A 72089-nucleotide genomic window follows, 5' to 3' on the forward strand; every position below is an offset into this window, starting at 1 on the left:
CAAGTAATTGCAAAACACCAGTCACCCCTCAGAACCTACAGGCTGGTATTTGTATTTGGAGGGTAAGGTCATGATTATTCAAACTGTTTTTAGGAATGTTAGGATTGTCCTTATAGCTGTCTGAGGGATGAATGATGAAGAGTGACAGGTGACAAATGGATTATGGAAGCCTTCAGAACTGAATGGCTAAAATTCACTGACATTCTAAGATTTTAACCTCGGGGCTGAAAAGATGGATCTGCAGACTCTTTGAACACCTCTCGGCCATTTGAGATTCCTCTTGAAATTTCTATGTTTAGCTCTGTACCCCATTTTTTAATTGGGTTGGAGTCTAACTTCATGAGTTCTTTATATATTTTGGATATTAGCCCTCTATCGGATGTGGGGTTAATGAAGATCTTTTCCCAATCTGAAGGTTGACATTTTGTCCTATTGACAGTGTTCTTTGGCTTACAGAAGCATGTCACTTTCATGAAAGTCCCATGTATCAGTAGTTGATCTTAGATCCTGAGCTACTGGTGTTCTGTTCAGGGTGGCTGGACTTGTCCCCATGTGTGCATATATACACTCCCCTGTTTCTCTATTCTCATGCTTTGATTTTGCTGCCTCCGTGTTTCTACCACATGACTAAAGAACTGGAAAGAGGGATGAGAGGAAGACCGCCAGGCAACTGAAGGACAAGTAAACACACTCCCATAATGAAGCAAGCCTCACAACAAAGGAGCCACTCCGTCACAGGATTTTAATTAAAAGGTAAAAATAACTGGGCTTGGCAGCACACACCCGTAACCACCCTAGCACCCAGGAGACAGAGGCAGAAGGATCACTCCTAGTTTGAGAACAACCTGGGTTATGTAGCAAATCCCAGGAAATCTAGGGCTACACATGGAGGCCTTGTATATAGCTAAATAAATAAATTTTAAAGATCAAAAATGGCAAAAAATAAAATCCCACAAAAAATCAATACAAAGACTTTTGTTTCAGATATTACTCACGCTTTTCCTTTTTTTATTATTGTTCCTCAAGAGGGTGCAGTGAGTTGTTTTGACACCATAAGGGCTAAGAGGTGTATCTTGTTCTTGTGAAATCCAATTCAACACACCTTTAATATTTATTAGGTACAAAAGGTTGTTGAGGTAGTCGGTAAAACAAGTCCTGTGCAACACAGCCCATGTCCTACACACAGCAATGTGCACAGCAAGCAAAGCAAGCTCCTTCCTTTTTCTTTAGGTTCTTATGCCTTAGGGCAATGGCCACTCAGAGAAGTGGCGTGCTAACTGACCACTCAGGCTGTAACACTGGCACACTGTAATACCAACATTAACTTGCAGAAAGAATAGGCACCAAAAAAAAAGACCATTAAATTTCCATATACATGGTTATATGACACTAGTCCAGTCATAGATACATTTTATGTGTCTCAGCAATTAACTTTATATGAAGCTGACACTGAATGAAGACATAATTGTAGTGAGAATTTTGATTTCTTAAAAAAAAAAAAAGCAGTAGTGTTATGTGAACATGTCTTTGCTTAATCCCAGGTGTGGGCTATGGGGCTGCTTCGGAGTATCCACAGACACGAATTGTGATTGTCTCATGCTTTAGGAGGGGCGTGACTTCAGATGGTTTATGTTTGGAATTCTGGGGACTCCTGAGAGAGTATAAATGGGAGAGCCCAGAGCAGGCCTGTGGCTGCTGCTGTTCCCCTGATGCTGCTCCCTCCTCCTCCACTGATCCCTGCTGCTGCTGGTTCCTGCTGCTGTCTTTGCTATTGCTAGACTGCTGTTTAGCAATATTCTGATGATGAAGATTGGACATGCCCCAGGGAACTTGTTGTCCCTAGTCCACAGGAAGTAGTCTAAAAAGATCTATGACCCCTTTCCCCTCTAACCTTCTTTCTCTCCTACCCATTGTTGGGGGGTTGGAGGGGATTGGGGTGGGATAAGTGTTGGAAGAGTGGTAGATGTAAGAACTCAATGACGCAGCCCCCAGAGTACACCTATACATAATTATCATGCAGCTTCAGATTTTATTTAAATACAGCATAGTCTGTTACAGATCTCTCCAGCTTCTGTAGTCACACTTTACAGCAGAAATTAAGCTTTATATTAGGACACAAAACCTTGATACCAACAATAATAAATAGCTTATAAGAATTATAATACAAATTTAGTAATATACATAATATATATAAATTTAGTTATATATAGAGAGATTTTAATTACATAATGTAGAATGATCAATGCTACATTTACATAAGTTCTTGTAATGTCTCTTAAATACCATAGACTTGAGCTTTATAAACATCCGCGCACTCAGTTAGGCTAGAGACTCAAAGCTCTACCTGTCCTACATGATCTGTTTGTTATATGTGCCTTCATTATCTGTTTCAAGTATTGCTAACATCCGCAGATATCAGGCATAGCCATGTTTGAAGGTCAGACACAAAACGCGAACTAAGCTCAGGTAATACTTTAAAGTTTACTGAGTGCCATTTGGTCAAAATTGCAAAATAAAGATATATACATTTATGTAAACGAGTTTTGCATTTATGAGTATTGTAAATTAGTCACTTGGTTAGAGGCATTTCTTAATTTTAGAAGATATGTATTTTATGTTAGAAACATTGTGAGCACCTACCCATAGGATTGGCAGGTAGAGACAGAGAGGTGGCTAAGCCAGACATTCTCAACCTTCCTCTTACGGGATTGTCAAGTTAATGAGGAACCAAGAAAAGTAGCTCTATAGTCAAAAAGTGTTCAGACACAGAAAGTGCAGTCTAGGGGCATGGCTTTGAGGAGTGTGGCTTTGAGGGGTGTGGCTTTGAGGGGTGTGGCTTTGAGGGCGTGGCTTGGTGGGGCGTGGCTTTGGTGGGGCGGGGCTTTGAAGCAGGTGCTTAGGTGGTGTTGGTGAGGATGTGTTTAATCCTCAGCAATGCACATCCCTGTAATCCCAGCATCTGCAAGGTAGAGGCAGGAAGGTGGTGAGTTCAAGTTCAGACTCACCTGGGCTCCACAGTAAGTTCAGACGGGCCTGGGCTACATTGTAAGACCCTGCATCCAAAGTAAAAAATTAAAATAAAAGAAAGAAACAGAGGGCTGTTGTCTGAGTTCTTTGAAAACTCACAGAAGTTCTATTCAAGTGGTAGAGTGGCTTTTCAAATTCACTTTCATCTAAATATTTAACAACTCAATTTGCTACTGACCACACTGACCACAAGGGTGATTGATAAACACTTGAAGTCCGGGGTAACCTTGAGATCTTACATGTTACATCTCACAAATGCCAGATATAAACTATTATTCTCAAAGGGTGGGCGGGGATATGGGACGGTATCGTTAACTGCCCAGCATTTATTAAGGGCTTATTATTTGTTCGACACTGTATTGAGAGCATTCCAAATCCTACAATCCCATGACACTACTAAATAGGTATTTATATTGTGTTTATCTTTTACGTACGGGGGTGGGGGTGGGGGAGGCACAGCACTCAGGGAACTAGCCCCAAATCGCCAAGCTGGTAAGCAAGGTTTAACAATTACAACAAGATCTTCTCTACAGTGTGAGAACTATGAGGCAAAATGGGAAAGGGGACTGGGGGAGGGGCGCAGGATGGAGGCCAGGAACACACAGAGTGGGGGGAGGGCACCGGATGGAGGCCGGGAACACTCAGAGTTACTCATCTGTTCATACGCTATTTGCTTTCACATTACAGAGATAAACTTCTTACAAACTTCTCTTACAAACAAAGAATCTCTCTTGGTTAAGAGTGTCCGTGCTGACACAGCACCTGCAGAGTTCATGGCTGTGTGTATGGTCTTTGGAGCATGAAAATACTCGGGACCTAGAGCAACATAAGACACCTCTGGCGTCGCACTAACTCCAAAATATCATTTTAAATAAGGCTTGTACTTGATTTTTTATGATGACATCACACTCCCTATATGATACACTCTTACACTTTGTCTTCAGTTTATGGTGTCCATTATAAAATTTTATCTAGGAATCACAATGTACCCTGGCTCCGTCATCCTCAACACTGGAGTACTGCCAGCTGCACCAGCCCAAGAAGCTTTGCCAAGCTGCTGCCTGCTGAAGACCCTAGCTTTCTATGCAGTCAATGAACTTAATAGAGGCCACTGCAGCGGAGTAGGAAACATATTTCTCAGGCCAGGGATGTAGCTCATTGGTAGGTATGTGCTACTACTAAGATAGTGTGCCCTGGGTTCAACCTTCACTGCTGAAAACACTCACACACTCACACACACACATACACACACACACACACACACACACACACACAGAGTGTAATTTTAAGTTTGAACAAGACCCTAAAACTCCAGTTTTAAGACAAACTCTAAAATAAATTCAATAGCCTCAAGTTATTTTCTAAAACTAATTTCAAATAACTAAGCCACAAAATGTTCTTCAATGGACTCAAGCTAAAAATCTCATTCTTAAGCTATCTCGTGTGGCTCCTGTCATTTCTAAAAAGGCTTTATTAAAGAGTGATTTTTAGCCAAAAGTTGAACATGCATATCTAAAGTTAACAAGCTTTAGATCTAAAGATCTTAAGCTATCTCGTGTGGCTCCTGTCATTTCTAAAAAGGCTTTATTAAAGAGTGATTTTTAGCCAAAAGTTGAACATGCATATCTAAAGTTAACAACTAAGCCTTCTGGAAGCCTGGAAGATGCAACTTGGAGAATTATAATTTTGTTTAAAAGTAGCACCATATATATATATATATATATATATATATATATATATATATATATATATGGGCTTGGCTGCCTGGGCAGATGCAGGATTTCTGTCACCCTGAACTACCTGTTTGGTCACAGTTTTTATCTGCTACAGTGAGGTTATACAGATGTCATTGTCTTTATAAAGCTACGATACAGGTTGGAAATGGTTAATTCTATATACCATAAAAGCTTATGCCTAGAAAAACTTTACAAATGCGTTTACATGCATAATCAGAAGGACTTACTATCTTAACATTTGCTGTTTAAAATGGAGAGGTTTCAAAGGCAGAGAAAGGCCTGAGTTTGGTTACGTAATTGAAATAAATATATGACACAGTCACAAGGACATTTTTACAAAGACCCAGTACTGGCGTGATCGTCCCCAGGGCAATGATTAAACTGAGTCTAAGAAAAATGAAGGGTAAATCTTGCATCAGGATTCCCAGGGAGTTGAGGAGAGGGTTCTTGGGTGTGAAGACCATTCGCAGGAGAGAGATGAAACTGAATATATAGACTGGATACACCCAGGCTGACTTGTACACCTTCTGATGCCCAGCCACACGCAGCATTTCCACGGTGTCGGCCCACATGAGGAAGCTTCGCAGGAAGAGCTCAGCCCGGACATCTCTTTGAGACATCGTCCTCAGGATTCCAGACTGAAAGGAGGGCTCCAGAGGCCCGACCAGCACTGCCGCGTGGTTCCGGGACTGGTTCCGGGACTGAGACATGGCGGTGGGTTTGGCTGCCTGGGCAGATGCAGGATTTCCGTCACCCTGAACTACCTGTTCGGTCACAGTTTTTATCTGGTGCAATGAGGTTATACAGATGTCATTGTCTTCATAACCTGCAAAACATTGATAGATTTGGTTACTAACTGTTTCTTTATTCTAAAATTGTTTAATTTACATGTTACTAAACTGAGTTCAAGACTTGGAAGGAGGAAGGATGGCAAAATGGAGGTTGGTCTAAGGTTCACAGCAAGACCTGTGGCAAGAACAGACAATGTAGCAGGCAAATAGATAGGTAGGTAGGTATGTAGGTAGATGATACATATATACATACATGCATACATACATACATACATACATACGTACAAGCATACAGAGGAGAGAGGCAGGAGAGGGAAGGAAAGAAAATGGAAGGGAGGGGAAGGAGAGAGAAGGGATTGCTCAGTTGGTAGTATCCATATAGAAAGAAGAGAACTGTCTACCAACAGTTCTCTGATGTCCATGTGTCCCTCTCAGCAAACCTATGCCTGAACACACATGTAAAAGATAAGATTCAAATTGAAAATAAAATTCTATAGTGCTTTTACTATGTTTAGGTATGGGCCTTGAATTCCTGTTCTTTCCAAGACTTTAAGCGTGAAAGGATGCTGAATTTTGGCAAATGTTTTTTCAGCATCCAATGAAATGACCATGTGTTTTTTTTTTCTTTGAGTTTGTTTATGTAGTGGATTGCATTGATGGATTTCTGTATATTGAACCAACCCTGCATCCCTGGGCTAAAGCCTACTTGATCATGGTGGATGATCGTTTTGATGTATTCTTGGATTCGGTTGGCAAGAATTTTATTGAGTATTTTTGCATTGATGTTCATAAGGGAAATTGGTCTGAAGTTCTCTTTCTTTGTTGGATCTTTGTGTGGTTTTGTTATCAGCGTAATTGTGGCTTCGTAGAAGGAATTGGGTAGGGTTCCTTCTGTTTCTATTTTGTGAAATAGTTTGAAGAGTATTGGTGTTAGGTCTTCTTTGAAGGTCTGATAGAATTCTGCACTGAAACCATCTGGTCCTGTGCTTTTTTTGGTTGGAAGACTTTCTATGACCCCTTCTATTTCTTTATGGGTTATGGGACTGTTTAGATGATCTATTTGGGTAGCCAGCATCAAACTAAATGGAGAGAAACTTGAAGCAATCCCACTAAAATCAGGGACTAGACAGGGCTGCCCACTTTCTCCTTATCTTTTCAATAATGTACTTGAGGTACTAGCTCGGGCAATTAGACAACATAAGGAGGTCAAAGGGATACAAATTGGAAAGGAAGAAGTCAAACTATCATTATTTGCAGATGATATGATAGTCTACCTAAGTGACCCAAAAAACTCCACTAGGGAACTCCTACAGCTGATAAACAACTTCAGCAAAGTGGCAGGTTATAAAATCAACTCAAGCAAATCAGTAGCCTTCCTATACTCAAAGGATAAGCAGGCTGAGAAATAAATTAGGGAAATGACCCCCTTTACAATAGCCACAAACAGTATAAAGTACCTTGGTGTGACTCTTACCAAACATGTAAAAAATCTGTATGACAAGAACTTCAAGACTATGAAGAAGGAAATGGAAGAAGACCTCAAAAAATGGAAAAACTTCCCATAGTCATGGATTGGCAGGATTAATATAGTTAAAATGGCCATTTTGCCAAAAGCAATATACAGATTCAACGCAATACTCATCAAAATCCCAACTCAATTCTTCACAGAGTTAGAAAGAGCAATCCTCAAATTCATCTGGAATAACAAAAAACCTAGGATAGCTGAAACTATTCTCAACAATAAAAGAAATTCTGGGGGTATCAGTGTCCCTGACCTCAAGTAATACTACAGAGCAATAGTGTTAAAAATTGCATGGTATTGGTACAGTGACAGGCAGGTGGATCAATGGAACAGGATTGAAGATCCAGAAATGAACTCACACACCAATGGCCACTTGATCCTTGACAAAGGGGCGGAAAACATCCAATGTAAAAAAGATAGCCTTTTCAACAAATGGTGCTGGTTCAACTGGAGGTCAGCATGCAGAAGAATGGAAATTGATCCGTCCTTGTCTCCTTGTACTAAGCTCAACTCCAAATGGATCAAGGACCTCCACATAAAGCCAGACACTCTGAAGCTAATAGAAAAGAAACTTGGGAAGACTCTTGAGGACATAGGTACAGGGGGAAAGTTCCTGAACAGAACACCAATAGCTTATGCTCTAAGATCAAGAATTGACAAATGGGACCTCATAAAATTACAAAGTTTCTGTAAGGCAAAGGACACCATCAAAAGGGCAAATCAGCAACCAACAAATTGGGAAAAGATCTTCACCAACCCTACATCAGATAGAGGGCTAATATCCAATATATATAAAGAACTCAAGAAGTTAGACTCCAGAAAACGAAATAACCCTATTAAAAAATGGAGTACAGAGTTAAACAAAGAATTTTCACCTGAAGAACTTTGGATGGCGGAGAAGCATCTTAAAAAAATGCTCAACTTCATTAGTCATTAGGGAAATGCAAATCAAAACAACCCTGAGATTTCACCTTACACCAGTCAGAATGGCTAAGATTAAAAATTCAGGAGACAGCAGATGTTGGCGAAGATGTGGAGAAAGAGAAGTACTCCTCCACTGCTGGTGGGGTTGCAAACTGGTACAACCACTGTGGAAATCAGTCTGGCGGTTCCTCCGAAAACTGGGCACCTCACTTCCAGAAGATCCTGCTATACCACTCCTGGGCATATACCCAGAAGATTCCCCATCATTTAATAAGGATACATGTCCCACTATGTTCATAGCAGCCCTATTTATAATTCCCAGATGCTGGAAAGAACCCAGATATCCCTCAACAGAAGAGTGGATGCAAAAAATGTGGTATATATACACAATGGAGTACTATTCAGCCATTAGAAACAATGAATTCATGAAATTCTTAGGCAAATGGATGAAGCTGAAGAACATCATACTAAGTGAGGTAACCCAGACTCAAAAGATGAATCATGGTATGCACTCACTAATAAGTGGGTGTTAACCTAGAAAACTGGAATACCCAAAACATAATCCACACATCAAATGAGGTACAAGAAGAACGCAGGAGTGGCCCCTTGTTCTGGAAAGACTCAGTGAAGCAGTATAGGGAAAAACCAGAAAAGGGAAGTGGGAAGGGTTGGGTGGGAAAACACGGGGAGGGAAGGGGGCTGATGGGACTTTCAGGGAGTGGGGGTCTAGAAAAGGGGAAATCATTTGAAAAGTAAATAAAACATATATCGAATAAAAAAATTGAAAAAAAAAGAAAAAAAGAAAAGAAAATTCTATGCGCTCGAATTTTATATTGCTAGGAAGAGCAAGGCTTGTCTCATGGTATTAAGCTAGAGCATCCAGAATGCATCAGAACTATAATTCACCACGATCAGGCAGGCTTCATCCCAGGGATGCAGGGATGTTTCAATATACGGAAATCTGTCAATGTAATCCACTACATAAACAAACTAAAGGGGAAAAAACACATGGTCATTTCATTAGATGTTGAAAAGGCTTTTGACAAAATCCAGCATCCCTCATGATAAAAGTCTTGGAGAGATCAGGAATCCAAGGCCCACCCCTAAACATAATGAAAGCAATATACTGCAAAAAAGTGGGGACGAATCTTGAACACATGGGCACAGGGGAAAAGTTCCTGAACAAAACACCAATAGCTTATACTCTAAGAACAAGAATCTATGAACAAATGGGACCTCATAAAACTGCAAAGCTTCTGTAAAACAATAGGACAAAATGGCAACCAACAAATTGCGAAAAGATCTTTACCAACCCTACATCTGATAAAGGGCTAATATCCAATGTATACAAAGAACTCAAGAAGTTAGTCTTCAGAGAGTCAAATAACCCTATTAAAAAATGGAGTACAGAGCTAAACAGGAAATTCTCAACTGAGGAAACTCGAAAGCACCTAAAGAAATGTTCAGCATCGTTAGTTTTCAGGGAAATGCAAATCAAAACAACACTGAGATTCCACCTTACACCAGTTAGAATGGCTAAGATGAAAAACTCAGGGGACAGCAGTTGCTGGAGAGGATGTGGGGGAAAAAGGAACACTTCTCCATTGTTGGTGGGATTGCAAGCTGGTAAAACCACTCTGGAAATCAGTTTGGCGATTCCTCAGAAAATTAGACATAGTACTACCAGCAGACCCAGCTATATCACTCCTGGGGATATACCCAGAAGATGCTCCTACATGTAATAAGGACACATATTCCACTATGTTCATAGCTGCCTTACTTATAATAGCCAGAAGATGGAAAGAGACCAGATGTCCCTCAACAGGGAAATGGATACAGAAACTATGGTATATATACACATTGAAATACTACTCAGCTATTAAAAATAATGAATTCATGAAATTCTTAGGCAGATGGATGGCATTAGAAAGTATCATCCTGAGCAAGGCAACCCAATCACAAAAGAACACACATGGTATGCACTCACTAATAAGCAGATGTTAGCCCAAAAGCTCAAAATAAACAAGTTACAAGTCACCCAGCTGAAGAAGGAGAACTTAAGTGAGGGTGCTTCAGTTCCTCTAAGAAAGGGAACAAAATACTCACAGGAACAATAAGGAAGACAATGTGTGGAGCAGAGACTGAAGTAAAGGCTACCCAGAGACTGTCCTACCTGGGGATTCATCCTATAAACAGTCAACAAACCCTGACACTACTATGGATGACAAGAAGTGTATACCAAAAGGAGCATGCCATGGTTGTCTCTGGAGAGGCCCTGCCAGAGCCTTACAAATACAGAGGCAGATGCTACCAACCAACTATTGGACTGGGTGTGGGGTCCACAATGGAGGAGCTGGAGGATGGTCCAGAGGAGCTGAAGGGGTTTACAGCCCCATGGGAAGAACAATGATTTCGGCCACCCAGATGCCCCAAGACTCCCAGGGACTGAACCATCAACCAAGGGGCACACATGGTTCCAGCCAAAAATGTGGCAGAGGAAGGCCTTGTTGGGCATCAATGGGAGGAGTGGTCCTTGGTCAAGTGAAGGCTCAACAGAGGCCCCAACAAAGGGAAACCAAGGGGGGAGGAGGGAGTGTGTTGGGTGGAAAGGCATATATGTGGAGGTAGGGGGAGGGAGGAAGGGTTGGGGGTCTTAGGGGAGGGAGGATATTGGGAAAGGTTTCACCATTGGCAATGTAAATGAAGACAATATTCAATAAAAAAGAAAGAAAATAAAATTCTATGCACTGGAATTTTATATGGCTAGGCAGCAGCAATGATTATCTCATAGTGTTAAGCTAGCGCATCCAGAGGACCTGAGTTTTGTGCATAGCGCCCTCATCAGGTGGCTCACTGCAACTGCAGCTCCAGCTGCAGGGAGACCCAAAGCCTCCATACCCAATGTGAACCTGCACTCCCCTGTGCACACACCTCCACACAAACGGGTAATGAAAACAAATATTTTAAATGTTAGTCCTTAAAATAAAAGTTCAAATCTTTGACATGAAGAAGACAATAGCTGAGTGAATGACATACTAAAAACATTTTAGGGGTTCTTGACATGTCTGTATTTTTTCTGGATATGAAACCTAAGTTATTTTCACAGAAAAGGCATTATTGATTATTTGTTGAATCCTTGGGACAAATGAGGAAATGATTATCAGTCCATTTCAAGCTTTAGAAACTGCAACCCACGAGGTTAAATGACAGTCCAATTCAGGCTTAGTGGCAGAGCATGATCCCCCCCACCACCCCGTCTGAAGGGCTTGGCCAAACATTTAATGTTATAGTTGTTATTGTCTGTATAAAAGCAGGATAATGTGTGCTAATTATAAAAGGCATGAGTATCAAAACCAGGGGAATCAACCAGTTTACCAGCTTGTCACTCGTTAACATGAAATAAGTTCCCTAGCATGGGAGTTCAGTGCTAAGAGGGAAAATCTCTGAGCCACAGAGAATCTTCATGAAAATAGGTAAGCAGTTCTTTCCAAGGGCTTCTAGAAGCAGACAACAGGAGTGGTCGGCTGAACTCATCATATCTGGGACATGAGTTTGCATGTTGATCAATATACCTGTCAGGTGAATGGAAATATTGCTGATCCCTATCATACTCTGTGTGAGTGTGTGTGTGTGTGTGTGTGTGTGTGTGTGTGCACATGCGCACGCACGTTGTGCATGTGTGAGTGAATGTGCACGCACAGGAATATATGCATGAGGATAATAGTGGTCGGCTTTGGATGTTGTTCCTTAGGTGATGTCCTCCTTGTTTTACCATATTGGGTCTCTCACTGAGAACTGGGGTTACTAAGATAAACTAGCTAGCCAAAGACACCCAGAAATGTACCTGTCTCTGCTCCCCAGTGTTAGGCTTAAGTACCAGCCATAATCTCCAATATTTTTATCTTTATTTTTTGAGAATTATTTTATTTGCATGAGCATTTTGCCTTCACATGTGTATCCAATTCTAACAGGCCAGAGAGGGCACTGGATACCTTGGAACTAGAGTCACAGGTGTTTGTTAGCCACCATGTGAGTGCTAAGAATCCACTCCTAGTCCTCCAGAAGAGTACCCAGTGCTCTTAAGTGCTAAGTAGTTGTTCCAGACCTATGTCTAGTTTTCACGTGGCTGCTGGGGATTAACCTCAGATCTTCATGCTTGCTCGATGCTCGCGAGCATTTTACTGACTGAGCCCTCTTCCAAGCCCCTACAGCACATCATTTGTCAAACACGTATGCACTTAAACACTATGTTTTGTTGCTAAGATTTTACCAGCCTCACAAAGATTATTGAGAAAATGTCCTGTCACTCAGACAGAACAAAGGGAAAGGGAGGGTGCGGTGTCAAAGACAATGTCAATAAAAACTAGCTGGACTGAAAGCAAAAGCATTGTGCAGTAAGTTCTGCTTCATGGCTAAGCTTAGTGGCTGAGATGAGACTACTTATTAGGTATACATTAAACCTCAGTCATTTTTCATATAGTTAATTATTTAAAAATTTTAACATTGAACTAAGTTTTTATAAGCTACAAAGATTATTTAAGTTTGTATTTCTCTTTCATTTGTGTTGGATGCAATGAATGTAGTGTGGTGTGTGTGTGTGTGTGTGTGTGTGTGTGCACATGTAGAAGCCAGAGGTTGACTTCAGGGGCTTTCCTCAATTGTTCTCTCTCTCTCTCTCTCTCTCTCTCTCTCTCTCTCTCTCTCCCTTTCTTTTATTTAATCATTCACTCATTTTTAACAAAATGTGATTATTCTTTTTTTCTTTTATTAAATATAGATTTTTATCTCACATAATATGTCCCCCCCCTTCTATTCCTCACAGTTTACCCATCTTTTCTCCCATGCAGATCCATTCCCTTTCTGTCTCTCTTTAGAAAACAATCAGACTTTTAAGGGATAATAATATACAAAATGTAATATAATATAACATAACATGAAAAAAACAAAACTAATCATTGGAATTGAACAAGACAAACAAAAAGAAGAAAAATATCCCAAGAGTGTCAGAAACCATCTAGGAAAGGTTAAAAGCCTGCAAATGGCATTTCTGGAGATAGATTACCAGTTTGCAAGGCCTGCAATAGTTGAACTCTGATGCAAGGTCCCAAGAGGCTTCATCCCAGGATTGCTTCTTGCTACTGATATGCCTTTCCTGTCACTATTATATAGTCTAAGGATTCCTAGGCATCAACCCACCCTATTGAGCAGATTTTCTGCAGATCAACATAAAGATGCATGGTCATGCAATAATGCCTTGTAGACAAATTGATGACTTCATAATTCCTATAAAATTCCTAAATTTATACATGTAGTTTCTAGCCCCCTAAAAGCTATAAATAGGACTCTGAAAACCTTTATGTGTCATGGCCTAATGGCACTAGGATAAAAATGCAGGCTTGGAACAAGTTTACAGTCAGGAAAAATATTCCTTCTAGGTTAGCTGTGAGACCATTATCTGGTAACTAAAGGTCGTAAACTGAGAATGGACAATTTATTGTAGGTTCAAGGGCAAAAAAAATAAAACATTGACTAGTTTATCTAGACAGAACTTCAAAACTAATGAGACACAAGGCAGATGATTTGTCTCCTGACAAAACCATACTAAAAATAATTTATGCTATAAGAATTATTGTTTTAAACTTATAATGAACGTATAGAGCTAGTAACAGATAATAAATGTTTAGTCAGGAACTAGTCTAACATTTCTGTTGCAACTCTTTATGACATGAACTATGCATGCCTTTATGACAGGAACTTTTGACTGGAACTTGCTATGAACTTATAACATGTAAAAACGGTTGGAAAACCATGTGATCAGTTATCCTGAGAGAGAATAAGACCTAAGAACCAAAAGTAAATGATGGTGTGGCTTTCTCCAACTTCACCCAGAATGTATGTTTTTCTTGTATGAGTGAATAAAGGTTGGATGGAACTTGCTCTATGAAGCTTTATTTTATCCATCAAATATGTGTAAGATATGTATGTGTGTGTGTGTATATATATATGCATATATATATATATATATATATATATATATATGTTTGTAAAAATGAATGGAGCTTCTTTTTCTTTCTTTTTTTATTGGATGTTTTCTTTATTTACATCTCAGATTTTCTCCCCTTTTCTGGTTCCCCCCTCCTAGAAACACCTATCCCATACCCCCTCCCCCTCCACCCACTCCTGCTTCCCTGCCCTCAATTCCCCTATACTAGGGTATTAAGCCTTCACAGGACTAAGGACCTCTCCTCCCATTGATGCCTGCCTGACAAGGCTGTCCTCTGCTAGGTATGAAGCTGGAGCCATGTGTACTTCTTGTTTGGTGGCTTAGTCCCTGGGAGCTCTGGTGTGTGTGGGGGTGGGAGGGCGGTTCTGGTTTGTTGTTCTTCCTCTGAAGTTGCAAACCCCTTAGGAGCTTCTTTTTCTGCTTCATTCTGAGTGAGTAGTTTTAACCCTGTGAGCTCTTGCCTGGTCAGCAAGGGGCTTAAGAGTAAAAGAATAAAGAGTAAGCTAATTGCTTTACCGATACCCCTGCTGCTAAACAACAGGTGTTAATCACCAGAAGTCAGAGGTTTTTCACCACAAAATAGAAAACGATTAAGAAAGGTGAATATTACCAAAAGTAAACAACTTTTGCTCCAGGAAAACCAAGCTTTGTCCCTGCAAACCACTGACACCCATGTCTACCTTCTTCAGAGAACTGGCGTAGTGGCTAGCTGGCAGGACAAGAGAAGAGAATCAGAGATCCAGTCATTCACACACTCAGGAATCCCATAAAGACACTAACATTGAAAGGCATAATATATACCCTGAGGAGGACCTGGTGCAGACCTGTGCAGGCTCTGAGCTTGCTGCCTCGGTCTCTGTGAGGTCCTGCGAGCATTGACAATAAGAGTTAATTTAGAGGACCTTGGGGTTTTGCTTTTGTTTTTGTTTTGGAGTCCTTACTTCCCTCTGTCTCTTACATTCCTTCAGCCTCATTGGTCATAGGGTTCCCTGATCCCATTTAGGGATGAGTGTTCCAAGGTCTCTCATTCTCTGCATAATGTCTGGCTTTGGGTCTCTGAACATATTCCCATATGCTGCAGGAGGAAGTTTCTTTGATCATTGCTGAGCAACTTTTTGGTGACCAAGAACCAGAGTCTAGATAACCCAGGAACCTAGAGTAAAACCAAATACTACTGCTCTGGGGGAAAAGAAAGTAACATTAAGAAGACTCCTTGTGACATTCTCTATGATCATAGATCAGGGCCTCTTACTTTGTTTCGTGGTGTTGTTGTTTTGTTTTGTTTTTAGCACAGATAATATGAATTTTTTATTATTTCTTTTATTCCTGATATATAATGTAGTTACATCATTCCCCCTTCCATTTTCCTTCTTTACTCCTCTCATATATTCCTCCTTGCTCTCTTTCAAATTCATGTTTCCAAATTTTATTAATTAAATTGTTAAATGTGTATGTGTATAGGTATGTGTGTATACTCCTAAGTACATAAATACAACCTACTCAGCCTGTATAATTTTACTTGAATGTATATGTTTTCAGTGAATATCAGGGATAACCCTTGCTGTGCTCTTCTCCTGGGAAGAAGGTCTCTCACTGAACCTGGATTCCATTCATTTGGTAAGACTCCTGGTAATGAGTGTCAGATCTCTTCTTCTCCATACCCTTCCCTGCACCTACCTCAATACCTTGGTGTCTGGCTCCCTGCTTGGATGTTGGGGATCTATAAGAATATTCTAGGATTTGTAATCCCTAGAAAACCTCTTTTCTCACAATAGAAGCCACAATGGTCTTGAATGGTTATCATTTCACAAACAATACTAAAAGAATATGACACTCTATAAGTTATTATTGCTTTAATTTCCATAAAGACCCTCTTTTTAAACAGAGATACTCACTTCTACATTTCACTTAACTTTTAAAGAATTCAGTAGAGTGCTGGGAGTTAAGTGCAGTTGGTAAAACACTTGCTGTAAAAGCAAGCATTTGGTTTGATCCCAGAAATCACATTTTAAAAGAATTGTGGGTATGGAGAGGTAGAGACAGGCAGATCCTAAGGGCTCTTTCAACAGGCATACTAGCAGAATAATCAATGTCCAGTCAACTGAAGAATCGTGTTTCAAGAACAAAGTGGATGGCTGCTGTGAATGACACTCAAGGTTGTCAACGTTGACATCTGGCTTCTACATACTGCTGTGTAACAGCCTCCTGTTGTGTAACAGCCTCCTGCTGTGTAACAGCCTCCTCTGAGATTGAAAGAGTCCATCCTGTGGGGGAAGACTCTTTAAGCAGAACAGTAAAGAGCTCAAAATAGCTTCCGGAAGTTCTTAAAACTGACTAAGTTCACTAGGCTCCTCCCTGCCAGAGTAAGCAATAAAGGCTGAGGGTACCTCCTCAGACTAAGGACACTGGGCCAAAAAAGAATGTTAAGACAAGCTGCAAGGTCAGACCAGCTACCAGGAAGAGATGAAAGCCGGAAAAGCTTCTTGGAAGATGTTCACAGCACCTAAACACCTGGAAAAATAAGACTTACTCCAGCCCTATACAGCTACTCCTGCAGGCTGTGCGGTATACTCCAGTTTCCCAGCTTTGAGAGCTGTTACCCATGCTGCTTTGGGCTTTGGTGATACAGCAGTCTTTGCTCCTGCAATTAACTCCTCACCCATACTCTTCTAAGTAAGCCCAGTTAAACTATCTGAGTCATCAAGTTGGACTTTCTTGGTATCAGAGCTTTGGTCACTACCTGGGGTGAATAGATGACTGTGTTGGATCTCCTGCCCCCCCAAAAAAGTTGTTTTCATTCAACATATGCACTCATGCAGACATATAGACACATGAAAGAATTCAAAAGAAAATACATTTCTTAGAGTATGTCATGGCATAAGAGAATTCTCCTTTGCGTCACTTAGTAGACAAAGCTATTTGTATGAGAAACAAATCTTGACTGCTGAAAAAAGAGAAGTGCAAAATAAGAGAGAGAGAGAGAGAGAGAGAGAGAGAGAGAGAGAGAGAGAGAGAGAGAGTAAATTACATGAAAGCAGAGGGGACCCTATCTGAGAAAATGAAGGTGACCAACAAGAGAGGAGAAGGGAAGACAGAGAAGGCCAGGAAGTGTGTATGAATATAAGTGACAAAAAAGAATAAAGGAAAAAACTAAAATCCTTTTGCCAACCTTAAGAATACCATACACAATACCAGCTTGACAAATGATTGCAAACTCAGCGTTGTTTCAAGGCCAGGAAGTGGCACTGTAAGAAGTGACAAACTGTGGTTACTGGGAACTGTAATATCTAAGAAGAGCTATTGCTCAGAGCACCAGGTCCTTAGCTAGGGTTTGGTTTTGAAAATATACTGAGTCAGTGAATCTTTAGTAAAGTTGGGTCTTGGGAAGATCATGTTTAGATTTGGGGGTGTCATCTTGACTTCCAGTGTGGTGACCTAGATGAAGCAGGGATCTCTCCCTAGTGAAGCAAAAGCAAGCTGAACAAGTCAAGAAACATGTGGGCCATGGGAGTAGTAGACCAAGAATGAGCTACCAAGAACAGAAATGCTGCAAGTTCAAAGCTGACCACAGGACTACTTGCTGCTATATAGATGAAAGATAAATAGGTAGATAGATAGATGATAGATAGATAGATAGATAGATAGATAGATAGATAGATAGATAGAAAGAAAGAAAGAAATATATAGATGTCAGCAAAATGAACAAAAGGTGTGAGCTTAGAGGCTCAAGGTGTCCTGAATGCATTGAAAACTATAGTGCATTTGTGTCACTGGTTGAAAGAATTTTCTGTCTCTGTCAAGGGAACAATTCAAAGACATTATTTTGGTAACAGGTAGAGTTTCAGAAGGTAATCTTTGCCTGCTCGACTTCATCATTTACTTGTATTGATTTATTTCTACCTCTCACTTATTCCCCTGATGTCTTGATAACTCTCAAGGAGAGTATATGACACGCCAGAGCAAATCAGTGGTGAGGCATTTTCAGATGATGTGTGTTCCTCTTTCAAAGAGAAAAAACTCATAAGTTATACAAGTCGAATGAAGGAAGGCCATGGGGGGACTGGAGGGGAGGAAACGTAAAGATCCAGGGATTAAGCTGATACCAAAAGTCACAAATCAGACTCCCCAATGGTTCTTCTGATCAAACAAACATTAGGATACCACATAAAAGCTGAGCATGATGTACATACTTCTAATCCCAGCACTTGGGAAGCTGAGGCAGCAGAATCACCATGAATTCAAGGGCAGTCTACATGGCAAAGGCTACATAGCAAGAATTTGTCTCAAAAAGTAAAGACAACTGAGTAAAAAGCATCACTGCATCAGGCCTGAGCTGGACTTTACAAAGTTATGAAGCAAGTAGAATGGAGATAGACAGATAGCCCATGGGATCTGTTCCTAGGATGTTCACGGGGTGCCACATCCAAGGATGCTCTAGTTCATGCTAAAGATGATACAACATTTACAAATAAGCTATGCATATCCTCTTGTGGACTTTACATCTCTATGCTGCTTATAAACACAATAGAGCAACAATGTTCTATGATTGTTATGATATATATTTTCAAGGGATGATAAAAAGAAGTCAGTACATAGTCAGTGCAGATGTAATTTTTCTCAGGCATATGCTTTGTGGTATGTGTTCCTGTCTGTGTGTGTACACTGGCATGTCTGTGTGTGTGAAGGCCAGCTGACTTGGGATCCCCCTTCACTTGTTCTGTACCTCATTTTTCAGAAAATTTTATGGACCCTGGAGGTAGCAGATTCATCTAGGCAAGACAGCCCTACACTCTTTTCTCTACTTCCCCAGCTCTAGGATTGCAACCACCTGACTTTTTTATATGTATTCTGAGGACTTCATGTCTGCACAACAAGCACATCATCCACTGAGCCATCCTATCAAACCTTTCAAACATTTTTGATGTAAGGTTTGGTGAATCTGTAGATGCAGAAAACATGGATGGTGGGAAGACAGGGCAACTGTAAATTCTGTGATGAGGCACAACCGTGGGGTCTCCAAATAACCACTGTGGGGTCAAGGAGAACTCATCTGAGAAATGACAGATGAAAAGGGAACTTGACCGGAAGTAGGAGTAGCTTGCGTCAATTTCCTTCTGTCAATCAGGAATTGAAAGAGTCGCAGAAAGACTCTTTCTGAAGCAGAAGGGAGGAAGCAACGAAGAGTTAACACTTGCTGTTCTATGCATTAGGCACTAAGCTCTTTATACTTAGAAAGTCATTTACAAAACCCTAGCTACCTGAGCACCTCCTGTTTTCTCCTTAAGGTGATGAGCAAACTGAGGTACAGAGAGATTAAAAGCTATTTCCAAAGTTACAGAATTCACAGAAGTTGAATCCCAAACCCCTAAATGCTATACAACACTGTCTGTAGTAGAAACAGTTTGAATAAGAACTTTGTGGCCAAGATAAATGTTTTAGACCTTATTCTAAACTCAGTAGTAGAAACATTTTTTAAAAGATGTGAACAAGAGAAAGACCCACTTGAAGAATAGAAAGCTCTGGGACCAAGAGGACAAGTGATGTCAATAGAGACATGGTGACACAAAGTGATCTCAATTCTCTGGACACAAAGAATTACTGGGAAAGAAGTAAGATTGGTCTTAGCCAACAGTCTCTGAACTATTTTCTTGGAAAGTAGCATCACTAATGATTCAGACAGAACATTGAAGGGAAGTACAAAAAATTAGCTGTTCTTTTAATATTTCATTAAAAAAACAGGTGGTCACAAAGCATATGTCAGCAAGACACTTGCATAGGACTAAAGGACAAACAGACAGAGCATTCGAGTGTGTGCCCAGGGACATGGTAGTCATAGTGATGCTGGCATGCTAGATTTCTTGAGGTGGGAAGGAAAAACAACCATCAGAGCTAACAAATGATGGGGTGTAGCTCCTCCCTGGAATAGCCTTAATTAAATTAATTAGAGAAGAGAAAATCAAGAGGGTAAGGCAAACAGTAAGAATGACTGAGGCTTCCGATGGTTTGGTCATGGGTGGCTTGGCGCCCATGTGGAAAGTCCACAAGTTTGAGAAATAGAATTGCACTTAAGATCATGAAACAATTCCTCATATTTGCCCATCCTCACCACAAAGAAGAATGCTGCCCTGCCAATATTACTCTCTGGAGCAGAGAGAGCTTATACCCTCAAGCAAGAGCTCACAGTGAGCACCTCTTCCCAATTCTGGGATCACGAGGTAGGGATTCACTTTGGCTATGTACACTGCCCTTTGTAGGAGCGCTTGCACCACGGACACTGGCAAGCACTATGAATCAGGACCTGGGAGATGGCTCTTAGCCAAAGCGTTTGCAATACAGGCAAGAGGGCGTGAGTTTAGATCCCAAGCACCCATCTAAGTGATGGGCATGATCGTTCCCATCTGTAATCTGTAGTGCTGGGGATGCAGACAGGAAAATCCTGAGAGGTCACTGGCCAGCCAGTCCAGGCAAACTGGCAATCTCTGGGTTTAGTGAGAGACCCTGTTTCAAAACAACAAGGTAGATGACTAAGGACTGAAGTAGCCATCCTGGCAGCAGTTTCTGACCTACACATGTGCACATTCATGTGCCTATGCACCATCACACATTTGCACACACACATATGAACATAACTTCACATAAGCAAGCACGCACACAGACACACAGACACACAGACACACACACACACACACCTAGAAGTCAGAGTTCCACCCTGGGGAGCAGCTCTTTGAACACTGACCAGCATATTATTGGCTGTCCCCAAAAACATATGCAATTCCTGCCAAAATGAGGAGGAGAAAGAGGAGAAAAAGAAAGAGATGTAAGAGACATGGCAAGGAAGAAAAGCAGGAGCAACTCAAGACAATGAATCAGCCCATCATCATTTTGGGAAGGGCTCGTGAGCACTTCCTACCTACGAAATAGCTGCACCAACTTCCATTCAGAAGATGATGAATGATTATTCAGAAAATTGAGAAGCCCTGGTATCCAGTTTCAGTTCCCTGTTAAGCATCGCATGAATCTGCTAAGAGAAGCATGTGCCTTCTCTGGGCTTTAAGCAGTGGAAGCTGTTAAGGGAACTCTTATCTGAGCTGGAAGGCTGGAGTTTTAGAGGCTGTTTTCTCTGCTGCCATTACTCCACAGATGGATCTAACGCTGAACCAGAACTGTTGGACCTGGGGCTTCAGTGTTGTTTCTTAACAACCATTTTTGGTTGTTAAGAAAGCTTACTGACTAGAACTTCCTGCTCGCCCCCCAGCTTCTGGTGCAGGCAGTTCTGACCTTCCCCTACAGCTAAAATAAGGTTGGAGAATAGGGTTGCCTTACTATGTATGTTGATAGAAAACAACCACAATAGCATACATTTATAGCATCCACACTTCTAAACATGTTCTGTATATAAAATGATAAAACAACATGCCAAATATTTGGGCTCAAATAATTCTAAACTTGGAAGGTGAAACACTTTGGGTATTTTCCTGGACTGTTACAAATAATTGGGGGATTCAAGTGTCCAGATAGAGGCTAGATTTAGAAATGTTGGTATTGAGCTGAAGGTGGGTGACAAATGGCGAAGCCCATGAAAGTGAGTTTATCCACAGTCTCCAGAGCACCCCTCTTTATTTATACATACTCAGTGGCATGGCCTAATATCTTCTCAAGTCCCCTAGACCACGAACTTCATGAATGACGCCTCAGTCTCTTCTTACTCTTGTACCCCAGCAGTAAATACCCAGCTACCTTACTATGAAATACATATACTAAATAAAGGATGGAAGGAATGTCTGTCCTGGAGTCTGTTAGCGTAAGGGAGCATTGAGCATTCTGGGAAAGAAAGAACTTACAGTAAGGCAGCAAGTTAAAGCATGGAAGTATGGACCCCAAGCAATGCCTCTGGCCATACAGAAAGAAGTACTTTTGAGTCCTGCATAGGCTCAACCACTCAGATTGGCTCCTAACTCTGTCCTTACATGGACTGAAAGACCGAATGCCTTCGAAAGCCCTTGAAGAAATCTGGAAAAGCTGGCACAGTGGCCTGAGAACCTATGTAGCTCTATGGTAACAGAAGATGTGGCATGGCCATGGGCCCAGAGAGTGACAGCCTAGTTCAACATTTGCATAGGACCCGGGCATAAAGAAAGGTTCCACCCCCTGCAACTGTCATTCAAAGGATTTCAGAGGCCTCCCAGACAGAGTAGCATTGAGGGTCATGGGGCTAGGGAATAAAAGCGCTGACGTATTTATTATTCAGAGAACACTGTGTAAGTTCATAGCAAGCAGTCATTACTCATATTCCAGTAACCAACCATGCACACCCTGTGAAATAGGGACCTTGGTAGGAGCTCGGGAAAGGCAATGTTCCCATAGATAGTGTTCCCACTATCAAACTGCACACAACACAAACACAGAGTGAGGGCGAACATGTGGACATGTGTAAACAGTCCCAAATTTGTCTAAGGTAAATACATGTAGACATGGAAACTCAATAGCCCGGGCCTGTGATTCCAAACTTGTCCTGGCTAATATAGCTTTGAAAAATGAAGTTTGGTGTTTATTGTAAAGAAATACATACTGAGTTCTTTATATCTCTTTATTCTCGTCAGACTCTCTGGAAATTTTAACATTTATTCCCAAAACATCTTATAACTTTCTGTATTCTTGTCTTGCATACTAAATCCGTTCATGGCTGTTTGCTCATGGAGGAGAAAAGGGACCATTTTGCAATACAATATTGAAAGCAACTGAAGCTGAGAGTGGAGACGCTGCAGTTGGTACAACACTCGCTTTGCAGGCATTAGGACCTGAATTTGACCTCCCAACACCAACATACACATCAGGGGAGGGGTTGGTGCATGCTTGTAATCTCCATACTTGGGAGGTAGAGGCAGGCAGTTCTCTGGGACGTCCTCACAAGCAAGCTTAGCCCAATTAGTGAGCCCCAAATCCAGTAAGTGCTTCTGTCTCACAAAGCACTTGTCTCACAAGATGGGCAATTCCAGAGAAACAGCAGAAACATTGGTCTCCAGACATATGTTCAGACACATGCATGTGTACCCAAACACACACACACACACACACACACACACACACACACACACACACAACTGACCTCATAAAGTGGAGCCTTAACTCAAGGCTCTTTAGCAATAATACCCTGTGTCTGTCTGCTGGCACAAGCCTCATGCCAAGAGCATTTTGGGACCTGTCTTTGGGATCTTAGCCTGACAGCTGGTACTTCATTAGGCGGTATAAATCAGAAATCTGACTCTCCTCTCCCCCACAGTCTGGGAAATGGACATTTATTTCTTCAGAAAAGGGAAAAAATCCTAGATCTATAAAGCTTTCTGAAACTTCCTTCTCTGTGGCAAAGGAAAGCAAGGGAACAGACTGCTTCTTGGAACAGCCCTGGACACGGTGTTCCTCAGACCCAGCCCCCAGCACATTGCTAAATCGCACATCATGGAAACCTAGCTTGCACTGTATGTGCCCATATTGTTTAATAAGCTGTTCCTTAAAAAGAAACAAAGAGGAACTCAAAATGTCATTTTTTTTTTCAGAAAAATAGCCCATGTCCCACTTTTTCCTTGTCTGGGGGTTCATACACATATATAGCGTGTTGTAATTGCACACACACATACACACACACACATACACACACACACACAAAAAAAAAATAAGCACTAACTATCTTTGGATGTGGCCTGCATTTCATACAACACAAGACCCCTTATTTGGTTCTCATATATACCTGTGAATGAGTACCATTGCTCTTAATTCAAGATCAAACCAAAGTTCATTCAGTGAGGTTTTCTGTTTAACAATCTGCATGTGTCCACATCTAAACCCAGAAGGTCTAGTTTCGCCATGTTTAGGATGAGTCATGTTTTGAATTCTAGTTTAGAACTGTACTTGGCTCCCCGCAGCCATCTTCGCTCCATGACAGATCAGACAGGCATCACCAGGTACTGAGATATCCCGAGTTTAAGATCTCTGAGGGCGCAAACTGCCAGGGGTCTGCCTGTGCCCAGGACCTGGGCAGATTGGCGATTCATCTGTGTACCAGCTGGTCGTGGGTCCTGTGCCCTACGAGGTGATCAGCATTTGGAGTGACTCCTGCCTCCATTTTCACTCCCTGATGGAACAGAGGGGCAGCACCATGTATTGAGATATCCCCAGTTTAAGATCTCTCGGGGCACAAACCGCAGGGGGTCTGCCAGCGCTCAGGACCTGGGTAGATTGGCGGTTTGTCTATGTGCCAGCTGGTCGAGGGTCCTGTGCCCTACGGGGTGATCAGCATTTGGAGTGACTCCCCGATGCCATATTCTCTCCCTGACCGAGCAGACAGGAAGCACCAGGTTCAGGAGCACTGAGACAACTCAAGTATAGCATTACTTGGGGTAAGACACAGCAGGGCTCCAAGAGCACACAAGAGGGGGACAGCACATCAGCAATCTGTGCCAGGGGAAACCCAGTCATCCAGTGGTGCAGAAATAGCCTTATAGGCTCACAGGAGGTTGAAGCATCAGCCAGTAACAAGACCAACTAACACCAGTGAGAAGTAGATGGCAAAAGGCAAGTGTAGGAATGTTACTAACAGAAATCAAGGCAATATGGCAGCATCTGAACCCAATTCTTCAACAACAGCAAGTCCTGGATACCCCAACACACCAGAAAAACAAGATTTGGAATTAAAATCACTGGTCATGATGCTGTTAGAGGAACACATGAAAGACATAAATAGATCTCTTAAAGAAATTCAGGAGAAAAATGATCAAAAGTTAGAAACACTTACAAGAGAAACACAAAAATCATTTAAAGAAATTCAGGAGAATATGGGTGAAAAGATAGAAGTCAATAAGGAGGAAACACAAAAATCACTTAAAGAAATACAGGAGAACTTTGGTCAACAGGCAGAAGTCATAAAAGAGGAAACACAAAAATCTCTTTAAAAATTACAGGAAAACACAAACAAGCAAGTGAAGGAACTGAACAAAACCATCCAGGATCTAAAAACAGAAGTAGAAACAACTAAGAAATCGGAAAGGGAGACAACTTTGGAGATAGAAAACTTTGGGAAGAAATCAGGGGCCATAGATGCAAATGTCAACAACAGAACACAAGAGATAGAAGAAAGAATCTCAGATACTGAAGATACCATAGAAACCATGGACTCAACAGTCAAAGAAAATGCAAAAAAGCAAAAAGCCTGTAGTCCAAAACATCCAGGAAATCCAGGATACAATGAGAAGATCAAACCTAAGGATTATAGGCATAGCTGAGAGTGAAGATTTACAACTGAAAGGGCCAGCAAATATCTTCAATAAAATTATGGAAGAAAACTTCCCTAACCTAAAGAGAGAGATGCCTATGAATATACAAGAAGCCTACAGAACTCCAAACAGACTGTACCAGAACATAAATACCTCCCATCACATAATAATCAAAACCCCAAATGTACTAAACAAAGAAAGAATATTAAAGGCAGCAAGAGAAAAAGGTCAAGTAACATATAAAGGAAGACCTATCAGAATTACACCAGACTTCTCACCAGAGACCATGAAAACTAGAAAATCCTGGGCAGATCTCATGCAAACTCTAAGAGACCACAAATGCCAGCTGAGACTACTATACCCAGCAAAACTCTCAATCACCATAGATGGAGAAACCAAGATATTCCATGGCAAAACTAAATTTACACAATATCTTTCCACAAACCCAGCCCTACAAAGGATAATAGGGGGAAAACACCAATACAAGGAGGGAAACTATACCCTATAAAAAGCAAGATAGTAACCTTCTTTCATCAAACCCAAAAGAAGATAATCTCTCAAATATAAAATTAACATCAAAAATGACAGGAAGCAATAACCACTATTCCTTAATATCTTTTAACACCAATGGACTCAATTCCCCAATAAAAAGACATAGACTAACAGAGTGGATAGGTAAACAGGACCCTACATTTTGCTGCATACAGGAAACACACCTCAGTGTCAAAGACAAAAACTACCTTAGAGTAAAAAGCTGGAAGACAATTTTACAAGCAAATGGTCTCAGGAAACAAGCTGGAGTAGCCATTCTAATATCAGATAAAATTGACTTTCAACCTAAAGTCATCAAAAGAGACACTGAAGGACACTTCTTGCTGGTCAAAGGAAAAATCCACCAAGAAGAACTCTCAATTCTGAACATCTATGCTCCAAATGCAAGGGCACCCTCCTTCGTAAAAGAAACTTTACTGAAGCTCAAAGCACACATTGCACCTAAACAATAATTGTGGGTGACTTCAACACCCCACTTTCCTCAATGAACCGATCAGTAAAACAGAAACTAAACAGGGACACAGTGAAACTAATTGAAGCTTTGGACCAATTGGATTTTATATATATATATATATATATATATATATATATATGTGTGTGTGTGTGTGTGTGTGTGTGTATGTATATATATAACATTTATTTAATATATATTAAATTAATATATATATTAATATGTAATTAATATATTAAATATAAATTATTTAATATATAATTTATATATATTACATTTCATCCTAAAGCAAAAGAATATATCTTGTTCTCAGCACCTCATGGTACCTTCTCCAAAATCGATCATATAATTGGTCACAAGACAGACCTCAACAAATATAAGAAGATCGGAATAATCCCATGCCTCCTATCAGATCACTATGGAGTAAAAGTGGTCTTCAGTGGCAACAAAAACAGAAAGCCCACATACACATAGAAACTGAACAATATGCTACTCAATGATACCTTGGTCAAGGAAGAAATAAAGAAAGAAATCAAAGACTTTTTAGAATTTAACAAAAATGAAGGCACATACCCAAATCTATGGGACCCAATGAAAACAGTGCTAAGAGGAAAAGTCATAACCCTGAGTGCCTCCAAAAAGAAACTGGAGAGAGCATACACTAGAAGCTTAACAGCACAACTGAAAGCCCTGGAACAAAAAGAAGCTAATTCACCCAGGAGGAGAAGAAGACAGGAAATCATCAAACTCAGGGCTGAAATCAATCAAGTAGAAACAAAGAGAACCATACAAAGAATCAACAAAACCAGGAGCTGGTTCTTTGAAAAAATTAACAACATAGATAAACTCTTAGCCATACTAACCAAAGGGCACAGAGGATTGAAGACCCAGTAATAAACCCACACACCTATGGTCACTTGATCTTCGACAAAGGACCTGAAAATATCCAGTGGAAAAAAGATAGCCTTTTCAACAAATGGTGCTGGTTCAATTGAAGGTCAGCATGCAGAAGAATGCGAATTGATCCATTCTTATCTCCTTGTACTAAGCTCAACTCCAAGTGGATCAAGGACCTCCACATAAAACCAGACACACTGAAACTAATAGAAAAGAAACTGGGGAAGACCCTGGAGGACATGGGCACAGGGGAAAAGTTCCTGAACAGAACACCAATAGCTTATGCTGTAAGATCAAGAATTGACAAATGGGACCTCATAAAATTACAAAGTTTCTGTAAGGCAAAGAGACTGTCAAAAGGACAAAACGGCAACCAACAAATTGGGAAAGGATCTTTACCAACCCTACATCAGACAGAGGGCTAATATTCAATATATACAAAGAACTCAAGAAGTTAGACCCCAGAGAACCAAATAACCCTATTAAAAAATGAGGTACAGAGCCAAACAAAGAATTTTCACCTGAAGAACTTCAGATGGCTGAGAAACACCTTAAGAAAAGTTCAACATCAGCTGGGCGTGGTGGCGCACGCCTTTAATCCCAGCACTTGGGAGGCAGAGGCAGGTGGATTTCTGAGTTCGAGGCCAGCCTGGTCTATAGAGTGAGTTCCAGGACAGCCAGGGCTACACAGAGAAACCCTGTCTCGAAAAACCAAAAAAAAAAAAAAAAAAAAAAAAAAAAAAAAAAAAAAAAAAAAGTTCAACATCATTAATCATTAGGGAAATACAAATCAAAACAACCCTGAGATTTCACCTCACACCAGTCAGAATGGCTAAGGTTAAAAACTCAGGAGACAGCAGGTGTTGGCAAGGATGTGGAGAAAGAGGAACACTCCTCCACTGCTGGTGGGATTGCAAGATGGTAAAACCACTTTGGAAATCAGTCTGGTGGTTCATCAGAAAACTGGGCATGACACTCCTGGAGGACACTGCTATACCTCTCCTGGGCATATACCCAGAGGATTCCCCAGCATGCAATAAGGACACATGCTCCACTATGTTCATAGCAGCCTTATTTATAATAGCCAGAAGCTGAAAAGAACCCAGATGTCCCTCAATGGAGGAATGGATACAGAAAATGCGGTATATTTACACAATGGAATACTACTCAGCAATTAAAAACAATGAATTCATGAAATTCTTAGGCAAATGGTTAGAACTGGAAAACATCATCCTAAGTGAGGTAACCCAATCACAAAAGAATACACATGGAATGCAATCACTGAGAAGTGGATATTAATTAGCCCAGAAGCTCTGAATTCTCAAGACACAATTAGAATATCAAATAATACCCAAGAATAGGGAAGGAGAGGGCCCTGGTTCTGAAAAGACTTGATCCAGCATTGTAGGGGAGTACCAGGACAGAGAAAAGGGAGGGAGTGATTGGGAAATGGGTGAGGGAAGAGGGCTTATGAGACCGATGGGGAGGGGGGAACCTGGAAAGGGGAAAGCATTAGGAATGTAAACAAAGAATGTAGAAAATAAAAAAATTTAAAAATTAAAAAAAAACTGTAGTTGGCTCGGATATCTTTAATATATACAACATCATTAATCAAGGGCACCCTCCTTCGTAAAAGAAACTTTACGAAGTTTCTTTAAATGGTTTATTTTAATTTTACGCACCATTAAATGGTTTATTTTAATTTTACACTGTGTGTGATATGTACATGTGTGTGTGAATGCATGCTCCCAAACACATGCATGCAGGGAACAGGGGAGGGTATTAAGGATTTACACACTCTGCCTGAGTCACCCCAGCCAGCCAGAGCCTCTTACTGAGCCTGAAGCTAGGATTCCAAGATCCTCCTGCCTCACACGGTACACAGTACTGTAGTTAGAGACGTGTAAGGAGCCTCCCCAACCCCCAGCACTGGGCCTGCACACACATAAGCAGCTTCTTATGTGGTACTGAGGATTTCAACTCATATCCACATACTTAAGCAGTGAGGATTCCTACCTGCTGGCTACCTCCCAAGTTCCTGTAAGTGGTTTTTATATGCTATAAGCCATTCTAATGGTAGAAATACAAGAGAGGTATAAATCAAAACCTTCTATTGAGTCAAGTAACTTACTGTATTATCTTACCTAATCTATTAATTATTTATGAATGAGCAGACTTGTACCCTATACAGAATTCAGCTTTTTGCTTGCCCTGCTCAGTTTGGTTGGGCTTTGAATCAGGGTCTTGTTACACAGCCCATACTGGCATGGAACCCAGGATTTTCTTGCCTGAGCCTGTAAAGTACTGAGATTGCAGGGGTGGCCACCAGGCCCAGCTTCGAGTTTTCTTCATCAGACTTCATTTAAGAAAAAAAAATATTTTTTTCATTTACAGAAAAAGAAGACTTTTAAGCATAATGTCAAAGGCCAAACCAATAAGGATAAATCGGTAGCTTAAACTATGAAAACATTAAAAATTCTTTCTCTCTAAACCACCACAGCAAATTGAGAGGCAAAGAAATGCTGACACCGATGCTGCAGCTATGGCCGGCAGGGCTGAGTGTCCCTGACTCACGGGATTCATAACCACCCAGGACACAAAAGCCCAACGACAGTGATATGTCACAGTTAAAAAACTAAAGTTACCAATGAAACGAGATCTTTTCAAACACAACCACAATGTTTACAAAAGTAAGGTCAGAAAGCCATGCTATTTTGCCTCTAAAATTAGTGAAAAATAAATTAGAATGAAAGTCATGGTTGAGAGGGTGTGTATGTGTGTATATCTGTGTGTGTATGTATGTAAGAAAGAGAGAGGTGTGAGTGTAAGTATACTTTTATATGTGTGGAGTGTAGGGTGTTGTATGCATGTGTATGTGTGAATGATGTATATAGGGTGTGCATGTGTGTGTATATATGTTATGTATGTGTATGTGTGTATACCGGGTGTGGTGTGAGAGATTAACATGTGTGTGTATGGTATGTGTATGTAGTGTGTGTGTGTGTGTGTGTGTGTGTGTGTGTGTGCTCACACCACTGCTTAGGAACTGAATTAGAGCATTTGGAGAGATAGCAATCTTTGGCAACATATATGAAAAGCTTTACCATCCTATGTGAACTTTGAGTGAGACATTTGACATGGCATTTGTCCTAAGGGAACATTGACCTGAGTTCCTGAGGTCTCTGCAGTGCCCAGCCCAGGACTGTGAGTATAAGTAACAGGAGATGGCAGGATGGGGCTGGGAGGAGTGGAGGGAAGGAAACTGTTGTCAGGATACAATGAATGAAAGAAGAACACATTTTTACAAAACATAATTTTAAAAGGTTAACTAAAAGAGGAGAAAACAGCAAAGACATATTCACTTGTGTTACCAAGGTCCCTGAAGTGCTTTGCCTAGGACTGGGAGTTAAAGAGATGACACCACAGGAGTTGGACTCGGGCCTTTGTGAGCAGATTTATTTGAAAACCTTACCCTGCCAACATCATACCTGGCATCTCCTCTGCTCCGCAGAGTGCTGAGGTTTTCCACTCAAATAGGCGACTGACCTCATCTCCAGCAAGCCTTCTCTGTCTGTGCTAGAGGCTCTAAGGCAGTCCAACCACTATTGCCACACACCACACCTGCTTCCCATCCCCTTCTATAGTTCGCTGTGTGAGCAGCCAGCCTGTAGCCACTGTCTTCTGGCAACACGGTTGCCAAGGAATCTGGGTAGCAACATAGTTGCCAAGGAAGGAGTCTGGGCATAAGCAGATGCTGCAGGTCTTCTGAGGACACTCTGCACTTCCCCGCTGATATCTCCAGGCTACAGTCCAGAGGCGGTTAACTCTTTCCATCCCCAGCTCCTGTTTGGCCATTCACTTCACTGTGTGGCTTCTAATTCCCACACACAGTGCAGTGCCACTTTAAAAGAGACTACCTGAACTGTATAATACGTGCACTCTGCCCTTAATATGTCTCCCCTTCCTGATTCAAGCACACATTGCGTGACTTGCTCTACCCGGATCCCTATTCTATACAACAACAATAATAAAAAAATAAAAAATAAATAAATCACACAAATCTAGGTGACAATCATAGGTTAGTTAAATATACCATGAGTCATTAATATAATGGAATAGTATTTGACCAATAAAAATGGTGGCGAAGTAGATAAAATAATAAGATTAACAAGCCCAGTATATACTGTAGGGAAAAAAAAAATCACAAAGTAACTTCTTTTAAGTGAGTATGTAAGAAGATCCCATCAATTATACACTTCTAGCTTATAGAATTACAGTTGGTTTATTTTTTACTTTAGTGTTGTTGTTGTTGTTGTTGTTTCTTGAGACAGGATTTCTTTCCTGGAACTAGCTCTGTAAGCCAGGCTGGCATTATTTTTTTTTCCTTTTTAAGATCTCTATTTTATTACGTCATTAGATGAATATATATTGTTTTGTAAAAATAAAACATTCAAAAATGAAAGGGTTCGAAACAGTGCAATGAAAAAGTTGTGTGGTTTGCAAGAGCACGGAGTGCCGACCCTGTGCATTCCATCAGGATAGGCAGGAACCCTGGCTCTGAGCAGCAGGAGCTACGGGGAGGCATTGTGTGGGGTTCGGGGTTCCTTCTGCCTTTGGATGACGTTCTGCCTATAGAGCCCTGCTTCCCAGAGAGCCAGGCCTACAGAGATCCTAAGGTCCTTCACTTAGATCCCTGGCGGAGGAGGCAGAGGTCTACAGTCCCAAAGGGGCTTCTGGATTAGTGGCAGTAGGCCTTTTGGAGAAAACCCTCCTGTTATCTCCAGACAGAACAAACAAAAGCCCTTATTGTCCCACAGAATAAGGGACTGAGACCTTTGATCTAATTAAACCTCCCTCACTTCCTTCTCCAAGTCTGCTCCCAGAGTTTGCACTGAAACTATCGAAGCTGTTTTGCAAGTTTTCCGAGTGACACATTGACAAACCAGTCACAGATGCTTTTAAGAAGGCAATTACTGTTCCAGCAAGGTTTGTTGACAGATAGTGGAACATCCAACCAAGCTGCTTTTACTTCTGGAACACGCCCACAGGTTACATGCACACTTGACTTCCTAGCAGTCCAAGCTTGCTCAATGGAGAACATTTGCTCTCCATGTCCACCTACAAACCCCTGCAAAACTCAGGCCTCTCCTTTGGTCTCTGCTGACCTCTAACATCTAACATGACATGAGCGTCCCTTCATCTGCAGTTGAATATAGTACTTTACACAGAGATCCTACATCGCTTTTAATACTACCATTTTGTAACATTGGGTCTAACCTAGGCTAAAAACACTACTTAACTGAGTTCTGCCAGTAGGACTGAAAACTCTCACCCAGCCACTGATATTCTTATTTTTTATGCTTGCATGTTTTTCTGTGGGGCTGAGAGATCCTGACAGAGGCAGGGGAAGGAATCCAATGGTGTACATCATTGCCATCACCATTGCCATTCAGGCAATGGAATATCTATTATAAATCCTGAAGTAAGGAGAGACATTTAAAATAAAGACATCTGACTTTCAAGGGAAGATGGAGCTTGGTAGCACTGTCCCCTCAGTGTGTGGCCCTTGGGCTGTCATTGAATTGTCACCTGTGTGGTGTTGATTTCAGCTTTGTAGGAAAGTGGCTTGTCTCAATTTTACCAATGTGAAGTTTGGCTTTGTTTTTATAATCCATAATTTAATATATGCAACTCTCTAAATTGTAAGTAGGATGTAAAGAATGTACTGATTCTTGTAGCAAAAGTCTTTAAACAAAATGACTTTTTTGTTACTTTTATTGTTTGTTTTTTGAGACAGAGTCTGGCTATGTAATTCAGGCTGACTTCCAACTCTTGGTCCTCCTGTCTCAGCAAGAATACAGGTATGTGACACCAAACAAGGCCCAAAACTATTTTATTCCTCTAAATTTAAGAATTTAAGAACATTTCAAAAAGGCTATGTCAATAATGTTTTCTTGCGAGAGGGCACATTAAGCTTTATTGGTATTAAATATTAAATTAAAAATATATCAATAAAAAAAGAAAAGAAAAAATATTAAATTAAATAATAAGTATTAGGTATTTTTACAAATTTATAGGCACTACCAAGATATAAATAAATAATAATGGCTGGTATCAAAGTACATTTTAAAATACTTATGTCTAGGTATCTTAATTTTCAAGCTTCTCTCAGTGACTAAAAAAACACTGTCTCTTGCATCTCTGGTATCTGGGACGTTCTAGCAGTTTCCCCCATTGCCCCCTCCCCACTGTTCCTAGGACACAGTGGAGATGACATTAGCTGAAATACCCATCTGGAAGATAGAACCTGAAGAGACCAGCTCCAATAGATAGACATGGCCTCCAGTTGAGGGATGGGGCCATCCACCCATCTCAAAATCTTTAACCCAGAAATGGTCCTGTCTAAAGGAAATGTAGAGGGGGGGAAATGGAAAATGACCGAAGGAAAAGCCATCCAGAGAGCGCCCCACCTGGGACCCATCCACAGACACCAACTCCCGGCACTATTGCTGATGCCGAGGTGTGCTTGCAGGCAGGAGCCTGGTATGGCTCCCCTCAGAGGCTCTGAGCCTGGCGGCCCCAATGGAAGAGTTAGGGGGAGTACTGAAAGAGCTGAACAGGATTGCAACCCTGTAGGAAGAAGAACAATATCAACTAAGCGGACCCCTCAGAGCAACCAGGGACTAAACCACCAACCAGAGAGCACACGTGGAGGAATCCATGGCTCCAGCTGCATATGTAGGAGAGGACTGCCTTATCTGGTATCAATGGGAGGGGAGGCGCTTGGTCCTGTGGAGGCTTGTTGCCCCAGAGAAGGTGGATGCTACAGGGGTGAGGCAGGAGTGGGTGAGTGGGTGGAGGAGCACCCTCTTAGAGGCAAAGGCAGTGGGGGTGGGAGGCTGGGAGTTTGCATAGTGGAGACCAGGAAGAGGAACATTTGAAATGTAAATAAATAAAATAATTAATGAAAAAGAAACACTGACATTAAACATTTTATTAAGCAACAGAATAACAGAAAAGATAAACGCTAAATAAAAAAAAATTTAAGTATTGATATTTGAAAGGATACTTACTCTTTTGACTCCCTCTTAGAGGATATATCCTGAGTTTTTCAATAATGTCAACCACGATCAGGGACAACAGAACCAGAGATACTGGCAGATCAGGTAAGGAATCAGGCAACGAATCAGCTGAGCCATTGATATTCTTTTGAACCTGTTTTCAGGAAGCCACAGAAGCACATTTAATCAGTTTGCCTTATTCATTCTAAATTCCATCAATAGTTTCTTAACTACATTTACTGAAAATGTCAAAGTCCTGGTTTTAGCTTCTCAGGTTTGAACCACAAGTCTTCGAACCATTTCTAAATATGTAATGAGGATTAACACAAGGTTTTATGTAAAATAGGATCCCCTAAATGAATGCCAGAAGTATAATAATAAAGGGCTGTGTATGCAGCTCAGTTGGTAGAGCCCTTGCCTAGCAGATAGGAGGGCCTGGATTTGATTTTGATCCTCATTTCTGGTGTGTGTGTGTGTGTGTGTGTGTGTGTGTGTGTGTGTGTGTCTGTGTATGTGTGTGTGTGTGTGTATCTGTGTCTGTGTCTCTGTGTGTGTTTCTGTGTGTCTGTGTCTATGTCAGTGTATGCTTGTATGTGTGTATCTCTGTGTATGTATATCTCTGTGTGTCTGTGTCTGTAAATATTTATGTGTGTATCTGTATATATGTATTTGGATGTATGTATCTGCGTGTGTATATGTGTGTAAGTGTATGTGTATAAGTGTGTGAGCATGTGTGGGCCCAGTAAAAGTGAAATGGGCCATTCCTCCCAGTTTCCCTGCTAAGCGGAGCTCTGACAGTCCCAGGTAAGATCAGCCTAGCTTTCTTCTTATCTGCTTATGGTTTCTATGAAGAACAGACAAAACAGACTACAGCATGTATCAAACTCATGGTGAAATATTGGAACTTTTCTCTCAAAGACAAGACAAAGATGCTTTCATGATCAGTTCTAACCAGCTTGTCCTGGATATCTTAGAGCGCCTAATAAATCAAGAGAAAGTAAAAAACTGTATTTAAGAATGAAAAATTAAACATCTTTCTCATAGCCTGTGCAACTATATATGGAAGAAATGATGCCGACTGGATGTATTCTTTTTAATTAGTAGTGACAATAAAGACATAAAAATAATTTTTTAAAAAAATGAAATCACTAACTGGAACTTCATGCCAATTATCATGCTCATTCTAAAATGCATGTAGAAATAAAAGGGCAAGCAGTTGTAGAAGAAAGGAAAGATAGAGCAGTTTGCTCTTTTGCTTCTACAGAACACTTATAAAGCCACAAGAATAAGCTGTGCAATGTGAGTGAACACAGAATACACAGGCAAGGTGACAAAACAGGAAGCATGTGCACAGCTCACTCACATGAACAGCTGGCTTAGAGGACTTAGAAGACTCTATTGAAACAGACAAAGGTGCGGGAGAGATGGCTCAGCGGTTAAGAGCACTGACTGCTCTTCCAGAGGTCCTGAGTTCAATTCCCAGCAACCACATGGTGGCTCACAACCATCTGTAATGAGATCCGATGCCCTCTTCTGATGCATATGAGGACAGTGTATTCATATGCATAAAATAAATAAATATATGAAACAAAGAACTAATTTTTTATTTTTTTACAAAATGGTACTCAGCTCATTGGGCAAAAAGCAAAAATAAAATAAAACTTGAACAATCCCATCTCTATACAATATAACAAAACACTTTATTAAAGCTGGTCTGTGGATCCAAAGGAGGAAGAGGAGGAAGAGGAGGAGGAAGAGGAGGAGGAAGAGAAGGAAGAGGAAAACACATTTTCCAGAAGATGAGATGAGATCTTTGGGACATTCCACTTTAGATTCAAAAGTCATCTCAGTTCACTCACTAGAAGCATTTTGTACAAATGAAAGAGTTGACAAATCAGATAATTTTAATCAAAACAAAACAAAACAAAAAACTTTTTCATCAAAAGACAACAAATAAAATTGTGAAGGCAAGTCCCAGGATGAACATATTACAGTACATACATTTTAATAAGGTTGTAATTTGAACATGTAAACAGCACTTTCGCATCAATTTTAAACAATTCTTTTTATTTTTTGAGATTATAATATAATTACACCATTTCCTCTTTCCTCTCCTCCCTCATAATTCTTCCATGTTACCTACTCTCCACCTCTCCCCTTTCAAACGGTCTCTTTTTCTTTAATTGTTGGTGTGTGTGTGTGTGTGTGTGTGTGTGTGTGTGTGTGTGTCCTAAATACATAAATACAACCTGCTCACTCTGTAAATCAATTTTAAAAGACAGGCAAATATGAATAAGCCAAGCTGAAAAGATATGCAATCTCACTAATTTGGACAAATGAAATCTTAAAGTCTAACGAGTTTCAAAAACATGTCCCTCAAATGCATTAAAGACAAAATGCAAGTTCTGGTAAAGAACAGGAAGGCTTAGAGAGCATTCATTCTCTGTTCCTGGAGTCTGCAGACAGACAGATGTCAGCACAGTCTTCCTTGATACTTTCTTGACGTAATGGATTGCATTGGATGGTTGGATATTGTATAACATATAACCCATCTATTCTCCTCCTATATTTGTTAAATCAACTGACGCATCACACATCTGTAAAAATGTTTGACCTAGTTCCCGGCAGCATAAGCTTGAAATGGCAACAACTGAATTTGTCATCAAGAACAGAACTGACCAGACTGAGGGGTGTCTAGTGAGTGAGCGAGTCCTCACCTCAAGTGTGCAAGGCCCCAGGTGCCATCCTCAATACAGCAGCAACAACCACAGCACAAGAGAACTGTTCAGCTAAATTGTAAGTTACACCATTGGGCTGAGTGTACCTCAGAGGTACCGGATTCACTTAGCACCCACAAAGGTTCAATTCCAACACAACAAAATAAATGAGTTATAATAGCTTCATGTTGAAATACTTGCATCTGTGGCAATGAAAACAAGTGAACTATATCTGGATGTAAACACATGAATGACCCTCACATCATACTTTTGAATAAAATAGAAGACATACGCCATTATGGAATCAATAAGTGAAGTTGGAATTTGACTTCCCCTAGTAGAAAATTCAAAAGTAGGTAAATGTAAACATCATGGTGAAGGGAGGAAAGAAGGGAGGGCTGGCAGAGCCAGTGGGGATGCTGAGTCTGTTTGCATAGAGACCCATTTTGTGGCATTCTGTTGATAATACACAGTTGTGCTTCACGTAGGTTTCTCTTTATGTGTGACACATCAGTGGGAATTCAATAAAAGAAGAAAAGACATTTATACAACAGGTGAGACATCTTCGGAAATAACAAGAAAAAAGTTACCATATCCCAGATATGCTATCCCTTCATGAACTGAAATTAGAGCTTTCGGGGCCACCTCCCCCACCCCTCCCCACAAGTGATGGTGTTCTCTGTCCCAATATCTTGCAAGTTAATAACATCATTGGTAAGACCTTTCCTGACTTCTATGGAAAGTATGGGCCTTTCAACCAATGGATTTTGCCTATGAATAGTCCTGATCTATGATCTGGTTGTCTGCTGGAAATCTTTTGAAGTCATATTTCATCAAAACAAAAGGCTATCAACATAGTTAACATGTGCAAACTATTCATCAGTGGGTGACTTACCAAAGATAAGTGTGTAAGAATGTAGATCGACTGCCATACCTTACTCTTTCTGACTTTGCAATATACTCTTGTATCACATACACAAGCATAGAAGTAATATGCGTTTTAAAAACTAAATGCCAGGTTATCCCTCAAATAATGGAAGTAACGATTATCTTACAATAAGGAGTGTGTGTGTGTGTGTGTGTGTGTGTGTATGTGAGTGTGTGTGTGTGTATGTGAGTGTATGTGTATGTATGTTTATGTGTGTGTATATGTGTATATGTGAGTGTGTGTGTGTGAGAGAGAGTATATGTGTGTGTATGTGAGTGTGTGTGAGAGTGCATGTGTGACTATATGTGTATGTGAGTGTGTGTGTGTGGTTTTGTGTATATGTGTATATGAGTGTGTATGTGTATGTGTGTGACTGTATGTGTGTGCATGTGTGTGTATGCGTGTATATGTGTGAGTGTTTGTGTGAGTGTGTGTGTGAGTGTGTGTATGTCTATATTTATATGTGAGTGTGTGTGATTGTGTATATGTGTGCATATGAGTGTGTTTGTGTATGTGTGTGAGTGTGTGTATGTGAGTGTAGGTGAGTGTGTGTGTGTGAGTGTGTGTGTGAGAATGTGTGTATGTGTATGTGTATGATTGTGTGTGTATGTGTGTTATGTGTGTGAGTGTTTGTGTATGTATGTGTGTTGTGTATGTGAGTGTGTGTGTGTGTGTGCACACGAACATGAGCGCACACACGTGCATGTGCATATAATCAATTTGAAAGAAGATTGGAGTAATCACAGAGAATGCTTTGGGTATGCTCCTCTCTCGAAATTCAAATCCATGCCATTCTGAGTGTCATGCTCTTGCAGCGGAAGGAATGAATGTCGCATACCTCGGTCACTGCTATGGAGAAGCTGAAGCTGGGCAGAGTCGTGAGCACAACACACATCACCAGGACAGGCCGCCTAGCAAACAGGAAAAAAAATAAGCAACAGCAATATCACGGCCCTTCAACAGTTCCTGTTAACATTTTGCTAATTTTATAGTTCCTCTTTCATCCATCTATAGCTTTTTCTAAGAAGCTCGCTGCTTCCCTGTTTCCATTTCCCAAATGTTTGAGCATGGCAAAAAAGTAACAATATGCAGGAAAAAAAGAAAACCAGCATTCCTTTCTCTAACAAACAGTTGAGAGGTTTCCCAACAGGCCAAGTAATTAGTAAGCTAGTGATTGAGATATGAAATAAATATCATACTGTATTTATGACAGGAGTGTGGGGATCAAATGGATGCTTACCTTTTTGAATTAACAGGACAAAAGACAGAGCTTTTGCGCACATGTGTGTGTGTGTGTGTGTGTGTGTGTGTGTGTGTGTGTGAGTGCAGATGCTGAGTACAGGCACAGAGTGACAGTGTAGCATGCCAGTGGTGGTCGGAGGGTAACTGGAGGGTTATCCTCGCCTGCGTGTTGTTTGTGCCTCAGTTTCTCACTATTTTACCTCCGGGTGTGCTGGACGAACCCATGAGTTTCTGGAGTCTCCTATCTCTGCCTCCTAAGTCCCCATAAAAACACTAAGTCTGATCCTTTATGAGGATTCTGGAGCCCAAGTCCCCCACATCCCCTGCTTGTGGGATGAGCCATGTCACCTTGCCTAACAAAGTTTATATTTTTGATTACAACAAAGTATTTACCTCTCCTTTCCCTGAACACCTTACCTTAATTACATTCATATAAAGTGCTCCTCCATATAAGAGTATCGAATATTTTAAAGTATTAATAATTTCTCTTTACTTCTTCATGCCTCTCTTATCCCAGTTCCGTCTTAGACACAACGTAATCAACAGAGGAGACAAGGTCCCTCGGAAGCCATACCCACTACAACCAGTGAACACTGTGTGCCATGGGATTTAAAATAGGTATGTCAGGACTAATTATTTTGTTCCTTTAATAAAATAAAATATAAAGAAGGAAGCCGGTTGCCTTGCTTTGTGTCTCAGATCAGAACTACATTTCTGCAGTGTGAAGCTACCATGGCTAAGGGATGGTAGCTAAGGACAGTAGCTAAAGGACAATGGCTAAGGGACTGTAGCTAAGCATGCGTGGGATCCCCATCCTCATAACCCGACTTTGGAAAGAGGAGAATGTCCAGAGGATTATTCCTTCTCTAAATAATTTCGCTCAATCACTGAAATCATTCCCATGGTTTTAATTACTAACCTGCTTCCCCGGGGCATTCATTGCACACCGTACTTTCCCCTCAGCTCTAGACTTAGACACCTAACAGCCATCTCTACCTGAAAGTTTAAGAAGCAGTACAAAGTAGAGATACATAAAGAGAATGGAAGACCTCCCCCACATGCACTGCAACCCACCACCCCTCCCCCACACACACTGTAACCCACCACCCTTCCCCCACACACACTGTAACCCACCACCCCTCACCCACATGCACTATAACCCACCACCCCTCCCCCACATGCACTATAACCCACCACCCCTCCCCCACATGCACTGTAATCCACCACCCCTCCCCCACATGCACTATAACCCACCACCCCTCCCCCACATGCACTGTAACCCACTATTCCTCCCCCACATGCACTGTAACCCACCACCCCTCCCCCACATGCACTGTAACCCACCACCCCTCCCCCACATGCACTATAACCCACCACCCCTCCCCCACATGCACTGTAACCCACTATTCCTCCCCCACACTCACTGTAACCCACCACCCCTCCCCCACACTCACTGTAACCCACCACCTCTTTCTCCACAACCTCCTGGGAAATCCAAGTCCAACCCACCCTCTGCTCACACCAGAGCCAGTCCTGGTCCTGTGTCAGCTTCCACTTGTAATTTTTCCTAACAGGTTTCCTGTGAGAGCTTCCGTTCTTGAAACCATCTAGTGTCTTCCTCTCTTTATCTCTGCCTTATGCCTTGGAATAGGGTCTCTTGCTGATCCTAAAGCTCACCATGTCAGCTAGATCATGTCAGTGACTTCTCTGTCATCCCCCCCTCCATCTCTGTCCCCACAATGCTAGAGTTACAGTACACACACACACACACACACACACCAAGCGTTTTACATGAGGGGAGGGATTGACACTATATTTCTCATGCTGGCACACTTACCCATCTTGCCACCTCCCTGGAATCACATTTTAAAATGTAAAACACATTTTATCACCATAGAAGGCTGGGGGTAAAGGGTGGGGCATTTGCTTGAAATAGCACAAAGATTCAGTCTGGAGAGATGAGAAGGGTTTATAGACAGATGGTTGACAGTGATCGTTGCCCCGCAACACAAATGCACTTAATGCCTCTGAGCAGTACACAAAATGGTTCAGGTCATAAATTTTATCTTAAGTATATTTTTCTGCAATCACAGACATCTCTGGTAGACATGCAGTGCTTTTGAAATTCAACTCATCCCTCTCACCCTATCCCACACTTTCTTTGAGAAATCTTTCCTCCTGTTTCTCCTCATTTAAAATGATCTACCTTTCCCCAAAACAGGTGTCACCACTCTTTCCTGTTTACTGTTTATCTCTCATAGTGGAGATGCCTGTATTGTCCAACCATTGTATTTTTGGAGGCAATGTACTTTTTAAAAAAGATCTGTAATCTGTGTGTGTGTGTCTACTTTTTGTCTGGTTTCACAGAGTCACAGAGAAGAATTTTGACCCAGGACAAGTTCTTCCCCAAGTCTTGCTCATAAAAATGGAGATTTGGGATGTTTTGGATGATGTTTAGATGAACTTTGAACACTTGAACACTGAGCTGATACTGAAAAGAATAAGACTTTTTGAGAGGGCAGGATGAATGCACTTTCTGCAAGAAAAAAAAGTTTGAGGGTTCTAAGGGTTGTATGCTGTGGGGCAAATTTGTGTTCCAATTATGGTTGAGCCACTATTTCTAGTCCCTCAGAACAGAAACAGAATAGAAATTTGAAAATAGTTTTTACTAAAGTAAAGTAATTACTCTAAAATAGAATATTAGGAAAGATTTTAAGTCAATATGATAGGAAGAGTTTTGGAAGCAGGCATGCACAAAGGGAGAAGGACAGGAAGAATATCATGTGATCATGGAACTCGAGACCAAGATGGCTGGCCACCGCTCCATGCTTCCCAATGAGCATGGAGCATTCTCTCTTAGGTCTCTTCAGAAGGAACCGACATGGCTAGGTCTTTGACTTCAGACTCCTAAGTGTCTAAGATTTTGAGATGACAAGTTCTGTGATGTCACCAAGTTTATACACTTTGTTCTAGCAAGTTTCAAATACTACCGCATAACTCTAGAAGATGAGAATTTTAGCCAGAATATTAGCAGCATCTTCGAAAGCCTGCTTACATTTAAACTAACTGGATGCCACTGTATACAAACAGCACAGAGGAAAAGAAGACCCGTGGCGTGGTGGCACGTGACTATTGCAAAAGCACAAGCCTCATGGCTTTGACAGCCATGGTTATTGAAAGTGCAAAGAAAAGACTCTCTCGAGTGTTGAGCCCAGGCTACGAAGACCAAGCTCAAGCACAATGGGTTAAAACTTCCTGTTTGTACAGCAAGTTTGGCCCTGAGATTACTCATGGAGGAAGCTTGGTGGGCGGAGAGGGCAGATAATTTACTTGGGAAATGACTCTCTGCTAAGAAACCTAAAAGATTCTCTTTTCCCTAAGTTGTTAAATCAAAGTTCCCTGCCACAAGCTTCCCTTGAATCTGTTAACTTCCCCAAACAAGAACACTCCTGTACTATCTTCTAAGTTGCCACTGACTGCTGAGTACTTTGGTGAAGACAGGGTTTTCCTCACCCAGATCCCACAAAGGCTTCTCAGTGATGCTGAAGCTGATGAGGAAGCTTTCATTCTTTCCCTCCAGGCTCTCCACTCCAATCCAGTGTGCTTGACTGCAAATCCCAGTGGCTATGACGCGACACAGCTCTTTTCTTTCTGCTGGCTCCTTGCAAAACACATTGGTCTTCTCCCACGCCTTAAACATAGTCACTTCTTCCCCAGTCAGCTCAGTATCAATCCCTCTTCATGTGTGGAGATATCCTCTACCCTCTTTCTGTCAAGCTCAGCTCAAATTAAATCTACTCCGACACCTGTCGCCACATATACCCAACCTTGAAAATCTGCTTCATTCAAAGCACCATAGAGAGAGACAAGGTGGGGCATAAAAAATAATTTTTAAAATAAAATGGGTGAGGGAGCAACCTCTCAGATGTTGGCTGGGCAAACATGAAGAGCAACATCAAAAGCCAGGCAGTGTAGTGTGTTCCTACAGTCTCAGCAGAAACAGAAGGATCCCAGGGCTCTTCTAGACAAAATAGTCATGTCCTGGTTCAATGAGAGATATTATCAAAAAATAAAATAAAATTGGACAGCAATAGAGGAAGACAGCTAGCATCAACCTCCAGGCTTCACACATGCACACATACATATATGCACACACAAGAGTGCATGCATACAGACATACATTCATACAGACATACAATAACAAAACTCTCCATTACTATCAATATGACATCAGTATTTTCCATGTATAATTGTGTAATTTCTACAACAGACCACAATCTTTAAGGAAGTGCCTAGTGTGATAAAAGATGTCTCTGTAATTGTTTCAAATAGTATCAACTAATTGAAGAAATTGTATAATGAGATAGTTTGGAAAGGAATATCAGGGTTAGAGGGTAGACAATCTTAAATGCCAGGGATATGGTAATTAGAATCCCTGATGGTAGTTTTGGAAAAAATCCTTTCAGGTAGTGAATGGCTAATATGTAGATGTTTAGTTAGAAAAGGATTACATTATTGAGAAATTGGGAATTTCAAAGAAGTCAAATAGCTAAAGTTATAGCTATTTATGCAAGCCCTTGTTTTTCTTAAATCATTAGAGTACATTGGTAGATTATTGTGACCTAAAGAATTTCTGGTGAGATTATTTTGGCTATGACATTTTATGCGACTTGACTGGAAATAAGGAAGTTACTTCAACTCACTTGCAGACGACACAGAATCAAGTCAGGCTATCAACTTTCAAAGTGGCACCAAGAGCTTAAGCTTTCAACTGAATAAAGTAGTTTACAGTGGTATAATTACATTGAATCAGGATAAGATTGAACTAATGGGAGACTTCCTGCTGCACTAGAAGTCACACTGAAAAATCAGAATTCCAGGTAGAATGCCTATCTGAAGCCCCCCCCCCCACCACGGTCTACCCTCTCAGTACCCCCTCAACGCTATCCCCAACTCTTTCTGCCACCCTCACTGCTGTCTACCAGCTGCCAAAATTGGTAGAACCAGCTCCCTTCTCAACAGCAGCCCAGACAATCCAGAGACCAGAGAGAAAACAGCAACCAAGGAACAAAACACCCATTCCACAAAGAAAAGCTCAGAAATCAGCACATAGACCTATAACCACCCCAAATCTAGCTGCCTAGACACCAGCATAAGAACACAATAAAGAGGCCCTGAACGTTCCAGCAGAGCTGAGGCACAAGCAAACAACCTTAAAACAAACTTTATGAAGATGATAGAGGTCCTTAAATAAAAAGTGACTAAGTCACTTGAAGAAATCAAAGAAAAGGAATACAAAACTTGGAAGAAATGAATAAGTCCTTTAAAGAATACCAAGAAAGAACAAAAAGAAACCAAAAAAGTTAAAGGAAATGAATAAAAACATTGAAGACCTGAAAACAAAAATAGAAGAAATAAAGAAAACACAAATTGAAGAAAATCTAGAAATGGAAAAATCTAGGTAAGTGGACAGGAACCACAGACACAAGCATTACCAACAGAATACAAGAGATGGAAGGGAGAATCTCAGGCATAGATGATACACATACACTGGTCAAAGAAGATGTCAAAGTTAGATAATTCCTGACACAAAACATCCAGGAAACCTGGAATACCATGAAAAGACCAAATGTAAGACTAATAGGAATAGAAGAAATAGAATAATCCAGTTCAACGGCACAGAAAATATTTTCAACAAAATCATAGGAGAAAAATTTTCTGATCTAAAGAAGATATCTATAGAGGTAAAAGAAGTAAAAGAACAGCAAATAAATTGGACCACAAAAGAAAGTCACCTCACTAAATAATAATCAAAACACTAAACATACTTAACAAAGAAAGAATTTTAAAAGCTGCAAGGGGAAAATAGCAAGTAACATATAAACATAGGCCTATTAAAATAACACCCAAGTTCTCAATGGAGGCTTTCAAAGCCAGAAAGGCCTAGACAAGTTTCCTACAGACTCTAGGAGAACATAGATCCCAGCCTAGAGTACTATACCCAGCAAAATTTTTAATTTTGATAGATGGAAAGACATGATATTCCATGATAAAGTCAAATTTAGAAAATATCTACAAAATTGCTTTACAGATGATACTAGAAAGAAAAGGAGGTAAAATACATCCATGAAAACACAAGAAATAAGTACTTTCACACAGCAAAACCAAGAGAAGGGAAACACACACAGACACACCACCACCACCACCACCACCAACAACAACAATAACAACAAAATAGTAGGAATTAACAATCATTGGGCATTGATATCTTTCAATATCAATGGTCTCAGTTCCCCAACAAAAAGACACAGATTAACAGAATGGATGCTTAGATAGGATCTATCCTAGCACTACATATAGGAAGAATATCTTAATATCAAAGATAATATTACCTCAGAGTAAAGGGTTAGAAAAAGATTTTCCAATCAAATAAATATAAGAAGCAAGCTGTTGTAGCCATTCCAGAATCTAACAAAATAAACTACAGTTAAAAATTTCTCAAGAAGAGGGAAAGGTATTTCACACTCATCTAAGGAAAAATCCACCAAAAGCAACACTATTAAAACTTAAATCATATATTTAAAATTAATATATTAAATCATATATTAAATCACACGTTAAAAGTGAGAGACTTCAACATCCATTCTTATTTATGGACAAGTCATCCAGACAAAAACTAAAAGAGAGAAATACTGGATCAGCATTGTGAACCAAATGGACGTAACAGATATCTACAGAACATTTCACCCAAACATAAATGAATATACCTTCCCAGGACTTCATGGAACTTGCTCTAAAATTGACCACAAGTCTAAACAGATACAAGAAGAATGAAATAAATGCCTGAATCTTATCAGACCACCAGGGAAAAGATGATTTCAACAACAATGGCAATAGCAGCAAAAACAACAGCAACAGCAAAAACAACAGCAACAGAAAGCCTACAAACTCATGGAACCTGAAAAACTCCTTACTGAGTCAAGATATAAATAAATAAATAAATAAATAAATAAATAAATAAATACTTGCTAAGATTTAATGAAAATGAATGTATAACATACCCAAACTTAAGGGACACAATAAAAGCAGTGATAAGAGAAAAGTTCATAACACTAAGTCCCTTCATAAAGAAATAGGAGTGATCTCATACTAGCAACTTAACAGCACACCTGAAAGCTGTAGAACAAAAAGAAGCAAGCACATCCTAGAGGAGTGGACAGCAGGAAATACTCAAACTAAGGGCTGAAATCAGTAAAGTAGAAACACAGAGAACAATATAAAGAATCAGTGAAATAACGAGTTGGTTCTTTGAGAAAATCAATAAGAGATATACCCTATTCAAACTAAAAGATGGAAAAAGAATATCCAAATAAACAAAATGAGGGGGGCATAGAAACAGACAAGAAGGAAACCCAAAGAATCATTATATCATACTCTAAAAACGTAGACTGCACAAAATTGCAAAATCTTAACAAAATGGATAATTTTGTTCATAGATACCACTTACTAAAGTTAAATTAACTTAAATAGACCTATAACCACAAAAGAAATAGAAGCAGTTATTAAAATCTCCAAAGCAAAAAACAAAAGAAAACACTCAAGGTCACATTGTATTAGCACAGAATTCTACCAGACATTCAAAGAAGAGTTAATGCCAGAACTCCTCAAATTATCTCACAAAACAGAAACAGAAGGATCATTGCTAAATTTATTTTATGTGGCCACAGTACCCTGATAACTAAACCACACAAATATTCAACAAAAATATTATAAACCAATTTCTGTTATGAACAAAAACACAAAATTCTCAATAAAAACACTCAAAATATGAATCTAAGAACACATTAAAAAAGGATCATCCACCATGATCAAATAGGCTTTATGCCAGAGTTGCGGGGATGTTCAACATATGACAAACAGTCGATGTAATCCACCATCTAAACAAACTGAAAGGAAAAAAACCCATATGATTTTCTCTCTTGATTCCAAAAAGCCTTTGACAAAATCCTGTACCCCTTCATGATAAAAGTCTTAGAGAGATTAGGGATACAAAAGAAATACCTAAACATAATAAATAAAAGTAATATACAGCAAGCCTATATAACCAAAAAAGAAATTAATTAGAGAGAAACAAAGTACTTTTCCAAAAATCAGGAACAAGGCAGGGCTGTACAATAGGTACATGTTACAGTTGTTTAGCTTGGGAATTTTGTAAGACTCCTAACAGTGGAGGCTGGGGATCCTCTGACTCTTGCCTGTTCTTGGGACCCTTTTCCTCCTGCTGTGTTGTCTAATCCCGCTTTGAGAGGAGGGTTTGCACCTAGTCTTATTGCATTGTGTTATGCCTTGTTCACTTGATATCCCTGGGAGACCTGATCTTTTCTGGAGGGAACCAGAGGAGTAGTGGATCTGAGGAAGAGAAAAAGGTGTGTGTATGGTGGCAGGGGGTACTAGGAATAATGGGGAGGTAGAGAGGCTGTGATTGGGATGTGTTGTATGAAAGAAAAAGAAAAAGAAAAGAAGGGGGAGAGGAAACTACTGAATTCAGGTTTAAAATACAAATACCCATAAAATAAAAATTTCTCTCTATATCTATTCAATATAGTACTTGAAGATCTAGCTAGAGCCATAAAACAAGAAAAGGAGATCAAAGAGATACAAATTGGGAAGGAAGAAGTCAAAGTATTATTAATTGCAAATGGTATGATACTATACATAAGCAACCTCAAAAAATATATCAGGGAATTTCTACAGCTGAGAAACACCTTCAGTGAAGTGGCTGGATACAAGATTAACTTTTAAAAAAATCAATAGACCTCTAGAAAGAAATTAGGGAAACAATACCCTTCACAACAGTTACAAACAATATAAAATATCTAACAAAGCAAGTAAAAGACATGACAAAAACTTCAACTATTGGAAGAAAGAAATTGAAGAAATCAGAAGATGGAAAGATCCCGTGCTCATGGATAGATAGGATTAAAATAGTAAAAGTGGCCATTCCACCAAAAGCAATCTAAAGATTCAATGCAATCCCCATCAAAATTCCAGCATAATTCTTTAGAGATCTTGAAAATACAATACTCACTTTCATATGGATAAACAACAACAAAAAAGATAGCTTAAAGAAATCTTAACAATAACAAAACTTCTGGAGATATTCTCATCCCTGATTTCAAGCTGTAGCAGAGTTATAGTGATGAAAACCACATAGTATTGGCATAAAACCAGATCCTTGATCAACTGAATTGAATGAGCAGCCAGACATAAATCCACACAACTATGGACATCTGATTTTTAATAAAAAAGCTAGAAAGGGGGTGCTAGAAAGCAGCTAGGTGCTGCTCTAACTGGATGTCTGCATGTAGAAGACTGAAAATTATTCTATACCTATCACTTTGCACAAAACTCAAGTCCAAGTGGATCAAAGACCTTAATCTAAGACCATATACATTGAATCTAATAAAACAGAAAGTAGGGAATAGCCTTGAACCATTGGCACAGTGTTCTTAAACAGAACACTGCTAGGGCAGGTACTAAGATCAACAATTAATAAATGAGACCTCATGAAACTGAAAAGCTCATGTAAGGCAAAGGACACTGTCAATAGAGAAAAAAATGGCAGATGGCAGCCTATAGAATGGGAAAAGATTTTTAGCTACTCCACATCTGATTGAAGACTAATATCCAAAATATCCAAAGAACTCAAGAAACTAGACATCAACAAAGCAAGAATCTGATTAAAATGGGGTTCAGATCTGAACAGAGAATTCTCAACAGAGGAATCTTAAATGGCCAAGAAACACTTAAAGGAATGTTCAACATTAGCTATCAGGCAAATGCAAAACCAAACTGCTTTGAGATTCCATCTTACACCTGCCAGAATGGGTAAGATCAAAAACACGTGCATCAGCTTATAAGGTCAAGGATATGAAACAAAGAAAACACTCCTCCATTGCTGGTCAGAGTGCAAACTTGTATAACCACTGTAGAAATCAGTATGGCTATTCCTCAGAAATTTGGGAATTGATCTACCTCAAGGACCAGCCATACAACTCTTGCCAATATACTCAAAAGATGCTCCAGCCTACCACAAGGATACTTGCTCAGCTATGTTCATAGTAGCTTTATTTACAGTAGCCAGAAACTGGAAACAACCTAGACGTCCTTCAACTGAAAACTGGATAAAGAAAATGCGGTACATTTACACAATGGAGTATTACTCATCAGTTTTTAAAGAGTGACATTATGAAATGTTCAGGCAAATAGATGGAGCTACAAAAAAAAATCACCCCAAGTAAGCTAACCCAGACCATGCTATGGACTCTCTTATAAGTATATATTAGCTGTTATGTAAAGGATAATCACACTACAATTCAAAGACTCAGAGAGGCTAAGTAACAGGGAGGACTCTAGAGGAGATGTGTAGATCACCCTGGGAAGGGAAAACTCAATAGATTATGTGGGTAGACAAGGCGCAGGTATGAGTGGGAACAAAACGGATCAGGAGAGGAACAGAGGCACTGAGGGAGCACATGGGGAGAGATGATTGGAATTGGAGAGGGTATTTATGGGGTAATAGAACTAGTACAGTGGAAACTTCCTGGGACTTATGAGAAGTCCTAGTAATGGAGGAATTGGAGCTTGACTCAGTAACCAGGCGAGGCTTCCAATGGTGGGACTGGGGCACCAAGCCAACCACAAAACCTTTGACTGACAATCTATTCTGCCCGCAAGATGTGTTCAGGAAAGGTGTGCAGAACTTGTGGGAGTGGCTAACCAAATGACTGGTCTAACAAGAGGCTCAAGCCATGAGAGAAAGCCACACCAGCAAGGAACCAGAAGCAGGTCAACCCAGAAGTCTAGGGTAGAACCAAACACAACTGCCCCCTCCAAGTCAATGAAATAATGAAATGATTCCTAGTGATATTCTGCTATACTCTAGATTGGTGCTCAGGCCAGTTGTCTTCAGAGAGCCTTCCTCCAGAGCTTGGGGAACCCTGCAGAAGAGATGGAGGGTAGATTGTAGGAGCCAGAGAGGTTGAGGACACCAGGAGAACGTAGGAGCCAGAGAGGTTGAGGACACCAGGAGAACGTGGCTCACAGAGTCAATGATGCAGGGTTCATGGGGGCTCACAGAGACTGAAGCAGCAATCATGGAGTCTGTGCTAACTCCTCCACATTATGGTTATTTACCTTGGGGCTTTTGTGGAACTCCTAACAGTAGAAATTGGGGAGTCTCCGACTCTTTCTCTTGTCTTAGGACCCTTTTCCTACCACTGGCTTGCCTCACCCAGCTTTGATATGAGGGTTTTTACCTAGTCTTATTCCATTGTGTTATGCCTTGTTAGATTAAAATACCTCGGAGACTTGCTCTTTTCTGGAGGGAGGTGGAGGAGCAGTGGATCTGGGGGAGAGGATACTAGGAAGAGTGGTGGGTGGAGGGCTGTGGTTGGGATGTGTTATATGAGAGAAGAATAAATAAAAACAGGGGGAGAGGAAACTACTGAATTCATGTTAAAAATACAACTACCCACTTAGTTTCCTGTCCCCCTCAGCTGTGCTGAATACATGTTCAGTACAAAGTGTTCTAAAGACAGAGAGGTAATGACCTCTGACATTAATGTGCTTTTGGGTTTGTAGGTGTTGCCTAAGTTCAGGATGAGGAAACCCCTCTTTAAAGTTAGTCTTCTAGAAGTTTCAAACAACTGGACCCTTAGTTGTAAAGCATGGAGCCAATGGTGTTGAATTGATGGTTGAAGTCAGTATTTTAATCAAAAGGATGTCAAGATATGATATCCAGACATTAGAAAGCCAGCTAGCATCCAAGGAGAATTCTAAAACTGTATAAAACCCAGGAACCACGGGGCATGGAGGCCTGGTGGGATTCTGCAAACTGAAAACAAACAAACAACCCCCCAAAACAAACAAACAACAACAAAACCAGAAGGACTAAGATTATGCCTGAGCCCAGTGGGATGACCTGACTATGTTCATCTTTCTGAGAGACTTTGGGACAGATACAGTGTGCTTGGAGAAGTCACCCTGACAAGACATCACAGAAATGGCTTCTTATAGTTTTGACAATGAATAATGTGCTTACGGAATGATGGGGCGGGGCGGGGGGTAGGGGAGAGGGGGAAGGGAGTGATAAATAGCAATCTAGGCCAAGGGCAAGCTCACTGATATATAAAGGGAGTCCTCTTGAAAGAGGACTGGGGGGAAGGTGCACAGTGGCAGATTTTATCGCATAAATAAGGAAGACCATTCTGGTAATTAAAACCACAAAAAAATACTAAGATCCCTGTTTTAAAGAAAGAAAATCAAGAGGCAGATGGTCTACCTATCTTGTTCAAGGCAGTTTAGACACTGAACTCTGGGATTTCTTTCAGTCATCAAGTTGAATTTTAAGGGACAAAGTTGATGTTCAGAAACCTTTATTCAAGAGGGATACAGCTGCTGGGTGGTGGCGGCACCGGACTTTAATCCTGACACTCAGGAGGCAGAAGCAGACAGATCTTTGTGAGTTTGAGGGCAGCCTGGTCTACAGCGCAAGTTTCAGGACAGGCAGGGTTAGTCATAGATAACATGTTCAGAAGTATGTATGGCACATTGGAGGTGATCAGCAAATGTTGGTTCTTATTCCACTGCCAGGATACAAAGCAACAGCAAAATCACAATGATCTAAAACGTCACTTTAAAAATGGACTTGCAAACTTCACACTGCCACAGATTTCTGACACAGCCTATTTTGAAGTAGTCGTTTTATAAAACAGACTAGGGAGAATTCCTGAAGCACAGCTCCGGGACCAGAGGCAGTCTGGGTATGCCATGTATCCTCCAGAGCTGTCCTGTCCCCAGTGACCTTCTGAACATCCAGAAAAGTGTCTCTCTGGTGGATTGACATAAGCACTTAGTTATTTACTTAAGCAGCTTTTCCTTATCCCACCTTGCCTCTCCCTAATCCATAGGCATGATAACAGGCCATCAAGAAAGGACAAGTCTAAAGGAACGAGGAAGTGTTTGGGCCAAGCGAAAGTTCAATGTCTTCTGTTGACTCAGTGCGTGTCTTCGGCTCCAGGGCATGCTTCCTCTTCATAAAAGGAGAATTATGGTCACCTGGTCAATTCACAGTTCTATCCGGTAGGTCACAGAGAAAAGGAAGCCCAAAGCACTTGTGTAAATGCAAAAAGTAGTGACAAAAGAGATCCTACAAAATACTTCAAATTCTAAGAGCACCACTGTTGGCATCTGCTTTTCTTCAGTTTTAGCCCGATTTATTCCATTTCTCAAGATTACTTTAACAATTAAGCAAGTTTCCATTTTAAACAGAAATAATCAGCTCTGCTGAAGGTCACTAACACTGATATCTATAGAAGCCTCAAGACGCTGTGCCAGTGACTTCAGATGCACAATCTTATGCTTAAAAAAATGCTCCCAAATGGAAACTAGATTGTCTCTGTTTGGTTCTTGAGAAAACTAAAGCTCAGAGAATATATATAGCTCCCATAAGCCAATGTCAAAACTGAGATTTGGGCACCAGGGAGCCAGGAGACTCCACAGCTTTCAGTGCACAACCCACCAGGAGAAAGTGATCTCCCAGCAGTGCTTTCACTTCTGAGCACTGAGGTGAGATCTCCACCTTCTCTCTGGAGGAGAACAGCTAGGAGTGCACAGGGCCTAACATCAGTGGAGCAGCTGGGACAGAAGTCTTTCTTCAGCCATTTGCACCAGGGATCCAGGAGATTCCACAGCCTTCTGTGCACAGCCCACTAGGAGAGAGTAATCTCCCAGCAGTGCTTTCACTTCCGAGCTCAGAGGAGTAAGGACACAGGCTTACAGGCCCACAGGAAGAACAAACTCCAGCCAGAGACAACAATACCAACTAGCACCAGAGATAACCAGATGGCAAAAGGCAAGCACAAGAACCCTACCAACAGAAACTAAGGCCACATGGCAACATCAGAACCCAGTTCTCCCACCACAGCAAGTCCCGGATACCCCAACACACCAGAAAAGCAAAAGTTGGATTTAAAATTGTATGCTCATGATGCTGATAGAGGGCTTCAAGAAAGATTTAAATACCTCTCTTAAAGAAATATAGGAGAATATCCATCAACAGGTAAAAGCCCTTAAAGAGGAAACACAAAAATCCCTTAAAGAAATCCAGGAGTTCATGGGTCAACAGGCAGAAGCCCTTAAAGAAACACAAAAATCCCTTAAAGAATTACAGAAAAGCACAAATAATCAAATGAAGGAACTGAACAAAACCATCCAGGATCTAAAAGTGGAAAATTGAAACAATAACGAAATCACAAAGTGAGACATCTCTGAAGATAGAAAACCTTGGAAGGAATTCAGGAGTCATAGATTCAAGCATCAACAACAGAATACAAGAGATAGAAGAAAGAACCATAGGTGCTGAAGATACCATAGAAAACATTGACTCAACAGTCAAAGAAAATGCAAACTGCATAAAGCTGGTAACCCAAAACATTCAGGAACTCCAGGACACAATGAGAAGACCAAACCTAAGGATTATAGTTATAGATGAGAGTGAAGATTTCCAACTTAAAGGGCCAGTGAATATCTTCAACAAAATTATAGAAGAAAACTTCCCTAACCTAGAGAAAGAGATGCCCATGAACATAAAAGAAGCCTTCAGAACTCCAAACAGACTGGACGAGAACAGAAACTCTTCCCAGTACAAAATAATCAAAGCACCAAATTCACTAAACAAAGGAAGAATATTAAAAGTAGTAAGGGGAAATGGGCAAGTAACTTATAAAGGAAGACCTATCAGAATCACACCAGACTTCTCACCAGAGACGATGAAAACTAGAAGATCCTGGGCAGACTGCATAGAGACCTTAAGAGAACACAGATGCCAGCCCAGGTTACTATACCCAGCAAAACTCTAAATCATCATAGATGGAGAAACCAAGCTATTCCATGATAAAACCAAATTTACACAATATTTGTCCACAAATCCAGCCCTACAAAGGATAATAGATGGAAAATGTCAGCACAAGGAGGGAAACTATACCCTAGAAAAAGCAAGAAAGTAATCTTCTTCCAACAAACCCAAAAGAAGATACCCACACAAACATATAAATAACATTAAAAATAACAGGAAGCAACAATCACTATTCCTTAATATCTCCTAACAACAGTGGACTCAACTCCCCAATAAAAAGACATAGACTAACAGAAATTTCTCATGTTAATCTTCAATTCTATCAGAAAATGTTTGTAATTCCCCTTATAATTAATTTAGTAATGTTTTATGCCTACCATTTTATCTGCATTATTTTTCAAGATACTTTTCAATTTTAATATGTCTTTCTATATATTTCCTCTATGTTATCAGAAATGTTTTCAATGCAAATCTTTTTATCCCAATGTTTCTAATTCCACCTTCAATTAATTATATCTATCATTTTATATGTAAAATTTTCCATGAAATAGTCAATTTTAATGTGTTTGTCTATATATTTCTTGAATTTTACCAGAAATATTTTCCATGTATATCTTCAATTTTATCTGAAAATGTTTATAATGCCACCTTCAATCAACTTAGAATCATCTTTATGCCTATCACTTTATCTGTATAATTTCCATGATAATCTTTAATTTTAACATGTTTTTCTATATATTTCTTCAATTTTATCAGAAATAGTTTCCATGTAAATCTTCAAGTTTATCAGAAAATATTTATAATTCCACTTTCAATCAACTTAGGAATGCTTTTATGCCTACCATTATTACACCTATATAAAATTTTCCATGATAATCCTTAATTCTAACATGTTTAAAATTTTTAACACCTAAAATTTTTCTACAGTTTTATCAGAAATATTTTCCATGTAAATCTTCAGTTCTATCATAAAATGTTCTACTTCATATTTCAATTAATTTAGCAATATTTTACATGTCTACCACTTTACTCTTTAATTTTCCATGAAAATTGTCAATTTTAACATGTTTTTCTATGTATCTCTTCTATTTTATCTGAATTAGTTTCCATGTAAATTTTTAATTTTATCATAAAGCGTTTTTACTTCCCTTTTCAATTAAAAACAACAACAACAACAACAACAAACCTGAGATTTGTATACATGTGTGTTCTTTGGACACATTCTTGATTAGGTCTCTGGTACCTCCCTCTCTAAAGACTAGTTTCATAAGGTTCACATGGTTTTTCCTGGGATGCTTTCAAACAGTCTCATCAGGTATCAAACCCATGAACATAAGGATCTGTGAAACTTCAAATGAACAACTATCTACCTAGTTACTCAACGATAATAAATAATAAATTAAAATAATAGTATTTGGGATCCCTGCTATGTATATTAACAGTTGTGGTTTTGTTAAGCTATCTTCATGTAGCAATCAAGGTTTAATGCCCTGCATATGACTGTACTTGTAGAAATGCCAAAATAACTTTGAAGTTGTAATGTGTCACTATGCTGCCTCTCACATGTTCAAATAACAAACACTATATTGTTGGCAATAAGATATGAGTATTACTGAAGTAAACATCTTTGGGCAAAATACGCTCTAATGCTATTGAAATAAGACATACTTGGCTTACCTTCAAAGTCAAAATGAAAAAAAAAAGAAAAAATTCATAAAATAGAAGAAGTTGCACAGAATTTGACAGTTCTGGGCAAGCTAGCTGTGTTTCCTGACAAAGTTATCACTTTAAATTTCTATTGTTTCAGATATAATGTAAAGGTAACATCTAACTTCCTTATGTTGCTAAATTTAGCTTTGCTGAGTGTGTAAAATGCCTGCAATTATTTTCATGAGCTGTTTCCTCTCTTTAACGACCCTAGAAGGTAACTACAAGATAGTGTTCATGAATGAGCTCATGAGGAAATAGTGGCAGAGTTCACCAATTTGCAGATAAAGTGACGTCTATGTAAAACTACTGATAGCACTGGAGGCCAGCCTCACCCAAAAATACAAACTAAAGTGTGGGAGAGGGTTCTCCAGAAGAAAATACTGAAAGATGAAGTTGTGACAACTAACTGGGACCCTTAGATTCAGGGACTACATGGGACCAATATAAAAATGAAGTTTGAGTAGATCCCCAAAGGGATGAGACTTTGCCACACCCTGAAGATTAGGAACAAAGGACTTCTCTTCTACTCAACTTCAATTGCCTATAGACCTGAAACCTTGTTCATCAGAGGTGGTTTGAAAGGTAGTTGGAGTATGAACCTTAGATTGAGACAGGATAAAGTCCAAAGCCCAGTTTATCACTTAGTACACTGACCTTGGAAAGGTTGCTAAGTTTTCCTGGGTATCAGTTTCCTTTGGAAAATACTAAAGACACACTCATCACAATGTCTACTTTTTGAGGTAAGGCACCTGTATGAAGTGGTCCACAATTAAAAGATAAAAATCCATGTATAACACCATCAGCACACAGGATCTATGAAAAGGCCATTATAGCTTAATACCCACCACATTGATAATAAATTATATTGGAAAGTTCACCACCTGAATAACACTTGGAATGTAAAGTCCTGGAGATATGAGCCAATGTAAAAACAAACCAGCAAAACTTAAGAGCCTTGAGCAGGGGCACTGCAGTGGGCTATTGTCCTTTACTGTCACTGTCATTTGGAACTGCCATTATCTCCCCAAAATCCTTTGCTCATCTAATAGTCATGGAAAGTCAAAGGAACTTGGGGTATATAGTCCACCTCTAAGACACCTATTGGTGATACTGAGATTCAATCCAAGGTTGGAAAGTCTCTGTCTCATCCAAACCACAAGATGATATACTTCTTAGAAGCCTGGTTCTTAGGGACAGAAAGTGGCCTGGCCACCTCCAGTATTGTAGCTGTGGAACCATTGGTAAATGGCACCCATACTTCAGCTCTGATGTAGTCATCCTTCCCAAGATGACTACATCACTGTATATACAGCTTTCACATTTCTACCCTAAATTATGTTACAATGCTCAGCTCTTCCCTGCTCAAATTTGCCCTGTGTTGCTCACCCATGAAGTGAAAGATCGCTAATGAAAAGAATTTAACTTAGAGAAAATAAAGAAACCCCTGATTGGAGAGAACCAGACCCGAACTTCTAAAAAATACAATAGTAACAGGGGTTGTTCTGTAGCTCATGAGTCAAAGATGACAGGTAATGCCAAAGGAGGAGGAGGAGGAAGAAGGAGGAGGGGGAAGAGGAGGAGGAGGAGGACAAGGAGGAGGAGGAGAAGAGGAGGAGGAGAAGGGAGGAGGAGAAGAGGAGGAGGAGGAGAAGAGGAGGAAGAGAAGGAGGACGAGAAGAAGGAGGAGAAGAAGGAGGAGGAGGAGGAGGAGGAGCAAGAGGAGGAGGAAGAACAGCAACAAGGTTTTTTTTCACTCTTTTTAAGCTCTCACTGTGTGGCCCAGGCTGACCTAGAACCCGTGGATCCTCCTGCCTCACTCAGCCTCCTGATTGCTGGGGTTACAGGCATGTGGCAATGCCAAATCTTTATCTAAGGCACTTTTGTATTATCAAGGATGTATTTTCTCCCTGCAAGGGTTAGTAGGCTGTACGTGCGAGGATCACATAGAACTTGTGACCATCCAAAGCATTCTTTTAATGTTAAATCTTAGTAATCAAGTTGCCTAAAACATCTCAGTTAATGAATGGCCCGATCATGCCTTAGACCAACAAAGTCCAATGTGAACGCCTAAAAGGAGATGTTACTTTCAGTTTGGCATAACTGGGTGAAACTCTGCATCCTAAGCTCGTGATTGTGATGTGCGTAGAGCAACTCTGAAGACTGTACAATTTAGTGTGCTGAGAAACTACTGGCAATAATCAAACCAACAGACCTTGTTATCTTGTGTCATTTGTTATTTAGGAAAAAAATGATCATAGCAAATGTAGATGATTTCATAACACCAATACGTTGACATAAAAGATATAAGAGATAGCACAACATCAATACATTTACAAAAGCGCCATGTCACTATTAATCTTGTACATACTTGTGCTAAGTTCACTTGCTTAGCACACATGTGCACATCATATTCAAAGATAAAAGCACAGCAGGGGCTCCCTGCTAATGAGATCCTCTACTTACCATCCTATGATTTTCTTGTAAAGATGCCGTTTCTTGTATAGGACAACTTTTACTGGAACCCAGATGAAGAGACTCACTACAGCCACATAGGCGATGGAACAGGAAACAATGAGCCAATAGTGAGTCCTCTCAGACTTTGTCCGCTGATTGGCAGTCGCAAACTGTTCCATTATCACAATGGTAGGAATGGAGAAGGCAGCAAACTCAAGCAGCTCAAACAGCACCAGCTTGATTATTTTTCCAGAAGCCATGCTGAGAAGCACTGAGGAGTGGAGGAGCTGACACTCCCCTGTTCACAGTGAGCAGCATATATAAACACACCCGGGGATCAAGTTCCTTGTCCTCGAATCGAATCGCTAACCAGGGATTTTATTCTTTTATTGACCCTCATATGGTTCAATGATCTGAGTTAACAGTCCTAGTTCTCTTAAAGAAACAGAACCTCTGTAGAATTGGCCACTAATGTATTTACACATGCCTGACTAGAAGTCAGGTGAACTCTCAAGCATGGAAAACTGGTAAAAACAAACAAACAAAACAGAAAAAAAAACAAAAATAGAGGTTTTGGTTGAATTGTTGTAGATTGTTGTTTTTAAATGCAATGTTTATGGGTAAATTTGCACAAGAGTCATTTATATAATAGATAGTAGCCCTTATAATATAGAATCACTAGAATAACGTAATTCTAGAGTTAAAAAAATATTTCATTTACTAGATTACAGCTGTCCTTTCAGACCCCGGTTTTTACATGTAAGTAAACTCGTGCAGAGAGGCATTCACACTCCAGATCTTCATCTTCAAAACTCCTCTCTATGATTCTTCAAAGTTCCGAGAAAAGAAGTTTGGGCTGAGATCATCAGCTTTCTAACCAGGATCCCTCCTGACAACATCTTCACTCACTATTTATGCTGATCGGTGTGAAGCACGGATTTACACTACTCTTGTCTCACTGGTCAGGAAACTGTCACAGAATTCACAGAAGCCTGTCACCACGATTTGCACATCAGAGCTCTTCATCTTGTTTAAAAAGTCACAGGAAATACCTAAAGTGCACATGTATCCATGGAAGACAGACACTTCCTTCAAAAAACTTATTTGGGGCCCTCTGGTGATCCGTTCATGAGGTATTCTGGAGTAGCAAGGAATGACAGGGCTGCCTGCTCTGAACGTGTTCATAGTCCAACAGAGAGAACAAACCTATAAATAACAACAGAGCAAAGGCCAGAGGTGTAAACTGCACGCACGGTACAATAAAGCTGAAGTGTGGACAACACTGTCCTTGGAGAAAGGAAAGGAAAGATAAAGGAAGAGTGAGATGAATGAGAGATGTTGGAGACACTGCAGGGGGAGAACTACAGAAGTCATGGAGCTGCAGGGGTCAGCAAGCACCAGCAGGGCAGAGCAGGTCCAGGGGAAGGTGACATCAGAATACCCTACTGAGTCCCCGCAAAATAAATGTCCCCTGGGAAATGATACAAATGCATAGTGAAACCTGGACATTTTTACAGAATGTTCTGGACAGATTCTTTTTACAGCAGGCTGGAAAAGACTGCTGTGTCCAATTCCTCCACCCTTCTTCAGCCAGGTCCTCTGAACAAAGGGCTCAGGGTGGTAGAACACCCAGCAATGTACCTAAGACCTGGAGTCCCATTGGCCCATCAGACTCTCTCTCTTAGGAATGCTAACTAAGAAACTCGAGGAGTGTTCTAGTTTGTTTCTGTTGCTATGATAAAACCCTAACAAACTTGTGGGGAGGGTGTGGAGAGCTTTTTGGGGTACCTGCCGCTTGGCAGGAGTCTGACATTGGCCAAGGACAAGGAAATGGGCTACTTGGCAGGAATCTGACGATAGGCCACGACAAATTACAAAGTTTCTGTAAGGCAAAGGACACCATCAAGAGGACAAATCGGCAACCAACAAATTGGGAAAAGATCTTCACCAATCCTACATCAGATAGAGGGCTAATATCCAATATATATAAAGAACTCAAGAAGTTAGACTCCAGAAAACCAAACAACCCTATTAAAAAAATGGGGTACAGAGTTAAACAAAGAATTCACACCTGAAGAACTTCGGATGGCGGAGAAGCATCTTAAAAAATGCTCAACTTCATTAGTCATTAGGGAAATGCAAATCAAAACAACCCTGAGATTTCATCTTACACCAGTCAGAATGGCTAAGATTAAAAATTCAGGAGACAGCAGGTGTTGGAGAGGGTGTGGAGAAAGAGGAACACTCCTCCACTGCTGGTGGGGCTGCAAATTGGTACAACCACTCTGGAAATCAGTCTGGCGGTTCCTCAGAAAACTGGGCACCTCACTTCCAGAAGATCCTGCTATACCACTCCTGGGCATATACCCAGAGGATTCCCCACCATGTAATAAGGATACATGCTCTACTATGTTCATAGCAGCCCTATTTATAATTGCCAGATGCTGGAAAGAACCCAGGTATCCCTCAACAGAAGAGTGGATACAAAAAATGTGGTATATCTACACAATGGAGTACTATTCAGCCATTAGAAACAATGAATTCATGAAATTCTTAGGCAAATGGATGGAGCTAGAGAACATCATACTAAGTGAGGTAACCCAGACTCAAAAGGTGACTCATGGTATGCACTCACTAATAAGTGGTTATTAACCTAGAAAACTGGAATACCCAAAACATAATCCACACATCAAATGAGGTACAAGGAGAAAGGAGGACTGGCCCCTGGTTCTGGAGAGACTCAGTGAAACAGTATTCGGCAAAACCAGAACAGGGAAGTGGGAAGGGGTGGGTGGGAGGACAGGGAAAGAGAAGGGGACTTAAGGGACTTTCGGGGAGTGGGGGGGCTAGAAAAGGGGAAATCATTTGAAATATAAATAAATTATATCGAATAAAAAAAATTAAATAAAGAAAAAAAAGAAAAAGAAAAAAAAAGAAGTAAGCCCAGGCAGAAATCTGATTTTAGGCTAGGACAAAGAAGTAGGCTAAGACATCTTGATCATCCTTAGAAACAGCAATCGCAGGAGTGATGGCAGGGCTATGTATTTACTGTCTTGTTGTTCCTTGACTTTTGTCTTGCTTGATCCTCATTATAATATTCACCCTAAATACTTGCATGTAATTAAAATGGTATAAAAGCAGATTGGGAAAAAAAATTAAACCTGCCCTTCAGTCTCAGAATTGACTGAGGTCATGCTGCAATGTTCTCTAATTGTCTCTTTTCTTTTTAATCCTCACTCCTACCCTGGAGAACCTGCTGACTGATTGAGCTGGCTTGGTCAGAGGTCCCTCATCTTACGGGTTACAGATCATCATGAGGGGAAGTCAGGGCAGGAACTCTAAGGGAGGAATATGGAGGAAGGAATTGAAGCAGAGGCCATGGAGGAATGCTGCTTATTGGCTTGGGCTCCAGGTTCCCATTCAGTCACACTTTCCTGTTCTTCCCAAGACCACTTCCCCAGGCGTGGCACCACCCACAATGTGCAGACTTTCCCGTATCAACCATTACTCCAAAAAAATGCCCACAGCCTTGTCTCCCTGTGAGGAACAGAGGAAGCCCTGAGTGTGTGTGAGTAAATATGTTATTGACATGGCTATAGTTGTGGTAAAGACCATAGCCTCAGATCCATGGGCAAATGGCAAAGGGTGAGGCTCAGAGAGATGGCTAGGCACATCTGGTCCACGTGCGGACACTGCCAGTGTGTGCAGAGAATGTCCACCATAGCTTTCCCCCCATGACTCACCCCAGATATTTACAGCCTGAAGTCTGCTTCCCTACAGAGTTTGTACCTACTTTTATTCATCCATATGCAATAATCCTGCCTTCCTATTTAGTGTGTATATTAATGCACTTAGCTCCCTCAGTGCTGTGGTTTCTCCTTCAGAGATCTCAGCCCAAATGATTCCAGCTCCTCTATGTTCTTGAGTCTGTATGTCCATCATGTTTTCATTCCTCTGCTGTCATGGTCAGGTCAATCACCGCAAGCCGAGTAAGGACGCAACCCCTACATGCTAATCTGACAGAAGCATTTTCTCAATCGATAACACAGTTTGTTCCAAGATGATAAAAACCGAATCAGTTTAGGATTGGGTAAGCTGGAAGGGCCATTATTTTTAGTCAGAATTAAAACAAGTTTAACTAACCGTATATACTCACACTACCCCTGACACATTGTCAGTTGTTTAATAACTGTGATGGTTAATTTGATTATCAATTTGACAGGATCTAGAATAACCTAGGAGGTAAACCTCTGGGAGTAGTTATGTGAGATTGTCTAGATGATTAGCCTCTGGCCATGCCTGTATTGTTGTGGTGGTTTGAATAAGAATGCCCCCCATATAGAGAAAATGTGATATATTTACATAATGGAGTACTACTCAACTATAAAAAGCAATGAATTCATGAAATTTTTAGGGTAAATGGGTGGAATTAGAAACTGTTATCCTGAGTGAGGTAACTCAATCACAAAAGAACATACATGGTATGCATTCACTGATAAGTGGATATTAGCCCAAAAGCTCAAAATAAACAAGTTACAATTCACAGACCACAGGAAGCTCAAGAAGAAAGAAGACCAAAATGGGGTTGCTTTGTTTTTTCTGAGAAAGGGAACAAAATACTCACAGGGGCAATTATGGAGACAAAGTATGAGGCAGAGACTGAAGGAAAGGCCACCCAGAAACTGTCCTACCTGGGGATTCATCCTATAAACAGTCACCAAACCCTGACACTGTTATGGATGGCAAGAAGTGCTTGCTGAAAGGAGCCTGTTATGGTTGTTTCCTGAGGGGCCCTGCCAGAGCCTTACAGATACAGAGGCAGATGGTAGCAGCCAGCCATTGGACTGAGCATGGGGTCCCAAATGGAGGAGTTGGAGGACTGGAGGAGCTGAAGGAGTTTTCAGTGTAAGATTGGGGGGAGTCTTAACTTACCGGAGAGACCCCCTGAGTGGACCACGTGGAGACAGGAATCGATGCAAAAAGCAAGAGGATTTTTATTTAATATCCAGCATTCTGGGGCCGCCCTGCACATGGAGACAGAATGACCACGCCTGCTGGGCTGTGCAGGCCTTTTATACAGTTCTCAGGGCCGACACCATGTAATTGTCAGAAAAATGTTACATTTAAACTAATTTGTTATTTGGGGATGAGGAAGGTGGCCAACGGACTCTGGGACTTTCCTAGGAGCAGGGACCTCTCTGTGGTCTGAGGAATGTAATTTAGCCTCTCTCTTCTGGGAGGGGAAACACTTGCCCTTCTGGGAGGCAAAGTTCCCGAGTTAACCCTTTCAGCAGCCCCATGGGAAGAACGATGATTCTGGTCAACCAGAATCCCCAGGGCTCCCAGAGACTAAGCCATCAGCCAAGAGGTACACATGGTTCCAGCCACAATTGTGGCCTAGGAATACCTTGTCAGGCATTGGTGGGAGGAGAGGTCCTGGGTCCTATGAAGGCTTGATAGATGCTCCAGCATGGGGACATCAAGGCAGGGGTAGGTGGGAGTGGGTTGGACAGAAGGGCATCTTCTTGGAGGCAGGGGTGGGAGAATGGGTTTGAAGGGGGAACCAGGAAAGGGTATAACATTTAAAATGTAAATGAATATATTCAATAAAATAAGTAAATAAATAAAAAAGGATGCCCCCCATAGAGTCATTTGAATGCTTAGGGAGTGGCATTAGAAGGTGTGGCCTTATTGGAATAGGTGTGCCCTTGTTGGTTGGTGGAAGTGTATCACTGGGGGTAGGCTTTGGGGTTTCCAATGCCCAAGCCAGGCCCAGTCTCTCTCTCTCTCTCTCTCTCTCTCTCTCTCTCTCTCTCTCTCTCTCTCTCTCCTGATACCTGTCAATCCAGATGTAGAATTCTCTGGTCCCTCTCCGGCGCCATGCCTGCCTGCATGCTGCCATGCTTCTAGCCATGATAATACAGACTAAACCTCTGAACCTGAAAGCCAGCCACAACTAAATGCTTTCCTTTACAATACTTTGCTGTGGTCATGGTGTTTCTTCACAGCAATGAGATGGGAAAACCTGCCTATTATGTACTGTGCCATCCAGGTTTCCAGACTCAATATGATGAGAAAGCCAGCTGACCATAGCAGTTCTCTCTCTCTCTCTCTCTCTCTCTCTCTCTCTCTCTCTCTCTCTCTCTCTCTCTCTCTCTCTCTCTTTCTCTCTCTGCTTTCTGATTGTGAATGGAATGTGACAGTTGTCTCAAGTTCCTGCCGCCATAGCTTCCCATGGATGATATCCTCAAACCGTGAGACAAAATAAACTCTTTCCCCCTTAAGCTGTTTCAGCCAATGTATTTATCACAGCAACCAAGAAATGAGCTAAGACAGTAAGTTTGTGGTGGAGGAGTAAATGAGCAGGAGACAGATGCAGAGGGGAGAGAAGAGTCTGTAAGAGGCTGATGTCAATCCATAGAGTGGTAAGTAAGCAGCCCTGGAAACATCCACTCCAGTGCTGCCTCAGCCGCTCATAGAAACCCGTACAAAAGGATTTTTTTGCATGTGTGTCCACATGTACATGTGCACACCACACACATACACACACACACACACACACACCACTCAGTATGAGCATTAAGAAAAATAAGTAAGACTTAGATGTAACGGATAAAGAACCTTCAGAACTGACACATACAAAAGGCTGGTGATTCAGAAGAAAACACAACACGGAAAAGAAATGTAGAAAGCCCAAGGCCATCCATTCTCTGAGCTGGGTCTGGACCTCTCCAGCTCTTCCTCCTGACTCCCAGCAGCGTTATCTTTGCCTGAGGGAATGGAAAGGTATCTCCTTTGAAATCTGTGGTAAGACTGTCCACGGTCAACAGAGCTGGAAAAAGACAGAAGCAGCTCGGTGCGGACACTGTGGCTAACTCTCACAGACACAATCTCATCTCTGCTTTAAATTGTTGTAGTTTTAGATATTCATATAAATTTAAGACTCAGAAAGATATCCATCAAACTAATAGCTTTGTGTCTGGGAGATGGGGGAGAGCAGGAGGTGAAGGAGATAATAATAAAAAAAACAACAATGTTTCATTCGTATTGCCATCATCTAAATGGCTAATAAACCTAAAAAATTAGAAGATAATTTTAGACTAAGAAAAATGAATTTTCAAATCAGTGCAAGTGGGCTAGAGAAACAGCCCAACAGTTTGGAGCACTGGATGCTCTTGTGAAGAACTTGGTTTGATTCTCAGCACCCACTTGACTCATGGCGACTCCAGTTTCAAGGGAAGTCTTGACACCCTCTTCTGGCCCCCCAGGGAACAAGGTATGCATTGCTACACAAGCATACATTTCAGCCAAATGCTCATACACATAAAGCAAAACTAACTTTCATATAATTATTGCAATTAAATTAAAAGTTTATTTTATATATATGTAGATCTATAGCTAGATCTATCTATATATATATATATACACATATATATGTGTGTGTGTGTGTGTGTGTGTGCTTTCATTTACCAATTTACTTTCCTCACTTTTCCTTGGGCAGAAGCCAGACAAACACATTTCACTTCCACTTAACTGCTGAGTGGAAAAACTAAACAGAAGCCACACAGCTAACATCAAACAGGACAAAGGCATGGAAACCATCTCCCAGAGTGAGCTGGATGCGCCGCTGGGTCGCTCTTGCAGAAGAGTTGAGACGTGTTGCAGGCATCCTGCAGCAGCGCTCACTATAAGTTCTTCTCCTGCCCAACCTTTCTCTAGGCACTTTCTCCAAGTAGAATGCGGCATTACTCCCTCCGGCATTACTTCCTCTGTGCCAAATGCTGCTGGAAACCCTCTCTGCTCACAGCTATAGCCATCTTTATCCTGGCTTGCGGGCTACATGTCCAGGAAGTCCATCCACTCCTTGAAAGCAGGAAACATCTGTCCTAAGCTTTGAGTCATCAATTCTCAGCACAGGGCCCGGCACAGGACGGGCTCTTAGCACACATTCGTGGGAGGGATGGGTGAGGACATGAACGCGAGCACAGCGCAACTGCAGAAGACAGAAGACACTGCGGCCTTCAGTCATGGCTGAGGGCTCCTTGATTCTAAGGGAATGCTGTTCGTCACCCTGCGGAAGAAATCAATAGAGAGCCATCTGTCCTGTGTCATGGACTCCCTCAGCCCACAGGCTTGTTTATTTGCTTCCTCACACGTACACCTCTTATGTCTCCTTCCCCCATCACATGACTCTTTAGAGAGAGTCCCAGAGAGGGAAGAAGACAAAGTCATGGGTTGGGGGCGGGGGAGGGGGGGATACACAACTAATTTCATGCCTGGCGTTAGACGATGCTTCTGGCCCTTTCCAGACACTGGCAAAAGCTTTATAGATACCAGCACTGTGGTGTTTCTCAATTTTTCCCAGCACGTGTGCCCTCAAAAACAGACGTGAACACTAACGGGAGAGCTCCTGTGGGAGAGCCGCCTGGTGCTTGTCTGGTCCAAAGCACAAGCTCCAGGGATTTCAGCCTTCGCCTTCTATTGTCTCATTTGCCCGAATTATAACTAACAGACTAGCAGGCAGAGAAGATGGCTGACAGAGCAACCGGCCACCTTGGCAGCAGAAAAGAATACCGTTATGCTGACACTAAGCTACGAGGAAGAAAGAGTGCCAGGGCTGGATTTGGAGACACAGTCATAGAGACATGGAAGAGGGCTTCACAAACCATCTGCCCTCCAGCTGAGAGCTGTGTACTAAAGTCCTGAGGCCTTTCCTCCTAAGTTCCCTGACGAATCTGCCACGAAACTGCACCAAAGCAACCTGAAGGCGTGCAAAGGCCATCTTCTTATTTCTTTTTTTCTTTGTTTCCTTTCTTTCTTTGTTTCCTTTCTTTTTTCCTTTCTTCCTTTCTTTCTTTCTCTTTCTTTTCTTTCTTTCTGTTTCCCTTCCTTCCTTCCTTCCTTCCTTCCTTCCTTCCTTCCTTCCTTCCTTCCTTCCTTCCTTTCTTTCTTTCTTTCTTTCTTTCTTTCTTTCTTTCTTTCTTTCTTTCTTTCTTTCTTTCTCTTTCTTTCCTTCTTTCCTTCCTTCTTTCTTTTTCAAGACAGGGTTTCTCTGTGTAGCCCTGGCTAACTGGAACTCATTCTGTAGACCAGGCTAGCCTCAGAAATCCTCCTGCCTTTGCCTCCTGTGCTTTACTTGAAAGAGTCCAACACTGATCTGAGAGGCCTGTGCCTCAGCCTGCCCTTGCCTGACAGGCCGGGTATCAGAACTTCCTGACAGAGATCACATTTGGTTTCTGAAGCTGGATCTGTGGTGGAATGACTGGCCCCTGTGGTTTTGAATTCACTTCCATGTAGGACTGTTGATGCAGTGCTTTTTATTTTAGTAAGCAGAAGATATCATTCCGCCCAGAGGAGCACCTGTTGTCCACACTGCCAACTGACATTTCCTTCCTGAAGGCAGGAAGTCAAAAACTGAAAGTCTCTAAAATCGTTAGCGAGGACGTTTGTAATCTAGAGCTTCATTCACCATTTCAACAGAACGCCCGTGAAATGAAATGGACAGACTGCCAAGAATGTTCTGGCATGCCTGGAGTTTGCTTCCTGTGGTCACGTGGTGTTGAGGTGCATAAAGTCAGAGCTGGTAACAGTGGTAACTTCTTTTGGGATCCGGCTGGATCTGCAGAGCCTGGGGGAAGAGGTGGAAACATGGTCCTGGGCCTAACTTACAATTTCTAAAGCTTGTTGGGCCTCATAAGCAGGTGTGACTAAATAAATCACTAGAAGTCATCTCAATAAGCCTATGACGTCACGCGCTCTCTGCTCCCCGCCGATGTCATGCTCTCGGAGTTTACACTATCCTAAATTTAGGATGTGATCATGCATAACTTCATCTATTCAGGTAGTAAACAACCCTAGCCTTTGTGGGACAACCGGAGCGATGCCATATTCCCTTTGGAGGCCCCGTCCTCATAGATTCTTCCTGAGAAGAGTCAAAATAACAATGCAAAGAAAGCCCTGACTTCTTAATGATCTCCTTTCATGATGCCACAGGTCTTAAAGGATAAAAGTAAAACAACATCTTCCCATCCTGCCATATAACCCCTCACCATTTTGGAGCATGGCTGTTGGGAACCAGAGAGCTTGGCTCAACACCCCCAGCTGAGCTGTTTGCACAGGTTTCTTGAGAGCAAAACATCCCATGGCTTAGCTTGATTCCTGCCTTCCTGCCCGGTGTAGTACGGACTTCCCAGGTGCCTGACCTATGACTATAATTGATTTTTCCTGTTCCCTTCCCTTGCCTCTAGTGTATATATATATATATATATATATATATATATATATATATATATATACTATAGTAATATATATATTTTGCTGGTATCTTAGTAAGGTTTGGGGGTGGCATTCTCCTTGCAGAATGACCCGTGTCTGTGTTTTTTGTTAATCCCCCAGGCCTACGCCCGATACTCGGTACTGTGGCAGTGCGAGCGCTGTTAGATGGCTGCTCAAGATTATGAAATACAACAGCAAAGGAGAAAGTAAGAAAGAAAGAAAGAAAGAAAGGTAGGAAGAAAGAAAGGAAGGAAGGAAGGAAAGAGAGAAAGAGAAAAGAAAAAAAGAAGAAATCATTCTGTATAAAATGATTCTTAAATGTTGCTTTTCAAGAGATGACAATGACTCAAGTTTGCCTTTTATGACTTCAGAGTAATTCAATTTAGTCAACTGAAACTTACCTAAGTGTGCATGCCTCCTTCATCAATGAACATGAATTCGCTCCCAAATTCATAAGGATGCTTAAGCCTGAGTTTTCCAAACTCCCACAGTTGTGGACTTAATTGGTCCAATTTTTGTTCAAGCTTAAAAATCTTGAAAGCACTAAGTAAGTGCTTGGAAAACACAGACTTAGAAAACATGCAGTCAGTCAACTTGATCGGTGTATCTGAAACAATTTCGAAGCAGTTTGCTTACGAGCAGTGCTCCTTAGCAGCACTGGTGGCACATGTTTGGTTTCTGTCTAAGTTAGGCTTTAGAGCTGATCCTCTAAAAATTGACCATTGTACAAATGAAGGCTCTAGGAAATCGGAGTCTAACTCAGACTCTTGAGTTTACACTTTAGCACCCGAAAAACATCTAAAATAAAACTTAAAAATATACAATGAGAGTTAGTCACTGAGCAGTGGTGGCACATGCCTGTAATCCTAGCACTTGGGAGGCAGAGGCAGGCAGATTTCTGAGTCCAAGGCCAGCCTGGTTTACAGAGTGAGTTCCAGGACAGCCAGGGCTACACAGAGAAACCCTGTCTTGTAAAACAGAAAGAAAAAAAAGTTAGTCTGAAGCTGTGAGTCTTATAGAAATAAGATAGAGATGAACGTTTCACCTCTCTACCTCTCTGTGTAAACCTGGCACACTGATATCAGTGGACTTTGGATCGGATAACTCAGAGCCACTCCCCGAGGACCATTTCCTCCTCACCTTATCAGATGAGACCTACTTCTTCCCCATTTAATGTCCTTCAAACATTCTGAGGATGAAGGTTTCCACCTTGGCTTTAATTAGGGACTGAAATATCCTCCCTTGGGGCTTCCATCTTGTTACACTGATGGTCTATGGGTGGTATCCAAGGAGTCTGTACTTTTTAGCTAATAGCCTTGGACAGTATTCACTAATCAGTGAGTACATACCATGCATATCCTTTTGGGTCTGAGTTACCTCACGCAGGGTGATATTTTCTAGTTCCATCGGTTTGTCTGCAAAATTCATGATGTCCTCATTTTTAATACCTTAGTAGTATTCCATTGTGGAAATGAACCACATTATCCGTATCCATTCTTTGGTTGAAGGACATCTGGGTCACTTTCAGCTTCTGGCTATTACAAATAGAGCTGCTATGAACTTAGTGGGGCATGTGTCCTTGTGATATGGTGGGGCATCTTTTGGCTATATGCCCAGGAATGGTAAAGCTTGGTCTTTAGACATAACTATTTCCAATTTTCTGAGATAGTGCAAGATCGAATTTCAGAATGGCTGTACCAGCTTGCGATTCCACCAGCAAGGGAGGAGTGTTCCTCTTTCTCCATATCCTTGTGAGCATCTGCTGTCACTTGAGTTTTTGATCTTAGTCATTCTGAATGGTATAAGGTGGAATCTCAAGGTTGTTTTGATTTGCATTTCTCTGATGACTAAGGACTGAACATTTCTTTAAGAGCTTCTCAGCCATTCAAGATTCTTCTGTTGAGACTTCTCTGTTTAGCTCTGTACCCCGTGTTTCTTAACTGGGTTTTTTTTTTTTGAGGTTAATTTCTTGAGTTCTTTACATATTTTGGTATTAGCCCTCTGTAGGATGTAGAGTTAGTAAAGAATTTTTTTCCCAATCTGTAGGTTGCTGATTTGTCCTAATGAGAGTGTCTTGCTAGAGTATAATCCATAGACTGCAAGATGTTTAACAAGAAGGAAGGCCCAAGTGAGGATGCTTCAATTCTACTTAGAAGGCAGAACAAAATAATCATGGGAGGCAGCGGGAGGGAGGGACCTGGTTAGGAGAGGGGAAAGAGAAGGGAAAGGAGAACTGGATTAGGCATGGGGAGGGGGCAGGACAGAAGCCAGGAGGGCCAAGGGAATGAATGGAAATGTGCAGCCTCAGGGGATGGGAGGGAGAGAGGGAGGGAGACCCTATAGAAAGTACCAAAGACCTGGGAAGTGAGAGACTCTCAGGACTCAAGGGGGTGACCTTAGCCAAAATGCCCAACAGTGGCAAGAGGGAACTTGAGAGACAGTCCACCTCTAGTAGAGAGAGATTCACAAGTGGAGGAACAAGATTATCAACCCACAGGAAAAATTTCTGAGCCACAACTCTTCCTGTCTAAAACAACTTCAGGGACAAAAATGGTAAAGAGACTGAAGGAAAAGCTGCCCAGTGACCAGTCCAACTTGGGATCCATCTCAAGGGGTCGGGGTGGAGGCGGGGGCACAAAGGCCTGACGCTATTACTGATGCTATGATGTGCTTACAGACGGGAACGTAGCACAGCTCTCCTCTGAGAGACCCTACCAGCAGCTGACTGAGACAGATGCAGATACCTATACATAACCATTGGACTGAAGCCGGGGACCCCTATGGTTGAATTAGGGGAAGGACTGAAGAAACTGAAGGGGAGGGCAACCCTATAGACAGACCAGCAGTCTCAACTAACCCACAGCTCTGGGAGCTCCCAGAAACCGAGCCACCAACCAGGCAGCATACATGGGCTGGTCCCAGGCCCCTGGTTCATATGTAGCCTGATCTGGCTTTGTGGAGAGGATGCACCTAATCCTTGAGAGATTTGAGGCCCCAGGGAAGGGGAATTCCTGATGGTGGGGGACATGGGGAGGCCCCTCTCAGAGGCAAGAGGAAGGAGAAATGTGATGAGGAACTATAAGGGGCGATCAGGACAGGGGGCAAAGGCTAAAATGTAAATAAATAAAATAATTTTAAAAATCAAAATTAAAAATAGTTTTGAGTGACTGGACAAATCCAATTTCTTGTAGGATCCAGGCCTGCTGATGCTAAAGAATGTTTAGGCAACTTTTGAGGTGAGTCCTTGTAAATCATCACTGGATTATAAGAATGATACCTGCTGGTTCTAAATTATGCTCTTAAAAACAGGAGTCCAGGGAGCTGGAGAGATGGCTAAGAGGTTAAGAGCACTTCCAAAGGTCCTGAGTTCAAATCCCACCAACCACATAGTGGCTCACAACCATCTGTAATGGGATCCAATGCCCTCTTCTGGTGTGTCTGAAGACAGAGACAGTGTACTCACATACATGAAATAAATAAATAAATAATACAAATCTTTTAAACAAACAAACAAACAAACAAACAAAAAAAAAAAAAACGGAGGCCATGTCTTTGGGATTAAAGACCTATGTCTTAATAGATTACCAGCATCTTTTATCATCTCTTAGTCCTGA

At 41.0% G+C, this 72089-nt stretch overlaps 1 protein-coding gene across 1 annotated transcript; it reads right to left on the reverse strand.

The window, feature by feature from the left end:
• Positions 1-4974: 4974 nt before the first annotated feature.
• Positions 4975-58460, reverse strand: Tmem236 (transmembrane protein 236). The gene is made up of 4 exons (XM_052157453.1): positions 58210-58460; positions 38716-38788; positions 34245-34386; positions 4975-5589 (listed from the first exon to the last, which is right to left on the reverse strand). Exons 1-4 carry the CDS (start codon positions 58458-58460, stop codon positions 5009-5011), a joined length of 1047 nt encoding a protein of 348 aa, XP_052013413.1. The 3' UTR covers positions 4975-5008.
• Positions 58461-72089: the final 13629 nt, after the last annotated feature.

The sequence above is a fragment of the Apodemus sylvaticus genome, chromosome 14, assembly GCF_947179515.1.
Source record: "Apodemus sylvaticus chromosome 14, mApoSyl1.1, whole genome shotgun sequence".
Classification (NCBI taxonomy): Eukaryota; Metazoa; Chordata; class Mammalia; order Rodentia; family Muridae; genus Apodemus; species Apodemus sylvaticus.

Coding starts and splice junctions, on each gene's coding strand:
- Tmem236 (XM_052157453.1), bottom strand. CDS start 58,460: ATGGCTTCTGGAAAAATAATCAAGCTGGTGCTGTTTGAGCTGCTTGAG. Junction 38,789..58,209: donor TACAAGAAAATCATAGGATG/GTAAGTAGAGGA, acceptor CCTGTTTGCTAG/GCGGCCTGTCCTGGTGATGT. Junction 34,387..38,715: donor TCTCCATAGCAGTGACCGAG/GTATGCGACATT, acceptor TCCTGAAAACAG/GTTCAAAAGAATATCAATGG.